The sequence below is a fragment of the Medicago sativa genome, chromosome 3, assembly GCF_051527215.1.
Source record: "Medicago sativa cultivar Bolivia chromosome 3, Bolivia_mono, whole genome shotgun sequence".
Classification (NCBI taxonomy): domain Eukaryota; kingdom Viridiplantae; phylum Streptophyta; class Magnoliopsida; order Fabales; family Fabaceae; genus Medicago; species Medicago sativa.
In genome coordinates this window covers 80,338,046-80,397,479 of record NC_140751.1, presented here as the reverse complement: position 1 = coordinate 80,397,479, position 59,434 = coordinate 80,338,046, and the positions used below count along the sequence as shown (strand labels likewise).

General features: G+C 33.8%; 6 protein-coding genes and 1 long non-coding RNA gene across 8 annotated transcripts; 4 read left to right on the top strand and 3 right to left on the bottom strand.

The window, feature by feature from the left end:
- Positions 1–1,027: 1,027 nt before the first annotated feature.
- Positions 1,028–5,196, top strand: LOC146940716 (macrodontain-1-like). The gene is made up of 5 exons (XM_085749896.1): positions 1,028–1,042; positions 3,735–3,807; positions 4,340–4,503; positions 4,657–4,821; positions 4,906–5,196. Exons 1-5 carry the CDS (start codon positions 1,028–1,030, stop codon positions 5,194–5,196), a joined length of 708 nt encoding a protein of 235 aa, XP_085606022.1.
- A 2,750-nt stretch (positions 5,197–7,946) lies between these two features.
- Positions 7,947–9,324, top strand: LOC146940715 (uncharacterized). The gene is made up of 2 exons (XR_015033501.1): positions 7,947–8,076; positions 8,790–9,324. It is a non-coding gene; the product is annotated as an uncharacterized LOC146940715 (long non-coding RNA).
- A 2,661-nt stretch (positions 9,325–11,985) lies between these two features.
- Positions 11,986–16,055, bottom strand: LOC146940714 (uncharacterized). Its single transcript, XM_085754434.1, has 4 exons — positions 15,625–16,055; positions 15,407–15,547; positions 15,095–15,326; positions 11,986–12,281 (listed from the first exon to the last, which is right to left on the bottom strand). The coding sequence occupies exons 1-3, from the start codon at positions 16,012–16,014 to the stop codon at positions 15,108–15,110; spliced, it is 750 nt and encodes a 249-aa protein (XP_085610560.1). The 5' UTR covers positions 16,015–16,055; the 3' UTR covers positions 11,986–12,281; positions 15,095–15,107.
- An 11,423-nt stretch (positions 16,056–27,478) lies between these two features.
- Positions 27,479–28,882, top strand: LOC146940713 (uncharacterized). The gene is made up of 4 exons (XM_085749895.1): positions 27,479–27,677; positions 27,773–27,979; positions 28,189–28,338; positions 28,437–28,882. Exons 1-4 carry the CDS (start codon positions 27,479–27,481, stop codon positions 28,880–28,882), a joined length of 1,002 nt encoding a protein of 333 aa, XP_085606021.1.
- A 2,413-nt stretch (positions 28,883–31,295) lies between these two features.
- Positions 31,296–33,980, bottom strand: LOC146940712 (uncharacterized). 2 transcript variants are annotated; one of them, XM_085754439.1, is made up of 4 exons: positions 33,782–33,980; positions 33,548–33,685; positions 33,242–33,456; positions 31,296–31,637 (listed from the first exon to the last, which is right to left on the bottom strand). In XM_085754439.1, exons 1-3 carry the CDS (start codon positions 33,917–33,919, stop codon positions 33,256–33,258), a joined length of 477 nt encoding a protein of 158 aa, XP_085610565.1. In that variant the 5' UTR covers positions 33,920–33,980; the 3' UTR covers positions 31,296–31,637; positions 33,242–33,255. The 2 variants fall into 2 exon arrangements, with proteins under 2 accessions (XP_085610565.1, XP_085610564.1); XM_085754438.1 differs by having other exon boundaries at positions 33,283–33,456.
- Positions 33,981–40,080: 6,100 nt separating this feature from the next.
- LOC146940711 (uncharacterized) lies at positions 40,081–43,860 on the top strand. Its single transcript, XM_085749894.1, has 3 exons — positions 40,081–40,345; positions 42,125–42,609; positions 42,688–43,860. The coding sequence occupies exons 1-3, from the start codon at positions 40,081–40,083 to the stop codon at positions 43,714–43,716; spliced, it is 1,779 nt and encodes a 592-aa protein (XP_085606020.1). The 3' UTR covers positions 43,717–43,860.
- Positions 43,861–45,156: 1,296 nt separating this feature from the next.
- Positions 45,157–47,534, bottom strand: LOC146940710 (uncharacterized). The gene has a single exon (XM_085754433.1). The coding sequence runs from the start codon at positions 47,398–47,400 to the stop codon at positions 45,157–45,159; it is 2,244 nt and encodes a 747-aa protein (XP_085610559.1). The 5' UTR covers positions 47,401–47,534.
- Positions 47,535–59,434: the final 11,900 nt, after the last annotated feature.

The following is a 59,434-nucleotide window of genomic DNA, read 5'->3' as shown; positions in this document are numbered from 1 at the left end:
AATTTTTTACAGGCGTGTTAAGAACGTTATTAAAAGGTCCTCCGAAAAAAATATCGCAAAAATTTGATTTCTACGTCCATATTTTTGTTACTTATATCTTAAACTTTTGTCGTTTTAAAAAATTCATATTTAATTTATTTTATGTTAAAAAATTATAGATTTTAGTAAATGAACCTTTCATAGTGTTCTAAACTTGTATAAAAAAAAATCGTTAAAAAATTTAAGAGTTTAAGGATAATTAAACAAAATTTATTTTAACAGGGACTAAAATTATAAGTAATTTTTTTTTGTAGGGATTAAAAATGCTATTAAAATTAAGTAAGGACTAAACTTACAAGGTCACAATTTTGTAGGAACCAAAAACATAATTAACCCATCAATTAATGTGGGGGAGTGTAGGATCCGTATGTATGTTTGTGTTATGCCAGAGAACCATATTTTACATACATAGAATAAGTTTGTCTTGTAAAAGCAAGCATAAACCAATAATAGCAAAATCACTCTTTATCATTCTCATCCAAAACATCACCATCTTGATTAAGGTAACACAAATATGGCTACAAAAAATATTTTTTCTTTTTGCCTTTTGTTTGTCTTGTTTCTTGATTTAGGATGACACAATATCATATGTAGTTGTGTTTTTTGTATTTTATATATAAACTTATAGAAACTAATTCAAATATTTTTTATGTCAAACTAACTATCTAAACCTTTTATCATTAGTAACGAGTTTTTAATTATTTTTTTTTATGACAACAAATTTTATTAACACACCATCAGCAGCACAAGAAGTACTGCAGACAGTAGACAGTAGGCAGAAACCAAAAAGCAACACAGCAACACAGCAACACAGCGCTGCTGCTATGCCTTATATAGATTATTTGTTATGCTTCACAATAAATCTCTAGCTACTTTCACCAAAAAAAAATTCTCTTGCTACTTGTTCCTAACAATTTCATAGTTATCTCAAGCCTTTCTTCCCCCCCCCCCCCCCCCTCTCTCTCTCTCTCTCAAACTCATTTCCAACATGGCTGATGATAAGGTATATTTTTCGTTCTAAGTTTATAGAAAAAGTTGACATTGGTTGTTTTTTCTATTCAGATACATTGGTTGAATTTATTTTGGCATTCTGTTTGTGTGTTAATCATTTTTTTCCCCGTCTTTTTCCCTGTACAATCCCTTGCTTGGTGAAATAGTAGTTGTATATGATAGTCTTATCTTAGAATGCTTTACATCTTGGTATGACTGGATTAAAGAATGGAGTTTTATTTATGATCTAGTTGTGTGACTTTATATTTGTTTCTGGATGGTTTACTAGTATATCAAAGATTTTACCTTTTATTTATCTTCTCTCTTTCAAAGTTCTTCACTATCAAGGTATCATTTTTTCTTCTTGTTTAGCTCTTTCACTGAAAATGACAGTGAAGACAAGTTGGCATAGTTTGATGAGTATACCTAATTTGAAAATTATGTTGGAAAGGAAGACATTAGCATTCACATATATATGCAAAATGTAGCATTAGTTCATTACTAGACAAAGCATTACGAGCCTTAATAAATATTTCAAGTCATCTAGCCTAGAATTGATAGTAATTAACAAACTAAAATCAGAATTATTTAAAAAAAAAAAAAACTAAAATCAGAATATCTATATTAGTTTCCCAAATACTTGTTTGACCAGGTAAATTCTAAGTCAAATATTTCAAAAGCTAACACAAGTATGGGATAAGAAAGATACCTTACATATTACTTTCTCCTGACAAAATAATTTATATACAATTTTGATTATCATTGAATCATTTGCTAATGTTCATTAAGAAACTCGAATCTTTGACTAAAAATCACAACATAAAGTAGCTATTAGTAAAACGAAACATTGTTTATTGGTAGGATTTCCAGAATACACAATCCAAATCCAAGGGAATACCTGACCAGCCTGTAAGGAGACAAAAGCAATGGAAGCTGGGAGAGGATCCTTCCTGCTCTTGATTGCAGGAAAAACATAATCTCATCGATTATACTAACAATACAGAATCATGTTGGTTAAAAGTACCCTAAAAATAGTTTCATCGACAATACAGAATCTCATAGATAGTAGGAGCCATTTTAAACATCAACAAGATATAACATACCTTGTTCAAATTAAGCCTTATACACTCAATAAATTCATGAAACCCGTGAAGCTGCAAACAAGAAAATAAAAGTATGCAAGTCAGTTATTTGACTTATTCAGTGTTAAAATAACAAAGTGGATAAAATGGCAACAGAGATAAATAGTAACAACATTATAGCATAACAGAGAGAAACTAGGAAGTCACTGAACTGTTCTTTGGTCGATCATCAGCAGTATAAAACTATGCTGTTCTTTGGTCATAATTAATTATTTGTATCTCATATTTATGTTAAACAGACACTAGAGTGAACATATGAAGTCAATATCCCCATGAACAAAGAGAATGTATTCCCTAACCAAATAACTCTTTGAAGCTGATAGCTACATTCTTGCTTATCCTTTTGGACAAAGAAATTTACTCAATAACCGCATTCAAAGGATAGGAAAAAAAAAACTAAAATAAAGTTCCAGACTCATAACATCAAAACCAAAATGACACCAAAAACATACAAACAGACCATGAACTGCAGATTTTGCAATTATGCATAAGAAAAATGCAGTCCCTTGACAACAGAAGCTTGCAATCCTTCAAACAAAAGAAAATCTGAATTTGTGCAGAAACTTTATGTAGAGATGCTACGCATAGGCATAAAATTAAGCCTCAGTACTCTACTCCAACCTTTTTGAACTTAGTCTATTAACTGTGACTCGATTAAAACAGCAAACTATTTCTGCATTGCAAACACATTAACCACTGCCAAATTTAAAATTCTCACTAGTCCTAAGGTCTCTAATCTCTATCAGTTAAAGAGAACGATTATAGCATATAAGATGTTCATATTTCCTATACACTAAACAGAAAAAGCGTAGTGAGAAAAATAATTTTATCTTACTCAAGTTCCATTCTAAATCGAATAAAACAAAGACTCAAGTTGACAAAACATTATCAAAGTTCAGAATCCATTCAACATTCTTTGATTATTAGTAGAATAAAGCAAGACCAAAACTTGGCACAACTATATCGCCTGATTCCATAGAATTGTCTCACATAACTAATTCCATAAATTGCAACAAAATAGTTTACAATAACAAGAAGAACCAATTACCCTTCCATCAGTATTGGCATCTAAACCATTCGCCAAAAGATCAACAATATCTTTCTCGAGTCCGTATTATATTGTCACATAAGGTGTCCGTATTTTAATATTAAAATAACATAACTTTCAAGACAGGAAAGAACAACTTTTCTTCTTACTTGAATGATCCTAGTAATTAGTAGCCGCAAATCATATCTTTAAATTGATTGTAAAATATTTACTTTATTTCTAAATAACCTATGTCACAGTATATGTGTACTTAATATAAATATGGTTAACGTTGGTTGATTTGGTTGGCAAGATGTTGATTCATATCCGGTAAGGGCACGCGTTCAAATTCTGTTAAGTAGTTAGTTGGGATTTAGTATCTTTCTCCCTTAAAATGGTTGAGATTTTCTGTTTTTAAAACTGTGGAGATTTTCTTGTGATATGCATCCTTTCAATTGTTTACATCTCTATAATTTAAATATAATATTTATTTTAGTTTTTATACACAAATATAACCGTGTAATTTTTAAATACAGGGAGATAGCAAATCATTTGATTGGAGAGACCATGATCATATTCTTAACCCCATCAAAGATCAACTCCTTGGCAGTAAGTTGCTTTTATATATTGTTGCTTTATTTTATTTTATTTTTTGGAATAAAAAGGGGTTGAATCCCAAAAGAAAAGAAACACTACATAGCAACTAGGCGAGGTAATGAGAAACGTCGAAAATCATCAGCTGAATTCTAAGACATCTCAATAGGTATCAATCGGAAATATAGATAGTCCACATCTACCGCACGATTATATTTGGCTAACACATCATCACATATATTTACTTCCTTATAAAGATGCATAAATATGACATTCCAATCTAGAGAAAGCAAAATATTTAATCTTCCTCTTGATGCCTCATCCCATAAAAACTCCCAATTTTCCCACTGTTAATACTGTGAACAACCGCCACTAAATCCGTACAATCAAATTTGAGATACCTTTGCTAATTATATATAGTTTGAAACAAATACATCGTCACATCTATTAGCACATTCACATCACTTAAGCTTAATTTCTTTAGTTTGAAACAAATTATATTGATTATATATCAATTTTTTTAACTCATTGGTTTTTTCTCCTTCAGATTGTTGCTTTGCATGCACCATTTGTCTTGTGCTTGAGGCATTACACAAAATTGGAAAAAAGGGAGACCCTATACTTTTATCTCCACAAGACCTATATAATCATTTGATCAAAGATAAAGAACAAAACGATAATGGACGTACTCTTGTTGATGCAATTGATTGGGTGAGATATAATGGGTGTATTTTAGAAACAACGTGTCCTTATGTGGGGAGTTTCAAGCCAGTTGACTATAAGCGCACGGTACAATAATTTTCTCATTAGTATTTTTACATTTATTATTATCACATTATTTTAATATTTTTTGTTTTTATATAGAGGGTCATAAGCTTCACAACTTTATCAGAGATAGATCTTAAAAATGACCTGCCCTTCAAAAAGGAGAAAGATAAATTCTGTGGAGTGAAATTAGAAGAGAAGATCAGGCAAGCACCAGTTGCGGCACAAATGTTGTGGGTTAAAGAGTTGAATAATTACAAAGGGGTGAGTGAAATTTAAACTATTTACTCAAAGCTCAATTAAACTTGTGGTTTAATTTTATTTTATTTTATTTCATTGTAATTGTAGGGCATATATTCTGGTCCGAAAGATCCAAAAGATTTTACAAATGAATTTGGAAATGAAGAACACCATGCAGTTACTATTATAGGCTTTGGACAAGAAATGAAAAAAAAGAAATTGGTCAAATACTGGATCATCCAAAACTCCCATGGAGATAAATGGGGGGAGGGAGGATACGCCAAGATCGACCGAGCACCATGTCATGGCAGGCTTTTGATTGATATGGCATGGGCTCTTGAAGGTCTAACATATTATGACAAAAATGGTTTACCATGTGAAGATGAAGATAAAGATTGAGTTTTTACTTTGATATCTATCTATTCTACTAACTATGTATAATAATTTTTCTGGATGGTTTTACTATTTTGCGAAAATTTGTAATCATATAAGTGTTTGATTTTTCTTCCTTGCCACGTTTTTCATGCTTCTTGATGGGTATATATTCCTTGCATTATGGTCACTTTCTCAGACTCCTTTATTGTAGCTGTTTGGGTAGCAATTAGTGTTTTACTCCTTTGGTCGTGTCCGTTTTCTCCTGAGATCGCAGTGTTTGTTTTTTCTCCAGGTATCTTCTTCTTCCTTTGATCAATTGGAGATGATGATCGGTTGCCTTTTTTTTTTTTCTTCAGATTTTCTTAGGGTTTTGTTGGTTTATTGCTTGCATGTCTTCAAAAAGGGTTTTTGGATTATGGCTTAGGTTTTGATTTATGGTTTTGTTTTGTTGTTTGTTGTTTACGTTTTGTGTCTATCAATTCTAAGTTCAAAATTTTGATTGAAACTAAAAACTGGGTTTGTTTTGATAGTTAAATTTTTGTTGTTGTTCTTGGAGTGAAAGGGGGTGATTTTATGATTTTTAGTGTGAATTTGTATTGGTTTTGATGAGTTGAAGGAATTGGAAAAAAAATTTGGTTGATGAGGTGCATGCTTGTACGTGGTGAACTTTGTTTTAATGTTGTAGAAGGTTTTTTTGAAGAATTTATGATTTTCAGTGTTTTTAATTTCTGGGATGAACAGATTCTAATTACAAGTGTTTGTTAGATACCTCAAAGGAGTTTTCTTTGTGTACTATTGAATATTATCTTGGATTTGGGTTACTTTGGTTGTTGAATCCACAAAATTTGGATAAGATGTTGGATACATGCTGAAAGTTTGATTGATTTTAAATCCCTTTGGTTGATCAGTCTTAAAATTTAAGATGAATGCAGCTATTTTCCTTTATTTTCTGATTCACACATGTATGTGGCTGTCTTGCTATTTTTGCCAATACTTTCTCCTGATGTGTGAAAAGTTTTAGAATGTGTATTGAAAGAAAATGTTCATGTAATCTTTTGCCATCACATTCATGGAATTCCAAATCTTCAACGGTTTCTATTAAAATCAAGCCAGCAGAATATGTAAGATTAGAATCAGATTCCGTAGTTGCTTCTGGTATAGATCTTATTATTGAAACCTGAGATGTGGAGGGCTGAAACATGTGTAGAGCTAGATGACATAATTTTTACCAATTACAAAGCATATTAATGCAAACCATTTTGTAAATTGGAGCTATTGACCATAAGAGAATGTTAATATAAATTGAAGGCTCTTGATGAGTACGTCTCTCTTTTTTTTTTAATGGAGGAGTATGTCTTAATTGATATTCACAACATGAACTTAGTTTCTAACCTAACTGAGATTTACCTTTTCAGATTATTTGCATCTCATAATTAGTGATTGTTTCCATAGTTTCTATACCGTCAATTGTAATATACCATTCCAAGTTCTTTTGGAGCTTCAATCCCATCTAGCATTGTTTAATGAGAATATGAGTGTATTGGTAAACACTTTGATAAGATGACTTGATTAAACTTGGCTGAGCTTTGTTTAGTGAGAATTTAGATGTATTGTTGATGGATTAATTGGTGTCTTGGCAGTCAAGATTTGTTGATCACTGTTCAGTTATTTGAATGTTGTCGATTGTCTCTCGCTTTCAATACTCTTCTCTATTTGCAATTCTTTCAAATAATAGGGAATTTTTTTTGGCTGAATCCTTGGTGATAGATGTATTTGAGAATGCTCAGTTATTATTTCTCCTTCGAACCTTCCTAATTCAAATTTCTGAATTTGGTGACGTTGTTTTCGGTAGATTGCACTGTAGGTAATTTATTGTTGTCTATTTTTTGTGCAGGGTTTTCAATGTTGAGGGGTTACAACTATATCAAGGATCTCAAAAAAAAATTGGACATATACAAGATTGGGTTTAGGGTGTTGGATTCATGGAATGTCAGTGCTAGCAATGGAAACCAACACATGGAGTTCATTATCGGAGATGCTAAGGTTGCAGAAATTTACTTATTTTTTGTTGTAGATCTATTAATAATTTCTTTTTGTCGATGTTATACATTTGGAATTACATCGGTATTTTTGTTTTGATAAAAGTTTGAGTAAGTCTTAAGTGTGACAATGACAAGAGATTATTAAAGCAACCTTTTGTTAACATGTGCTGCAATTTATTGTTATTATTTGCAGCTTCTTTGAATTTGATAATGATACGCAACTTATAAGATTTGACTAGAATTTTTTTGTTATTGATGTTAATTTAATGGTTCTTATGACTAAACTTAATATGAAAGTTACTTGAATATGTCAGTAATGGGAGATGGTTTTTCTGCATAGTTGTGTTTCTATCCTTCATTGATCTTATTAGATTGGTTCATGGGTTGTGTTTTTTTTTTTTTATTAGGATATGGTTTAGGATAGTGATTTGTTGGTCCATGGGTTATATTCTCAACAAGCGTTTTGCATTGCTTATGTTCTCAATCTGTTTCAACACATATAGGTTTTCCCCCCTGTTATTAGTATAAATAAAAATTACTTTATTTCATTTCTATGCTATATATATGTCTAAGCTTGAGTTCTGCATATTATGTTGCACAGTATCTAAGTTAACAATATTTCACCAAAACTTTCTTCAAAAGAATCATAACCCTTTATTTATTTTTCTATATTGAAAACGAAAAATGATATTTTTAGATGTTTTTTCTGATATTCTGAATTGGGTTGTTGAGGTAGGAAAATGATATTGAAAAGGGTTGTTAGGGTTCCTGCAATTAGCTTGAAGATGGCTGATATTACACCAGATGATTATTCTTGGAGAAAATATGGTCAGAAACCCATTAAAGGTTCACCTCATCCAAGGTACTTTCAATTCAATTACATCATAAATTGATTTTTTTGCCCTTCCCCTATGTATATGAACCTATTTATTTTATACAATTTTTTATGTATTTGTGCTAGATTTCAATTTCTATTTTTGTGCTAGATTTTTTATGTATTTGTGCTAGATAGTAGCTAGACTACTCAAAATTTTAAGTGGACCAAATGTTTATGAATGATTATGATTATTGGATATTTTTTATTTGACTTTTTTTGTGTATTGGGTTTTTGAGTCTATGATGATGAATCTTGTGAGTGAGTGGTGCTGATTTTGTGTAATTTTGGGAACAATAATAGGGGATACTTCAAGTGCAATAGTGTGAGAGGGTATCCAGCAAGAAAGCATGTAGAGCGAGCTCTTGATGATGCTTCTATGCTGGTAGTTACATATGAAGGAGAGCACAATCTCTCCCTTTCTACAGCTGATGCTAGCAATCTCATTTTAGAATCATCATAGTTCATAGTCAATGTTAGTACATTTTCAAAATGGTAAATTGTTGGTTGGTTATGGTTTGTAGAATTAATGATGTTTTACTCAATGTTGAAGGAAATTGGTGGTTGTTTAATTTTGAGGGCCCTGATGGTTAAGTTCACGCATTTTAAAATAAAGAATCATGATTTATTCTTAAAATGTTTTAGTCCAGAACATTGTGACAGTGATAATGAACTATACTTTTCAATTATTCAATTTTCAGGTGTTGCCATCTAAATTTGGTGACTTTTTGAAGCAGATTTTCTATGAGAAGTTGTCATGTTGCAGTGATAATGGATACTACAAAGACTTTAAAGTTCTTATTCGGAACAATGATAAATATACAACTCTTATAGGACTTGATTGGGATCATATTATTCAATCTAATTACTTCCAGCCAGGAGTCATCCGCTTCAAGGTTAGCAAAAAAAATCCATTCAGTGTGTGCTATGTCTATCAGCTTTCAACATCTGCATCTACCTCTAATCGTTTGGTCTAAGGCAATTATCAGTGATGTGTGCTTACAGTTTAATGAATTTTAACAATATGTATTTCTATGGTTGGTTTCCTATTGTTAGAGTTATATTTTCTATGAGTCTTTGTAATCAAGGTTGAACTAAACCTCTTATATTTCTACTTCAGTTTAAGTACCATTTTATATTAATGGTGATCACATTTTGTTATTTAGTTTCCTATTGTTCTATTGTATTCTTTCCTACCAGTTTGTATATACTACCATCTATGCTTTTGGTTTCAAACTAGCATCTACCGGTTTGTATCATTTAATTAGTTTAATAGTAAAATGTAATTGCTATCATTCCTATCAATTGAAACTGTCAGCAAAGCTTGGCTGCACCCTATTGCAACCATTGGGCTGCTGTGATTCCTCATACGAGTTCCCAAAAAAGTAACTGTCAAGTCATCATCTAATGTATCTAATATATTCCTGAAGTCTCTTATAAATTGCTATAATATCTACATTTGAATTTAAAGTAATATTGGCAGTAGTATAACTCATTCATTGTAGTTTTGACTCTTTGGAGATGGCTTGCTTTTTGTTTTGATAGCTACTATTATTAGATGAGGTGTGTTATTTTTTAAATTTGACACCCAGTATTAATATCAGGATTTTTTTTACTTTTACCACAAGTTTATTTTTGCTAAATACAAATTCTGCTACACACAGTTTATGAATAGCTTCATTACTTATATAAGTTTGTTGTTTTGTTAACTTATGAATTTATAGGTACATATGAAAATTGGAGATGAATTTATGCAATTTGAGAAGGTAGGTTTAAGTTGTTATGGCAAAGAACGTTTTATTATTTGTTTAAGTCATGGTTTTGAAGTTAAAAAGTTGTCTCAATGTTTCATACTTTCATTGTTTATTTAAGTTGGTAGAACTTTGACTTTTTTTTTTACTTAACACCAATTTTGTTTGACACAATCAAATATGTAAATGACACATGAAATATGAAAGATTTGTTGATCTTAATGGAGGAACAGGCTTAAGTTCACCTGTCTTCTTTTTAGTATAAGAAGCTTCTCACCATTTTTTTTGCAGATATAAACAAAAATAAGATTCCAATTATGAATTTCAGAATTCTTTTACACTTCTCCTTGAGTTAGTACCGCATATACTTTTTAGCATTAAAATTTATTGATCCCTTTGTTTTGAAGCTGACAACCAAACTCAAAAGCTTTGCAAACAAGTGTGATGAAGATGTTTTTGGAAATAAAGCCTTCAAAATCATTCGTGAGATATGTAGCATGCAGTAGGAACTGAGAACATTAGGTGTTGAAGGATTATTTTATTAGTGTAGTCTATATGAGTGATTTTTTATTGTGCCGAGAGGCAGAGGATGCCATAAAATAGTACAATCTGACAAAGGAACATATTATTTACAATTGATTTATCCCCCAAATTTGAGTATGAATACAAAGTGGATTATCATTTAAGGTTGGTGTAAAATGAGGTTATTATATTGATTGTCGTTCATAGATTGATTGTTGTAAGATACATACTCTATCATCACTTCCTATCTTAAAATTGATTGTTGTAAAATCTTATAAAAAAAGTGATTCATATAACTTTAATGTTTTACAACAATCAATTATAAGATAGAGTATGTATCTTACAAATATCACTTTTTTTATAAGATAGAGTATTTATTTCATATTTTCCGTAATTTGCTCATTTCTTCCCTAGAGCGAAATTTTACAAAAATATGTTATTCAACCAACTAGTTTATATTAAAAATCTTATGCATAACTTTTAAGACATGAAAATTCTGAACAATTCCTTTTTGTTTCAATTTGCAATATTTAAGTTATAAATCTTTTCAATTGTGATACATTTAAAAGAAAGACAAAATTATTCCGTAAGTTCTTTATCTTATTTATTTGTAACACCTAGGTCCTTTATCTTTTTTTTTTCCACTTAGGTCCTTTATGCTTTAAAATGTGCACAAGTTTATCCTTTTTCCATTTTGTTGTTTAAAAATGCTGATATATCGATGACATGGCAACAATGTCATCAATTTTTCATTATTTTTTCAGGTGATTAATTAAAATGAAATTCTTATCATATAAAAAAAAATAAAAATAAAACCCAACAACTTCATCTTCTTCCCCATTCATCTTCAAACAAGAAAACTAATACTCACAACCTTAAAAATTCATTTATCTTAATCTTTTATTAGAAAAACCCAAAATCATTTACTCATTCATCTTATCATCTTTCTCAAAATCTACATTCATAAAAACCCAAAAACAATTCATCTTCATTATCTTCCTCACTCATATTCTTCCATTTTAATGAAAGGACAAAACGTAGGTACAATTCTTTAGGTGTTTTTCGTATGGTTCTTCACTAAAAATACATCTTTTTTTTGATATAACAAACTATGAGAAAATTATGGATATGAGAAAATCATGGTAAATTTAGTTAAGGACCATACGGAAAGCACCTAAAAAATTGTACGTAAGTTTTTTCCTTAATGAAATACCTTGCTTCTTTGTTGAATAAAATAAAAAATAAAACCCATAACTAAAAATAAGAAATTAAAAACACATAAATATTCATGTTGCAGATTTCCTCTCTTCAATTTGCAGATTTGCTTGTAAGAATATTCATATGTAATAGTAAGAAAGGTTTAGAAAAAAAGAGGAAAGATAATATTGTTTGAACAAGTCTTCAATTTGCAGATTTGCTCATAAGATTATTCACATGAACAAATCTCTTTAAAGAAGGTTAAAAAACAAAAAACACAACAATTTCATATAATATTGTTTAAACAATTTATCATGAATGGTTAGAAAGATTGTACTTTAAAATCCGATTTTTTTTCTTCCCAGAACCTGCGAGAGGAAGAGGAGTTGGGCGTGCGTACCCTTGAAGAACAAGAGACATCAGCAACTACACACACACATGAATTTTTTATTGGATATTACGATCTCAGCCATTAGATCCCCATAAATATATATCACGGATGTTGGGAACGCTCATCCAATTGTACATGATTAACATAAGATGGCATGAAATTACAGGACATATAAAATAAAAATCCCAAGATGTTCTAGAACAATATACTGTCTACAGAAACACCAACAAATTTAACTACACCGTGAAGTCTGTCCAAGCTTTCACCCTCATGTGTGTCTAACACAACCAAAACCCGTTGCACGGCAGCTGGATGCAATGCGACATGATTTCCTGCGAAGGGTATAAAAAACCAGGGTAAGGGGGTAACTATGGGAATGATACACGACTCATTGAAAAGTAGATATAAAACTTCCATTTGATTACTAGTATGAGTTGCATTACAGAAATTATGATTCCGAAAATTCAAGATGGATACAACTAACAAGCGTTAGACAATTAAGTAGGTAGGAAAATTATGAAACTAGTTCAAGCAAACTGACAAATCATTTTATCTAAAAATAAATTCATATTACAAGATCTTGTCAAACACAACGAAAATAACATATGACAATAATGTTGTGAAATTCATTAATCTCAATTCTTCATAAATTAGTGGTAATAGATATGATAAAATATTAAGCATGTCTACATGAACGCAAGAATGCCAAACAAAAACACATTCATTCATAGCACAAGAGTGTAAAATTGCATAAACATAGATAAAAAGGGAACAAAAACCTTCAAATAATCCTTCAAAAAAAAAAGACCCTTCAAATAAAAAAATAGTAGCCAACATAAAAAAAAAAAAAAAAAAAAACACAATGGCTGCACATACTTCAACAACTACAAATCATTCAAAGATAAAAAGGTGTTATCAAAACAAAATGTTTGGTAACAAGGACAGACCAACGATGTAACACCAGAAGAGGTTATAATTTTGACAAAGCTAAAGCACTAAAAACCACAACTTTGCTATTAAAAATCGTCGGAATATGCCAGAATATACAAGTACGGCTTACACAAGCCAGAGACTGGACAAGGAAAAGAACATTGAGAATAAATGGAGAACAAAGCGATATGAGCAGGTAAATAAAATACCAAAACAAATTCAATAGAAGAATGTCTTTCAGTTAACAGCAAAACAATTGTATCTGAAAAGAAAAAACAAGCTCAACCATTCCCAAAACAGAAAATACATGTTGAAACTTGAAACCACTGAAAACACATTCCCAAGACCAAAGGGAAACCAATGTGTTTCAATCTTGGAATTTTTACTGCTTCGCAAAATACATTACATAATAGTTTCCACTTGCTAAGTTAAAAAAGTAAAAAATACTTTTGATGGGTGTCAAGTTGATGGGGTGATCGGTGGAACTTAATATAACAATTATGCTTCAAGTATAAACCTGGAAAATGCATTTCCAAACAGGGCTTGTAAGTTCTGGCCATTTGGTGTACGTTGAGTGGACATTTATGCAGGAATGAGGGATAGTTTACATGTGTGATTTGCATGTCAGCCGTGGTTAAATTGTGCTCCATGGTTATTCATTTAACTTATTAGTATTAATGGCTTCTTTTCAGTTTAGCCTAATTTAAAGAAAACGGCCAGCAATGCATATTTTATAGCGAGTCTCACCTTCAGTTCACACACACCTCTGGCACTTTATGGTTCAATCAAGAAAATGGGTGGCTAATCCGAGAAAAAAACACAATGCAGCTTCCAAATGAAGGGAGACAAGAAGTTAAAGAAACAGAAAATGTAGAATATATACATAACAATGGGATGTTTTAATTGTTTACTAGCTAATACAACGACATGAGCATCAGAGTTTATGGGAATCGGCTTCAGAGTTGACGGGTCTCTATTCACATGCAGTGTTGCTTTCTATAGCAGCAATGCCAGACGTGTTTCTGCGATGTTATCATAAACAGACTGAAACAGCCAGTTCAACACCGGGTTAGCCGGCGGTTTAGGCAGACGCACAAAAACAGGTGGTCCGTAAAAACCGCTTTAAAATCATTCAGACTAAGAAGATCCGGCTGAACAGCTGAACTGGCACAGAGTGTAGAAAACCATCTGGTCCACTTAAAAACATTTCATAAACCTGTGCTGTTTGTGTATGGATGTAACATACATTTACATTTGAGCAAACTCCAAAGCTTGGTCGTTTTGATTTTGAATAAAATTATTTAGGAATGAAAAAATACATGATTTTGGTAAAAGTTGTGACATAGCAAATGTTATATTTATTTATTAATTATCATTTACATGGTTCAACCGATTGAACCATGACCAAGATGTCTCGCCGAGGCTAAAAGTTAAAGAGAAAATTTGGAGTACTAAAAAGGTATTTGGAAAATAATACACATTGATCACACAACTACCGATGATTTTCATAATTACGAATTTCTGATTATCTATACAATCAACTAATACCCTGCTACCTTTTCTATTTCTCATTAACACCCACATTAGTAGCTGTAATATGAAACTGCACTCTGATTCTTTCCCAAAGTGAGAAGAGCCAGGACCTCGAGATTTCTCTCGGTACAAAAAATCAAAACAGGTTCTAGATGAATTTATCATTTATAGTTAAATTCATGCTTAAAGCCATGAATATTATTAAAAATCAAAGATATAATGGAATGATTCTAAAAGGTATTTCAAATAGACAAGGTACAGTTAAAGAGTAAAGCAGGTAATAATCTTGAAAGGTGAGAGCAAATGTTAAAAGTAATGACAATTAGATGCTGCAATAATGTCTAATTCAGTTTTCAACATGAAAAGAGAAGAGAGAGCTCTAATATGAGGTACAAAGGCAATGTCACATTTACTTAATTCTAAAATCAGCCTAAGATCAAATGCACTGATCAAGTTTTCTATAACCATAGATTACAGCTATGAAGCAAGGACACTCCTGGGATTAGGCGTGTCCCACGTGTCATCCGTGCTTCATAGGATTACAGCCTACGAATTTAACAACGGCAACAATAATTGATGGCGACATTCGAATCAGCATTCTAAACACAATGGTAAAATAGAATATACAACATACTAAACATGTAAGCATGCATATTGCATATTACTAGAGTAACATTATTACCATGGTGCTTGTGTTAGGTTTTAATGGAACACAACTTGACCTCAGCTTTAGGCTTCGAGTTCCAGACGTGTGCCTGAAAAGTTGTTGGAGCAGGGCAGTCTGAAGGATCAGCATCAGTAGCATCTTCTGTTTTTGGTTTTGCTTGAAAGGTAATGTAGTAATTACCAAAAATAGGAATAGGACGACGGGTTGCCTTGACAAGCTCAAGGAACTCATACTTGATATCGGTACCCTAAATTAATAAGATAAACAAAAATTAAGAGAAAGAATAATGAAAGATTAAGATATATCAGCAGTGAAGAAGTTTAAAACCTGATTGTCGCGATTGTACTTATCCAAAGCAAGTTTTGAGAGTTCAATGAAAAGTTGGCGACGATCATCAATGTTAATGGGTCTGGGAAAGTTATTGCCACATACATTTGCTTCGCGTGGAATAGGGATGGCATCGAAGGGCTGTGCAGCAGAGTACAGAAACAGATTAAGAGAGTTAAACACAGAATTAAAAGCAAGATTAAAGGAGAGAAACGTACGCTTATGTTCTCTTTGGCCTTCAAATACGCAGCTACGGCATTTTTGATATCCTCTTCTTGTTTTATCTTAGCTTTATTCTTGTACACAAATTGCGGACACGCAAAATGAAAAGTACAAGGGTGATCATCATACCGGCTTGCGAAATCACTCCTCTTCAGCTCTTTCACTGGTATCGATTCCCACCAAGACAGATCCAATTTCAATTTTGATTTTGATTCTGATTCCTCTTCTTCTTCCGATTCCGATTCTGCTTCCGATTCCTCTTCTGCTTCCGAATCTGAGTCAGGTTCCGGTTCCTGTTCTGGTTCACGTTTCAGCCACTTCCCTCTATCGTCGCAGCTTCCCGAGGGAGGTCGGATAGCGCCAAACACGGAAGTCTCCATCGACATTAGACAGGAAGGATTGAATGAGCGACAAAATTCACAGATCTATAGAAAAGGACGGCCATTCCTCTTTATAAGCAAAACACTTGGGTTTTTATTTGGGTTGCGCCCTTGCTTTGTTCCCAACCCGACCCGTAATAAATCTAGATGGAATTTTTTACTGGTAGATAGATTTTCTCTTTTTTCTGTTCGTTTATTTATCTATTCTCTTTTGTCATTACTAATTTTTTTTTATTTATTGAATAATTTATATATTTGATTAATATTATAGATCAGATAAATTGGTTATTTAATGAAACTAAAAAATATTTTTTGTTTATAATGTTGACTGCAGGGTGTGTTTGTGTGTGTGAAAATTATAAAAATATTAAGGTGTAAATTAGTAAATGTATACATTTTTATTTGAACAAAAGAAATTCACTTGCCTCCATTCAAACCAAACCAATCTAAAACAAAGGATAATTTAGTAAATTGCATTCAATTTTTATTTTTCAATAAAACATTCCAAAAACTATTTCCAAAATTTTGTCAAAAAAAAAAAAAACTATTTCCTAAATATACAAAAATAATGTTGTGCTTAAAATTTGTTTAGGAGGGAGGAACTACATTCTATTTCGACTTAACTTTGCTCTTTATCATGTAACAACTCTAGCGTCAAGTATTATTGTTAATGAAGTTGTTCTCAAAGGTGTTTAGGCGGTTTTTGAGCAATTTGATAATCATTTCCAACCGAGAAATGATATTCTAACAACCATTTTGTGACAACTTTATCTCTCATACTCACATTATCTTTTTACTTTCTCTCCCTATTGCTTTGGTTTCCGTGTCACTATCTACTTTTCCTTTGAAAATTGGTGGTTGTCACAAAAGTTGTTGATTTTTGGTTGTTAGAATATCATTGCTCTTTCCAACCAGTCTCTCTTGTCTGATCGAGTGTCGAAAACTTTATCTTCAAAACCCTTAATGACAATGGGTTAGCACAACTTAAGGGTCCTTTTTTTGATAGATGAGGTAAAATAAGCGGTTTGTCACTATGACAACTTTAAGAGGATATTAATTTTGGTTTCATCAAGGATTTTTGGGTGGATCTCAAAGATGATTTCATGTGGTTTACTACTGAATTATATTATAATAATAAATTGGTGAGAGGGTCTAACTGCATAGTAAGTCCACAAAACTTTTTGATTTTTGTCTCGTATCACTTCTTGGATGTATGGATAAAGTCTTGGCAAAAGTTATAGATATCCAACTCTGTTTGGTCATAACAACGTCATTTCAGATACCCAGTCGACTGATAAGTGTTCAAAAGTGATATATTTCATATGGTAGTTTAGGCATTTTAGTGACTTGTTTTGCAAGATTCTCCATGGGAAACTCCAAATATTATGCAAATATGTCATTTATGCTTTTGAGCCTTATTCTACCCTTTTGTGCAGGAAAATACAAGCAAGAAACAAGAAACGTCAAAGTTCAAGGAAGCTACGTTATTAGCGTGTGATACGCTATTAGCGTGATCAAGAGATGCCAAAGCCCAGATAGATACGCCAATAGCGTACCTGGGGCGTGATTCCTGGAGCACAATTGAAGAATTCGCTATTAGCGTGTTCCACGCTAATAGCGAAATTGGTCCAGAGAGGTACGCCATTAGCGTACCTGGAGCGAAGCCAAGGAAAAGATGTCAAGAAAACGCTATTAGCGTGATCTACGCTATTAGCGTAAAAGCTCCAGAAGACTACGCTATTAGCGTAACCAGGGCGAAGAAACAGGGCAAGGACCAACATGGCACACTCCAATTGGCCAGAATTTAGGTCGACTTACCTCGCTATTAGCGTGAAATTCGCTATTAGCGCAGGTACAAAAACACATGCCATTTAAATAGCATTTTTACCTCTCTTTTAGGTCATTGACTATTCCATTAGATATTTTTATACATTCTAAGAGAGAGGTTAGAGCTATTTCAAAGAGAGAAACACAAAGCAAGTGGTTTATGAGTAGATTCAACTCAAGATCGCTTTGGACACGAAGGATCTTGACATGGAATCTTCATCTTTCCTTCATCCTTTGCATAGTATACATGTCTATGTGTAGCTATTATCTACTTTTGTAGTATTGAGGTAAACAAACAAGCTATTATGTAATCTTTTGATCTTTTAATGTATAAGGTTCTAGCTTAATGATTCAATATTGTTGTTATTCTTATGTTTAATGCTTTCAATGAGATTCAAGATGATTTGGACACGAACTCTTGAATCTAGAACTAGAATAACAATCTATCTTAAGTTATATCACTCTTGACAAGTTTGTAAACATTTGATAATTGCTTTTAATCACGAACTTAATGCTTTCGGATACTTTATCAGGCTGGACACGGTCGATTAAGTTATCTGATCGACTTTGTTATCGTTTAAGGGATTTGGACACGAATGTTTAAACGATAATTTAGAATTAACGATATCGCTTTGGACACGAAGGATGTTGTAGAAATGATTGTGATAATATTGGTTATAAAGCTAGAGTCTGTTAATCGATCGAGAGATTGCTGCTGTTATGCTTGCTTGTTATCTTATACCGCAAGCGAAATAGTTCGATCTTCTCTCATTTTTACTTTTATGACGTTTAGGAATATAGTTTTACAAACAAACATTTTATAAAGGATACCTTAATGTGAACTATTTTGAAAATGCTTATGATTAACGCAACTCCCTGCGGAGAACGATCCTATATATACTCACGTGTACATAGTTATATGACATGTAGAAATTCTACATCAAAATGGCGCCGTTGCCGGGGAGTAGCGGATTTTAAATTATAAGTATTGAAACAATTTTGTCATGTTAAGTCAATTTTGCACAAAATTCTTTCATGCATATACATATAAACATATATCATTCATTATTTTTTATGCTAACCACCTGGTATAGTCTTTGTGAACTTTGTTTATGCGAGGTACCGTTTCTAAAGACCAACTTCAGTTTGATCCTGAGATTGAGAAAACTGCTCGATTACTTAAAGCTAAAGCTACGGAAGCAAAGAGATTAACCAGACTGGCTCAGCCGGAATCTTCTAGTTCTATTCCTACACCATCTGGTTCGGTTCATACTTTATCTCCAAGTGGTTCTCTACACTCGTCTGCACCATCATCACCGGAAAGGGAAACAATTGTAGCAATGACTAATGAAAATGAAGATGAGAATGCATTACCGTGTTGGGTTAGTCCAAGGAGGCTTGCTAGTCTTGGAAATCAAAATACTAAGCAAGTTGAGTTGAAGTCGGGGTTAATCCATTTGATTACTCAAAACCCGTTCACCGGGATGGATCATGAAGACCCATATAAACATCTCACCAATTTCTATGTTACCGCCGGTACACTTGGTATGAAAGAGGATGAGGAAGAGAATATGTTCACCAAATTGTTCCCTCATTCTTTGATTGGGAAAGCTAAGGAGTGGTACTTGGATCAACCAACTTCTTTGATGAAGAATTGGAATGAGTTAGAGAAAGCTTTTCAAGAACGGTTCTTTCCGGAGGATAGGCATCTTGAAGCCAAGACATCTGGTACAACTTTTTCTCAAGGCCAAAGTGAGACACTATGTGAAGCTTGGGAGCGTTACAAATCTTTGCTAAGGAATTGTCTGAAGCATGGTTTTGATAGCCAAATGCAAATCTATCTCTTTCGTCAAGGGCTTCAAGGTGAGTCCAAGACTATGTTAGATGCAAGTGCAGGCGAATCTATTGCGTTGAAAAGTCCAGCTGAAGCTGTGAAGATCACAAACCAAATGGCTCTCAACACTCGCAAATCATCTCACAACCGGAATCCTTCACAACGGAAAGCCGGTATTCTTGAATTGGAAGCTAATGATGCGATTTTGGCTCAAAACAAGCTCCTCACTCAACAAATGGAGGCTATGCAAAAAGAAATGAGAGCCATGCCAAAGCAAATCTTATAATCTCTCATGAAAGAAGGTGGAACTTCTCAAGTCAACACATGTGAGCTATGTACGGGAGATCATCCCACCGGTTATTGTCCCGCACCTGGTTCTTTTGAAGAAGAAGAGGTCAATTTCGTGGGAAACCAACAACAAAGACCAAACCAACAACAACAAGCCGGAAGCTCACAACAAGGCCAAAATCCGGGTACTTCCAACTTTCAAGGGAGGTTTTCGGGTAATCCCAACTTTCAAAGACCATGGAGAACCCCTTACAACTACCAATATCCACAATCAAACTACTACCAACAACCATACCCTCAAATCCAACAACCATTCAACAACCAATATCAATTCCCACCACAAAATAACCCACAACAACCAAATAGTTCTCAAGGTACCGATGAAACCTTGAAGAAATTCATGCAAATGTCGATGGCCAATCAAAAGAACACCGATGCATCTATCAAAGGCCTTGAGACACAAGTCGGTCAATTGGCTCAACAAATGGCTGAAGGTAATCAACAAGGAGGACCATTCACCGCCAACACACAACCAAATCCCAAATCATAGCAATTAAAGGCTATTGCAACAAGGATTGACAAGGTGATTAATGAGGGGCTAGGTGATGATATTATGGTGAACAAGAAGGTTGTTGAAGATGTTGTCGAGGAGGAAGAAGTAGTGAAGTTTGAGGAGGATGTAGTGGAGATAGAGAAGGATGTGTATATAGAAAATAAAGGAGAATTAGTTGAAAAACAAAAAAAATGAAAAAAGAGAACTAGTTGAAGAAGAGGAGATGGAGAGAAAGAAGAAAGATGTGGGGCAAGAAAAAGGCAAGAAAAAAGAAGTTGAGAAGCAAGTGACGGCTCAACACTTACCGTACGCACATGCTCCATCAAAGAAAGATAAAGAGCGACAATACTCAAGGTTTCTTGAACTCTTCAAGAAGTTGCAAATTGATATACCATTCTCAGAAGCCTTGGAGCAAATGCCGGTCTATGCTAAATTCATGAAAGATATCCTTTCAAAGAAGAGAAGAGTCAATGATGAAGAGATTATCCAAATTGATGCCAATTGTAGTGCTATCATTCAAAGAAGGTTGCCTAAGAAAGAACAAGATCCGGGAAGAGTCACTCTACCGGTAGCTATTGGCACAACCCATGTAGGTAAAGCACTACTTGATCTTGGATCAAGCATAAATCTCATGCCTTTGTCCGTTGCCAAAAGAGTTGGTAACCTTTGTATAAAGCGGACTAGGATGATGTTGCAATTGGCCGACAAATCCTTTGCAAAACCACTAGGTATGACCGAAGATGTTCTTGTAAAAGTGGAAAAATTTGTTTTTCCGGCTGACTTTGTGGTTATGGACGTCGAAGAAGATGAGGATATGCCTCTTTTAATGGGAAGGAATTTCATGCAGACGGCTCTGATGATGATTGATCTTGATGATAATATCATGAAGGTTAAGGTAAATGATGAAGATGTTACTTTCAACATCCGAGAAGCCTTGAAGTACTCAAAAGACAAGGGTGCATGCTTCAAAATGGATGCAACCGAAGAGGTCATCTTGACAACTCGGAAGCAATTGCACAAAAGAACACCCCTTGAGAGTGCTTTGGTGGACGCACTTAATTCTATAGATGAAGATGAAGCAAGAGACATTGAAGAGTGTTTGAAGGAGCTGGATTCCTTGAAGGAGATTCTTCCTAATCAAGCCATACTTGAAGATTTGAAAGAAGAATCCAAGGAAAAAGCAAAAGATGATGACACCAAGGTAGAATTAAATGTTTTACCATCTAATTTGAAATATGTTTTTCTTGAGAAAGATGGTACCAAGCCGGTGGTCATTAGTAGCTCCTTGTCCATCAATGATGAAACAAAGTTGGCAGAGGTCCTCAAAGCCAACAAGGAAGCAATAGGGTGGAAGTTATCCGACTTGAAAGGGATAAGTCCATCTTATTGTATGCACAAGATTATGATGGAAGAAAACTACAAACCGGTAGCACAACCGCAACGCCGCTTAAATCCAAACATGAAAGAGGTGGTGCGAAAGGAAGTAGTGAAGTTGCTTGAAGCCGGCATGATCTATCCAATCTCGGACAGTGCTTGGGTAAGAGAGAAACGTATACTTATGTTCTTAGCGGCCTTCAAATACGCATCCACGGCATTTTTGGTATCCTCTTCTTCTTTTATCATGGCTTTGTTCTTGTACACAAATTGCGGACACGCAAAATAAAAAGTACAAGGGTGATCATCATACCGGCTTGCGAAATCACTCTCCTTCAGCTCTTTCACTGGTATCGATTCCCACCAAGACAGATCCAATTTCACTATTGATTCTGATTCTGATTCCTCTTCTTCTTCTTCCGATTCCGATTCTGCTTCCGATTCCTCTTCTGCTTCCGACAGCTTCCGGTTCCAGTTCACATTTCAGCCACTTCCCTCTATCGTCGCAGCTTCCCGAGGGAGGTCGGATAGCGCCAAACACGGAAGTCTCCATTGACATTAGACAGGAAGGATTGACGGATTGAATGAGCGACAAAATTCACAGATCTATAGAAAAGGACGGCCATTCCTCTTTATAAGCAAAACACTTGGGTTTTTATTTGGGTTGCCCTTGCTTTGTTCACAACCCGACACGTAATAAATCTAGATGGAATTTTTTACTGGTAGATAAATTTTCTCTTTTTTCTTGTTCGTAGATTATTTAATTATTTATCTATTCTCTTTTGTCATTACTAATTTTTTATTTATTTATTGAATAATTTATGTATTTGATTAATATTATAGATCAGATATGTTTAGTTTTTTTAATAAGAAAAAGATATGAATAGTTTGTTACAATATAAAGATGCAATATATTTATATATATATATATATATATATTATAAGTATAATTTTTTTAGGCATCTATACCTTTTTTTGAAGAAAAGATATCTACAATTTTACTTTTAATTAAAATAAAAAATTTATAAAAATAATCATACGCATTATGCAACGCTTAAAAAAATTATACGCATTAGCGTAACAAAAAAACAGACACACATAAAGTATTACTTTAAACGCTAATGTGTGTTGTGTGTATTAGCGAGGTTGAAGAAAGAAAATAAAAATATTTGGTATCATTAAATGACAGGGTAAATAAAAATATTTGCGTGGTAGTGATGATTAAACGATATTGAAATTAAATATATAAGTGATAAAAAGATAATCAAATTCCTTTGAAAAAAAAAGTAATAAAATTAAATGGAACCTCCTTAAAAAAATTAAATGAAACGGTTCAAATAAAAATTAAATGGAAGATAAAAACATATTGAAATATAATATTAAAAAATAAAATAAAAGGTTCCCAACGTGAATTGAAGAGAGATGCTTGTGAAATAAATTGTCGAGAAGTAGTTTTTTGAAGTAGCATTCAACAACTTCTGGCCAAAGCTCATTCCATTCAATTCTATAAATTAAAAAAAGTACCATTTTTAGTAAGTACTTAATTGATATTGTATTTGACCTAACCTCTCCTCAAAAATGTAGAGAAGTTGAAAAAAAAGGGGTCAAACGATATCTTAATCTCCCACAACGGCAGTGTAGAAGCAACTGAATTTGGGAGAAAATTGGAAAATAGTTAAAAATAAAAAAATTGGAAAATAGTTAGAAGTTTTTAAAATATAAAAATTGGAAAATAGTTAAAAAAAAAATCGGTGAGGTAGCACTCAGCCAAACAACACTAAAAAAAAATTATATGCATTAGCATAACAAAAAAAAAAGAGACAGACGGACATAAAATATTACTCTAAACGTTAATGTGTGTGTGTATATATTCACGAGGTTGAAGAAAGGAAATAAAAATATTTGGTATCATGACTGCGTGAATAAAAATATTTGTGAGGTTGTGATAATTAAACAATATTGAAATTAAATATATAAGTGATAAAAAGATAATAAAATTCCTTTGAAAAAAAGATAATAAAATTAAATGGAACCTCCTTAAAAAATTAAATGGAACGGTTAAAAAAAAAGTTAAATGGGAGGAAAAAAAATATTGAAATATAATAATAAAAAATAAAAGAAAAGGTTCCTAGCGTGAAATAGTGCTTGTGAAATAAATTGTCGAGACGTAGTTTTTTAAAATAACATTCAACAACTTTTGATCAAAGCTTATTCCATTCAATTTTATGCATTCAAAAAAAGTATTTGTTTTTAGTAAGTACTTAATTGATATTGTGTGTTTGGCCTAACTTCTCCTTAAAAATGTAGAGAAGTTCGAAAAAAGCCGGGTCATAAGTAAAATAAATATTTTTACAACGGCATTATAGAGATTATAGAGCATGCTATATGAAGCATTCACACATAAGTCTTTAAGTTTAAGGTTTGTAATAGATTTACCAATATTCATTTAAATATTGTTACAACGGCATATTATTTTAAGTTGAAGCATATTGTAAAAAAATTACAAACTCGTTAAGTTTAAGCATTCACACATTGATAAGGATGAAACACACGACACAAATTAATATGAAAGAGTTTTTGCGTAAAACAGAAGAAATAATAGGGCCAATTTGTTTCAGAAGTAGAGATAAATATGAAATAGTTGTTTCGGAAAACAGAAGAGATAAATATGAAATAGTTGTTTCGGAAAAATAGGGCTATAGATAAATATGAAATAGTTGTTTCAGAAAACAGAAGAGATAAATATGAAATAGTTGTTTAGGGCTATAGATAAATATGAAATAGTTGTAGGGTCAATTTGTTTCGGAAGTAGTGATAAATATGAAATAGTTGTTTCGGAAAAGAGAAGAGATAAATATGAAATAGTTGTTTCGGAAAATAGAAGAGATAAATATGAAATAGTTGTTTTGGAAAATAGAAGAGATAAATATGAAATATGATCAATGGCTAAAATTGAATGGCGCCTAAATGTGCAAGATCCAATGACTTAGAAAAGTGGAGGGAAAAATGGGACGAAAATATTAGGGTTAGGGTTAGCTTTAGTTGTTTCGGAAAAATAGGGCTATAGATAAATATGAAATAGTTGTTTCGGAAAACAGAAGAGATAAATATGAAATAGTTGTTTCGGAAAAATAGGGCTATAGATAAATATGAAATAGTTGTAGGGCCAATTTGTTTCGGAAGTAGAGATAAATATGAAATAGTTGTAGGGCCAATTTGTTTCGGAAGTAGAGATAAATATGAAATAGTTGTTTCGGATTCATAACTGTTTCGGAAAATAGAAGAGATAAATATGAAATAGTTGTTTCGGAAAATTGAAGAGATAAATATGAAATATGATCAATGGCTAAAATTGAATGGCGCCTAAATGTGCAAGATCCAATGGCTTAGAAAAATGGAGGGAAAAATGGGGGGGAAATATTAGGGTTAGGATTAGCTTTAGGAGTTAAGCTTTAGTAAGTAAGATTGGATTGGATAGATGGATACTGAACAGACCGATTCCTTCAGTAATTTTGTCCTTAATTTTTTTCAAATAGCAAATTAGTCCTTCATGTGGCCTAACATGTTGACCTTATGCTAGATAGATTTTTTTAATAAGTAATCTAGTGCTTTTTTTTTTTTTACAAGAAGTAGTCTAGTGCTTATAAATTTATCTCTTAAATTAGATATAAGTGAAATTGTACCAAACCAAAAATATTGGATAAGTGAAAAATTAGGGTTCAAATCCAATCTCTCTGTATATGTAATACAATGTTTCTATCAATATCAATTGAGCTAATTTTATTGAAGTAGAGCTAATTTTATTGAACAAATTTAAATACTTGATTTGTGGTCATTAGTGAATTTCGTCTTTAAAATTTTTAATTTTACATTTATCAAATCAGTCCCAAACATCAAATAATATTCGATTGTGTTGTTCTTCAAAATTTTTTTTTTGGATGGTTTGCGGTTTTAATTTGGACTTTATTGAAGTAGAGCTAATTTTATTGAACAAATTTAAATACTTGATTTGTGGTCATTAGTGAATTTCGTCTTTAAAATTTTTAATTTTACATTTATCAAATCAGTCCCAAACATCAAATAATATTCGATTGTGTTGTTCTTCAAATTTTTTTTTTGGATGGTTTGCGGTTTTAATTTGGACTAATTGGGATATAAGCACCCCCAATTAGAGTATAAACATGCACATGGTTAATATTTGATGAAATCAATATGAGTATAAACATGCACATGGTTAATATTTGATGAAATCAATATCTTTTTTTTTTGAGCAAATCAATATAACTTAGTGTTAACAAGTATTCTTTTTTTTTTTTTTGTGGTGGTCGGGATTCGAACTCCGGACCTTGCATATATTATGCATTGTCCATACCAACTGAGCTAAGCTCACGAGGACTGTTAACAAGTATTCTAAAGATACTTGTTAAATTACCAAATATAACAATATTGAATTAAAAGTGGTTTTATTAAAAATAAATAAAAATAATTGAAATTGGTATATTTTAATTTCTTGAAAGTTTAAAAAAAATATTTTCAATACAAACTTAATTTATTTTATTCTTCAACAAGGTCGCTCATGACACATATTAGCAAGATCTCTTTTTAATACACTCTAAATTCAATTTATTTGTTTATTTTGGGTCCAATGGGTGCCAATGTACATAAAATATTAATAGATTGATATATATATAATTACAGAATTAATCTAACGGAAAATAAACTTTAATAAACCCAAATGTTTATTAGATTATTTTTTTAAGGAATGCGTATTAGATTATAGGCTTAATTGCATGTTTGATCTCTTATGTTTATTTTAGGTTTTAAGTTGGTCCTTTATGTTTTAAAAGTTTCAAGTTGGTCCCTTACGTTTTAAAAGTTTCAAGCTGGTCCCTTACGTTACTTACGTTGAAATAAGTTAGCCATTTCGCGACATGATATTATGTTTAATAAAACAAAAAAATTACAAAAATGTTTTAAAACTGATTTTCTAAATAAGTTAAATTCCTTCACTCATATTGTCAACCAGAATCTTTAACAAGGACTAACAAATTACAAAAATGTTTTAAAATTGATTTTCTAAATAAGTTAAATTCCTTCACTCATATTGTCAACCAGAATCTTTAACAAGGACTAACTTGTTTAAGTGACTTTGTTTAAGTGACGGGAAGTACTAATTTGTTCCAATGTGAGTAACGTTTTGAACCAACTTGAAACTTTTAAAATGTAAGGGACCAACTCGAAGCTTTTAAAACATAAAAGACCAACTTAAAACTTAAAATAAACATAGGGGACCAAACATGCAAATTAAGCCTAGATTATATAAACATATACATATACGTTTAAATATTTAGTTAAAATCTTTCGAAAACTTTAGAACTTTAGAAAGACACATATTTCTGGTTACATTATAATTTCCAAGTGTTGTTTATGTTTAAAATTATGCGTACACATAAACAACCGAAGTGGTTAATGAATTTTCCTTAAAAACAAATGATATTTGAGTTCGAATCATGGAAAATCCGAATTACAAAATTTTAGTTCCTCTCTCACGTGAATATCACACATTAGAGGATCTATTCCCCATACATGATAACATGCGTCAAAATCATTTGAAGTCTGCAATGTTTTGTATTGCAGAGGGCCAGAGACAATTTTTGCAAAATGTTGGGGCGCACACTGCTATTGAGCTCTCTCACTTGCAATTCACAGATGATACATTATTGTTAGGTACTAAGAGTTGGGCGAATGTAAGAGCCTTGAGGGCAATTCTAATGTTATTCGAGGTTATGTCAGGTTTGAAAGTAAATTACCACAAGATATGTTGGTTAGTATTAATATGGGTGAGTCTTGGTTGAGGGAAGCTGCCTTTGTTTTATCTTGCAAAATAGGGAGAATTCCTTTTATGTATCTTGGTCTCCCTATTGGTGGTGATGCTAGACGTTTGATTTTTTGGGAACCTGTTATTGATCGCACAAAGTCTAAATTGTCTGATTGGAAGAGCAGAAACTTGTCGTTCGGTGGTCGCTTGATTCTCCTTAAGTCTGTCCTGTCTTCACTGCCTGTCTATGCCCTTTCTTTTTTCAGAGCTCCCTCAGGTATAATCTCCTCCATTGAACCTATTTTAATTTTTTTTTTTGGGTGGGGTGAGGACAATAGGAAAATTGTTTGGGTTGATTGGAACTCTATTTGTACGAGTAAGGAGGTTGGTGGTTTGGGGGTAAGGAGATTGAACGAATTTAATATTGCTCTCTTAGGTAAATGGTGTTGGAGGTGTCTTGTCGACAGGGATGGTCTGTGGTTTAAGGTCATGTCTTCCCGGATGGTGAGGTAAAAGGGCGCCTTGATGATGGAGGTAGGAGGGGTTCGGTGTGGTGGCATGAAATTGTGAAAATTCAAGAGGGAATAGGAGTTGAGGGTGGGAGTTGGTTTGAAGCGAATATTACGAAGTGTGCAGGTAATGGTTTTAATACAATTTTTTGGTCGGATTGTTGGGCGGGGTCGGTGTCGTTGAGGGAGAGATTTAGGAGGTTGTATGACTTGTCCACTCACAAGGACTTGACGGTGGGAGAGATGCATGCTTTAGGGTGGGGGAGGAAGGGGAGGCGTGGGGATGGAGGCGTCAATTGATGGCGTGGGAGGAGGAGTTAGTGGGGGAAGTGAAACTTTTACTTGCTAATGTGTCTTTACAAGATTCTAGTCCGGATGTTTGGCTTTGGAGTCCAAATGCAGGAGATGGATATACAGTTCGTGGTGTGTATCAAATGCTCATGCAGCAGGAGATTCATGACCATGATGTCGTTTCCGAAGCGGTGTGGCATAAAAATGTTCCTTTGAAGGTGTCTATCTGCGAGTGGCATCTTTTCCGCAACATGTGGTCTACAAAGGACACTTTATGGCGCCGTGATGTTATTCCCATTGATTCTCGATTGTGTGTTTCAGGTTGTGGCCAACATGAAACAACAGAACATCTTATTATTCATTGTCTTACTTTTAGCTAGCTTTGGCAACACGTGAAGGCTTGGCTAGGTGTGTATTATGTGGACCCTCAACATGTTATGGAGCATTTTAATCAATTCATATATTCTTCAGGAGGGTACACTCCTCACCGTTCATTCTTGCACATGATATGGCTCTGTTGCATTTGGAATGAAAGGAATCATAGGTTGTTTTCTAATAATGTTAAACCAGTCATGCAAGTTATGGAAAAGGTAAAAATCACTTCACTAGCGTGGTTGAAAATTAAAAATGTTTGCTTTTCTTTTGGTTACCATATGTGGTGGCAGCAACCCCTTGTGTGTTTAGGGATTGGCTGACCATTGTTTACCTCTATTCTGAACTTAAGGATTGGATTTTGTAATTTTGTTCTGCTTTTCTTTGCACTCCTTGTGTCTGGGAGCAGATTTTTTTGTTAATGTATATCATTTTGGCTTGTTCAATTTTTATTTTTTTTTAAATTTGTGACATCTCATACTAAATGCCTACTAAGAAGATTGACGGTATTTAAGAGTACCAAGTATACCACTTTACAAAAGGAGATTAAATCGACTAAAACAACTAAAGAAAACAAGCTTCCTAGCAAAACTCAACTTTAAAATACTTCCTACAAATTCCAAGACTTATTCAGTTATTCCTCATGGAGCTTCTTTCATCTGCGTCATATAAACAAATCTTCCCCACAGTAATCAACATGGAGATAGAGTTTTCAAAACATAAAAAGTTACAAATGAAACAAACAACAATTTTACGTATGAATTAAATGAACGAATATGGATGATGCCACGACTAATGCAGTAAGAAAAATATGATGAAAAATTGCAGGATCATTAGGAACTGTAGTCTAGTTACATTTTTTTGGTTGCAAAATTAGTTTAATCTTTTGACCCTTATTCTCTTTCCTCTAAAAAAACTATAACAAACAGCTCTTATTATTCTCTTTACATACTATAGTATAGATGCAAATGCACACTACTAGTATTTTAGGTCAGGTTTCCATGTATTCAAGGTGCAATTTTAGATATGCTCGGAAAGTTGGTTTGCTTTCGATGGAAGAGATTTGTAGTGCTTTATTCGGTATGAAAAATATCAGGTTACGTCTTCCCTTCTTCAAGAATCAGTGGCATAATATAAAGCAGACTTTGTTCGATCTTGTGTCTCGTTGTATTTTTTTTTTACAAGGTGTCTCGTTGTATTGCTGAACCAATGTGGATTTAAGATGCTAATAAGACATTATTTTCATAAGAACCAAAACAAATGACAATACTATGAACAAGATGTTGGAATATTTTATTATTTATTATATTCCAATAATATTATGTGGGCAAATATCGTAACAATAATTATATTAGCTATTTATCATTTGTGGGCCTTAGTTGATTAGTGATCAAATTAAGTAATAAGGCTATTAGATTTCTAATTGGATAATTAAATAAATATTTAATTAGTTGATATGGACTCAATGAGTGGATGTCTGGATGGCCCATTAACGGAATAATGGGAAACCCTAGTGGCCATCCAATATAAAAGAGGCTATGGTCCCCAATATACCGTACACGGCAAACTCTCTCTTCTCCCCATCTGAAGAGAACTTGAGGCATAAAGGTACCGGTTGAGGAAGAACCAAATCAGCCGCCGCTAACCTATGTTGTGTATTTCAGATCGTTTCTCCTCGTTGTTGTTGAGAGGGATGTCATCAAAGCTTCATCCAGGTATTCCTAATACCTAATTCTTAATATTCTTGATAAATCAAACATGTCGTAGATCCGTTCATAATCATGTTCAATATTTTGTTTGCTTCCGCTGTTTGATTCATAATTGTTGAACATGTTTTATCAAATCTGTTTTTATGAAAACCTAAATTTCCAACACAAGAAAATAATGACAATATTATACTATGCTGTCGGCTAAATAACTGACTGAACCACCAGCAACTCATAAAGAAGCAAACATCTTTAGTCATTACACAAAAAAAAATTAAAAAAAATTAACTGCACACGTGGACAACTTGTTTTGCTTGAATTTCAAAGTTTAAATATAGGATCAGTCCATGACATTTTTTTAAGACTAGTATAGTGCCTATCATGTTAAAAATTCTGAAAGAAGACATTTTTTTTCCTTCATAAAAACCAAGACAACATATAACATCCTGATCCTAGTATAGTGTTTATCATAATAACCGACTGAGCCACGAGCAACTCAGAAGCAAGCATTAAGAAACTGTCTAAAATGGCCACGAGTTACCTGGTTTAGATACAAAATTTGGACTTCACAAGATTATAAACCATGTTATGTTACAAATAATCAGAAGACATTATCTGACAAAAGAAAGAAGACATTATTTTCACAAAAACTAGAACAAATGATGATATCCTAGTATGGTGTCTTCCAAAATAAATTGATTGAGTCATTAGCGACTTAGAAGCGAGCATCTACTTTATAATTAAACATTTAAAACCTGTCTAAATTGCCAAATTCTGCCACTTAAACTTCGAAGTTTAGATATGGGAACCATTTACAAATTCAGTAATATACTAATCGATCTTTCTTTGCAGGACTCTCTACCATTTACAATTTCAGTAATATACTAATCAATCTTTCTTCCCATATGGCCATCTACTCCTTGGGACTAGAGCAAGTAAGTAAAATATACAGAACTTGATTCTCAACACCGACAATCATTCTTTCTTCCCATATATGACTGAACTGACTGTATGAAAATCTGACTGCATCTAATCCATATCCGTACTGCATGATAGCCTGAATATAAAAGTGATAGAACAGATCAGATATAACTAATTAATAGAATAATTTTTCTGATTTATTAGAACAAACTCTGGGAAATTTATCCTTCCAACAGAGATAAGTTAGATTTACTAGAACAAACTCTGGGATATTTATCTTTCCAACAGAGATAAGTTACAATGAATAAGGAAACACTGTAATAGAATAACGAGAGCATCAGAGGTAATCGGCTTCAAAGTCGCTGAGGAAATCATATTTTAGGAATGAGGGTTAAATTATACTTCAAGATATCAACATTATTCAAACATACAAGGTATAAGTTATAACAGTGTCTAACCACAGTGCAGCGTCTACCAACACTAAGAAAGCCCAATTAAGAGAAAGAGAGAGACCTAATATCAAACTACAAAGGCAATATCAAATCTAGGACTGTTCACCCTGTAGACATTCGTGATACGCACGCATGACCAGATGCTTTACGGTTTATTCCTATATTCCTATTAGCAATGGGTTACCTCTGTAATATACGATATGTCTAACTATTGTGAGTACATCAACTTGACACCAAAACCCTGATACAAGTTATTAATATTGATACTGAATAAACCTGATGATTTGCAATATTTACCGAATTCTGATTATCTATATGGCCACCTAATCCCCTGTGCAACATTTTCTTTAGCAGTTGTGAGATGGCTAACAAAATCAGACTCCACAACCGATTTGATTTGCCAAAAATTTAGTGTTAAAGTAACTAATATAAAAATATCATGCTGCAGATTAAAGCTTTTTAACTGGACAGCAGTATGATTCTTTTTCATAGTACAAACAGCAAAGCAACTAAAAATTTCTTTCCTTGCTTGTAATAAAAACAGGTTCTAGCGTTGCTGAGGAAAGCAAGTTCTAGCAATGATAGGTAATAGTGGCTTATCACAAGGGAAAAATATAACAACATGAAGAAAGGCCCGAATAAAGAGAAATACACAATTTCTTTCATTTATCACCATCCAAAGTATTTCCAACAAACAAAGTCTAGTTTGAAAGTAAAGCAAGAGATGATTGAACAATTAGATGTTGCACTAATGTCGTATTCAGATATTAAACAGAGAGAGATTCAGCCTATGCTTCAAATATGAAGAGTAGAGAGACACGGTGTCAAGCCACAGATGCTAGATGGTATAATTTTTGTATGGTTGGAATCAGCATAAGATCACATTACTATACATACATTACGTGTGTCATTAGAAAAACGAAGGAACAGTGGTTAAGCATAGTTTTTGCAGAGTAAGGGTTCAGGGATTGAATCTCTCTAAATCCTTTTTTGCACATATCTTTTGGGCAAAAATGTGGAATGCAAGGGTCGACCCCGATTTTCTTAAATTTTAAATTCACAGCAAATGTTAACCACTACAACAGCAAACAAATATTGTAACTTCAATGCAATACTAATATATATGTAACAAAGTCAAATACAAAATCAATGTTACTATAAACTTCCAAGAAAAGTGATGGAATTATTATTACCATGTATAAACTTCCAAGAAAAGTGATGTTATCAATGTTACCATTTATAAATTTCCAAGAAAAGATTAAACATGTAAGGATGGAATTATTATTACCATGGTAGAGTGTATTAGATTTTAATGGCACATGATATGACCTCATCGGCATCATCATCATCATCCCATACTTCAGCCTGGAAAGTTGTTCTAGCATGGCTGTTGGAAGGATCTTCTTCTGCTTTAGCTTGAAAAGTGATGTAATACAAATCACCACCACCACAGGCAATAGCAGTGGTACACTTGACAAGGTCATGAAACACAAAAGTTGTACCCTAATAATTAAGAAGAACAATTATTATTATTATCAGTTTAGTTGATGAATAATTGAATAAACAACATATAACATATAACATTGTAACGTACCTGATTCTTTTGATTGTAATCCTTCAAAGCAAGGTCGGAGAGAGTAACGAGAGTAGGACGAAGATCTTCGGTTATGTCAATGGGTACGACACAGCCACATAGCTCTAGAACTGCTGGATGATAGATAGCATCAAACTCCTGTGTATAGTCAGCAGAATCATCAAAATTATTAGAGTGAAACAAACATGATAAAATTGAAAACAAATTGAAATAGATAGATAGATAGTTTCGTACACTTAGGTTGCGAGACTTCTCTGTATAGTCAGCAATTAGTTCTTCTATGGCCTCTTTCTCTTCCGCAAACTCGTCATCGTCGTCGTACTCCGAATCGTGTTTCGATTGCGGTTGTGATCTCAATTCAGGTTTCGACATTTTGGAAGGAAAGCAAGGAAGGAAGGAATGAAGGAATCACGTTTCAGTTTCAGGTATATTTCTCCTCTCCTTTATTTATAAGAAAAGTGTTAATTATATTCGTCTCTACAAAATTGCGACCTTCTAAGTTTAGTCCTTACTTAATTTTAATAGCATTTTTAATCCCTACAAAAAAAAATTACTTATAATTTTAGTCCCTGCTAAAATAAATTTTGTTTAATTATCCTTAAACTCTTAAATTTTTTAACGATTCTTTTTATACAAGTTTAGAACACTATGAAAGGTTCAAATATTAAAATCTATAATTTTTTAACATGAAATAAATTAAATATTAATTTTTTAAAATGACAAAAGTTTAAGATATAAGTAACAAAAATATGGACGTAGAAATCAAATTTTTGCGATATTTTTTTTGGAGGACCTTTTAATAACGTTCTTAACACGCCTGTAAAAAATTGTTGAAAAACTCAAGAGTTTAAGCATAAATTAAACAAATTTGGATTGAGTAAGGACTAATATTGAGTGCAAAATTTTTTTGTAGGGATTAAAAATGCTATTAAAATTAAGTAAGGACTAAACTTACAAGATCGCAATTTTGTAGGGACCAAAAACATAATTAACCCTAAGCAAAACGCAGAGTTTTCTTTTGATTTTGGGTTGGGCTTTTTCTTCTTTCTTTTCCCTCCATCATTTACTAGCAAAATAAAGTTAAGCTACCACTAATATATAGATATTATTACAAAAATTTCTCAATAAAAAAATAGGCATAATAAAAACGCACCCAAAATATTTATTTTAAGAAAAATATTCTTGTGATCCTTTTTGCAATAAAAAGTTTAATAACTTATTAAATCATAACTATATAATCAACTCAAATGAAATGTGTGTAAGTTGAATGCTACTTTACTAAACAAAAAAAAGTTCAATGCTACTATGTATTATGTGATCATCTCTACCTCTCCCTCTTCAACAAGTCGACTTTAGATCTCGAGAAAACTATAAAGAACTAGTAATTGGTCTCAAAGTATCATATCATAATGCAATTGTAACAACTTTAGTTGGTCATGAAATAATCTATCTTAGTTTGATATGATTCAACACAGGTGAGAGACTTTCTTATGGAAGAAATTTTGTAACAATTTGACGAGGATAATACTGCTTGCACTTATCTACCCAAAAAAAAATCATTGTTTGCACTTATAATTTTGTTAAGGGTATAATCAATGAGATATAGAACAATTATTTTTACAAGTCATGATCCATCAAAGTTATTCCATTGAAGAATGGTCTTCATCATCTCAAAATATAGTATTTTTTTAAGGGATCTCAAAATATAATTGTCAACATGAGGGGAAAAATAAATATGTTATGCATTTTCTTTCTTCATCGTTATTTAGTCTTATTAGGTTTTCTTGTAAAGTTTTTAATAACGCATCCCACCATCTCAAATTATATGTTGCTTTGAGAACAAATTTGTCTAAATTATTTGTTATTTTACAATATCAATAAAACATTAATGTTATTTTTCCTATTATATCCTTAATTATTTATTACTCTGTCTTATTTCAATTCTTTTATTTATCTTTCTCATATCATTTATTAAGGATAATTTTGTAAAACAACTCATAATATCTCTTTTTCATCCAAAATTAATTACATTTTTTAATACGTGTGAAATATCGGAAACGTCATATAATATGAAACGTATGGAGTATTGTATTTTTTTTCTTGCACTAGAATTTTTTACCAGGAGTCTTTTCCTAATAAGATATTAATAAGGCATATTCTTAATGAGTATCTACGAGGAAATGTTATGAATATTTGGTGGATGACCAACCCCGAATAAATCTTTTTATAAGCCCTATGAGTCGCTTATAACCTCCATGAGCAAAAGAATTTCTCCATTCAAAATCGTTTTCTTAATGTTTAAGTTAGCGATACATTATGTTAGATCCTTGATGTGCTCGTAACTTATAAGACTAGTGTTCTATGAATAGGTCTCGTATAAGACTAGTGTTCTATGAATAGTATATAGGCGTACTGAGAACAAATCCTCCTTGATTGTTGCCTATGACACTATGACGACATCATCATTGTTGACTTTCCTTAACTTATGCATAACCATTATTATTTAGGATCAATTGTAATTACTTAGTATAGTTGACATACCATATTTCTACAGAATTATTTTTCCCTACTGTAATCACAATTCAATGCATTGAATTATATTGTAAATGCATTTGATTACTTTGTAAAGCCTGGCAGCTATAAAACTATGTACTGCGGTGTGTAAAAATATTACTTAGAAATATATTAGCCTTTGTTATTCTTATACGGTATCAGCTTAGCCATTTGCTTAACAGCATATCCTTTTTTCTTTCGATCCTACCATGACCACTTCACCCTCCACCACTGCTACCACTTTCATATCCTCTGAACAAAAGGATCTCATGGAATTTAACACCGCAACTCATCTTCCAATCAAACTCACATCCACAAATTACCCAGCCTGGTTCAAACAAATCAATTCTCTTCTCATAGCTCGTGACCTTGTCGGCTATGTCGACGGCACAACACCCTGCCCTGCTGCCACCACTGGCTCAGGAGCTTCTGCAGTATCAAACCCTGCACACTCCAAATGGATCCGTCAAGATAAATTTCTCTATCTTGCGCTTCTTGGATCCTGCGACTCTGAAGCACGCTCAGTTATGGCTTCTGCCGACACCTCTCGCGAGGCCTGGGTTGCACTTGAAAGAGCCTTCGCCAATAGGTCTCAATCAAGAATCATGTCGCTTAGAGAGCGTCTCAGCTCCATTTCAAAAGGAAACACTACTGTTTCCGCCTATCTCCAGTCTATTCGAAACATTGCTGATGAATTAGCCCTTATTGGCCACCCCATTGATGATCTTGAAATGGTCATTCATGCTTTAAATGGTCTAGGACCAACCTTTCGAGAGTTTACCACCTCTATTCGCACTCGCGACAGGCCTATTCTCTTCAACGAGTTATATGACAAATTGGTGGATTTTGAAATGTGTCAACAACGCGAAGAGCGTCTTTCCACCAACACACCTGTAACTGCAAATCACGTTCAGCGTCGTCATCATGCCAATGGACGCGGACGTCCTTCATATCAGCCAAATACTGAGAATCCTTCTTTCAACCACAAGAAACCTGCACATGCTGGTCCTGTCATCTGTCAGTTTTGCGACAAACCAGGCCACTCAGCCAAAGAATGCTACAAGATACATGGCTATCCTAAAAAGCCTCGCAATCCAATTGTCAACCTTGCTCACCTATCCAACTCATCTCCTCCTGATTGGCTTTTTGATTCTGGAGCATCGCACCACATTACAAATGATTTCAACAATCTCTCAATCAAGAGTGATTATACTGGAGATGATCACTTGCAAGTTGCCAATGGTAATATACTTCCAATCACACATATAGGCTCCACAATTTTATCTAAATCATCTCCTCCATTGTTACTCTCTGATACTTTATGTGTTCCAGCAGTTACACAAAATTTAGTTTTTGTTTCTCAATTGTGTCAAACTAATAATGTCTCTATTGAATTTTTTCCTTGGCATTTTGAGGTAAAGGAGCTGCGGACGGGGGAAGTGCTGCTGCGAGGACTGAATGAAGATAATGTGTACAAGTTCAACCCAAACTCAACCATTCCTCAGACATCCTTAGCCAAAACCGCCACCACACTTCAGCTTTGGCATCATCGCCTCGGTCATCCAGCTTCAAAACCTCTTCTTCATGCCCTCAAAACTAATAATGTTCCCTTTACCGGCTCTTTTAATGCTTGTCATAATTGTTTTTCCAATAAAAGTCACAAACTTCCATTCTCTAAGTCTACAATTTCTAGCAATTATCCTTTAGAGATTGTATACTCAGATGTGTGGGGACCTGCTCCTTTCAATTCAATAGATGGTTTTCGTTATTATGTTATTTTTATTGATCACTTCTCTAAATATGTTTGGCTTTATCCCATGAAATTCAAATCTGAGGTTTCCATTCTTTTTCCCATTTTTAAAAAATTAGTAGAGAAACAATTTGATACCACCATTAAAACCTTTTACTCTGATAACGGTGGTGAATATATAAAACTAAAATCATTTTTCCAACAACATGGTATAACCCACCTTACCACTCCACCCCATACACCTGAACATAACGGCCTCTCTGAACGTAAACACCGCCATTTAACTGAAACTGCCCGCTGCCTTATCCACCATGCTTCCCTCCCACTTACATTTTGGTCCTTCGCCTTTCAAACTGCAGCGTATTTAATCAACCGCTTGCCAACTGAAACCCTCCATATGACCACACCCTACAATGTCCTCTTCAAAACATCACCCAATTACACCAAGTTAAAAACCTTTGGTTGTCTTTGCTTTCCTTGGCTTAAACCTTACACCAATAACAAATTGGAACAAAAATCGGAACCCTGTGTCTTTCTCGGGTACAGCCTCACTCAAAGTGCTTACATTTGCTATAATTTTAAAACAAACAAAATTCACCACTCACGCCATGTTCAGTTTTTGGAAAATGAATTTCCATACTCATATGTTTTTAACTCTACAACTAATCCTACAACCTCTCCCATCACATCTCCTTCCAACATTAACCAATCACTTACTCCTCTCACAAATCACATTCCCTTGTCTACATCAGAGTCTACTCCATCTCCAAACTCAACCTCAACCTCACCAATAACCCCTACAGTCTCAACAAACCAGCACCATATAACTAATAACCCCACAATCACTTCACCTCAAAATTCAAACTCTACTCCATCTATATCCTCTACGACTTCAACCAACGAGACTCATACCAATAATCATCCAACCATTCATATCTCTCCAAATCACACGTCCTCCCCATCCAATGAAACCTCCCACAATTCTCCAACATTGTGCACATTATCTCAATCTCAGTCAATTCCAGCAGCACTACCCCCTCTGGTTCCTACTCACAACATGGTCACTCGTGGACAGAAAGGTATCTTTAAGCCAAAGAAATTATTTTCAGTAAGCAAGTATCCAATTCCTCCTTCAGTGGAACCTACTTGTGTGTCTAAAGCTCTTCAACATGTGTTTACGTTGGATTTTCGTAAACAACCGCTGGTTTACAAATGGTAACTTGCAAGATCAACCAGTAAATCTTAGGACATATTGTGTTTGTTCTTGTTGTTAGAAATTCTGTGTTTTTGGTGTCAAAAATGTAAGAAATATGACAAAAAACAATCGAATTCAATCCACTTGAACTCAATCGAACTTGATAAAGTAAAGTGCAAGAACACTTAAAGAACAAAGGGTAAATTGCATTGATTAAACAAAAGTTGGTACACAGATTCATACATTGCAACTTGTGACTCGTTTCTCGCTTCCATACGGATACTTTGAGTGTAAGTTTGTATGACGGAATTGTGACCTGTTTTTCCTATGAAAAACTACTATTTATACTAAGTCTAGAAATAACTACATTTCTTTGAAACTAAAACTACAACTGCCACAAGTCGACAGTTTTCCTTATTTGAAAACAAACTTAAAATAAAAACTGACTTAAAGAATAACTGCTGATAACCACCTTCGAAAACTGCTTTATCGAAGTCTTCTGCCATCTTCGAACCCATATTTGCTTTCAACACAACACTCTGTTCGAATCTTCTTTGAATCTAGGTCAACTATACTTTGACCACATTTATTACAGCTAGTAAAATATATTGGCTAACAAATTGCCCCCCAGAAACGCCATTTTCGATTTCTCTGAAGAAGAAAAAGACGTTTTTGAAAGAAAAAACTAACATTCTCCATCGAAATGAATGATGTCAGTATTTAATTCAAAACTAATTCAAATTCCCTTTAAATACTGACCCCACAATCTTAGTTAGTGGGCCACGTTCTCTAACATTGGAAAAGACAACACTTTAATGGTAAAACTGTCAAAATAAGATCTTGACATGTGTCATGATCAAAGGTCCATATAGAAGCAAACTCACCTTTACTCTTTTCACTTTTCACCATTTCATTTTCACTTTCACTGTTCCTCTTCTCCGCCAAAAGTTCTCCCGAAGAAAAACTTTGAATTTTCTGCAACTCCTATCTTTAAACACGAACTATTCATCAAATTCTCACCAAAACACTTAAACAATGACGAACGCAGCAGGAACTTCTCATGTGAATCGCGAAGAACCCATTGATTTTACCAAAGAAATCGCCAGTGCTGCTCCTGCTTTTATGAACGAACCAGAAATCAATGAAGCTGAAAAAGCTATCTGGAAAACCCAGGTAATCATCCCTTGTACTGATACTCCACATGCATTTTTAGGCCCCATTTCTCTAGAACCTGAAACTCCAGAAATTAATTCTCTTTTCCCATGCATTGAAACTCAACCTCCTTTAATTTTCACAAAAGGTCCTTTTGACCTAAGTTTTGTAAAATCCAAAATTAGGACTGAACCAAAAACTTATCCCGAATATATTGCTTGGTTAGACAAAGTTCAAAAACAAAAGGGCCAATTTTGGAAGGAGAAAGGGCTTTTTGATCTCATCCAAATATCTCGATATGGTCCAAAATACCATAATGAATTGATATTTGCTGCTTTACATTTTTGGAACCCATCGAACAACAGCCTTCACTTGAAATGTGGAATGCTCACTCCTACCCTTTTAGATGTGGCTGGCCTTACTAGCTTAAAACCAACTGGATACACCTTTAATCCAGATGTTACCACCTCTCAATACTCAGTCAATTTCGATAGCCCTGCTTATGGTATGTTTATAGCTAACAACCATGATACCGAATGTGCTGAAGTATCTGCAGATGAACATGTAGCTTTTTTGACCTACTGGTTATCTATGCATGTTTTTTGCTCAAGGTCAGTCCAAGTCCCTAAGAAATTCATGTGTCTAGCTAGTCAGTTACATGAAGGAACAGATATCTGTTTAAGCAAACTGATTCTAGGTTCTTTATATGAAACCCTTAACCAAACAACTAATAATCTTAGAGATTATCCCCAAACTGGTGGAAATTTAGTTGTATCAGGACCCATATGGTTGTTCCAACTATGGCTTTTAGCCATTTTTGGATCAAAACTTGCTTCGATCCTACCTTCCTTTTACACATCAGCATACTCAGACAAGACCACTGAAGGTATAGGCTTAGCTATGTTTCACCCCGATGGGAACAAGTCTTCACAACAACTTTTTGCAAATGCTTATGAAACCCTGCTTGATTGTCCCATTTTCACCCCTATGATGGCACCATTTACCACTAGGAAATATGGACCTAACTGGTTCAAAGAAGACTTTCCCACCACTTCGAAAAAAACCAATAAAACAGAAATCAATGCTATATGGGAAGCTTATTTGACCCCTACCTATCTATCTAGCAGACTTACACCTGGTAGCCCTTATGGAGTATATGGTTATCAACCTAACCATGTAGCTAGACAGTTTGGTATGGTTCAATCAAAACCCAGCTCTTTGTTCAAAAGTATAAGTGAATGGAAAATTCCTCTGATCGAACCTGTATGGAAATCCATAATTCAAGCCAAGAGAACAACTGTGTTCGAGCCTACATATTTCTCAACATCATTTGCATGCTCTGAAGCATTTTTTCGATGGTGGCGAAATTATTACATACGCCAATCCAATCGAGGGAATCCTGATGAATTGCTGCCTCAACTGATCAGTACTTTTCACACTTTGCAGAACAAAGACAAGAAGACTAGAGGTACGCACATTAAAGAAATTCAGCAATTTCAAAGATATTATCAAACAACATATGACCCTTTACATCCAAAGAGGACAGTATACTATGCTGCTCAAACTCTGAGAGATAAAGTTCGAGAGAAAATTTCAGAAACAATTTTTCCCCCTGGAACACCCAATAAATATCTTTATGTTTTAGAAAAGAAAATGAGACTAGCAAGACTTCCATCTTGTAATCTTGCTTTGGCCTTCAGGCCACCATACCCAAAATGGTTACTTTATAATTTCAAATTCCCACAAAATAATTTAGTAACCTATGCTAAATGCAATTTATACCAATATAATGGTGAACTTGGCTATGAATTGTCCCAAGTTCGAATCGAAACTCCCAGTATCATGGGTATGATTTTTTCTTTCGCTAAAACACATTAATACTATTGTTAAAAGAAATAGTACTTATCTGTATGATCACATATTTCAGCTTTGCCTTTAACTCCAGGAGAAGCAAAGCTTGATGATGCCAGCACCCAGAACACTTCGAAAAGCAAGTCTGACAAGAAGAAAAAGAAAGCTTCCCAAACTAAAGAAGTTGAATCGAAGAAATCTGAGGCTGCATCGAAGGAACCTCCTAAATCAAAGGAACCCAAAGTGAAAACAACTTCATCAAAAGGACATTCTAGATCGAAGAGCAAGAAAGAACAAGCAACTGTTGATCTCTCTGATGATGATAGTGAGGTGGAGATAACTAAAGAACAGATCGAAGCTTCCAAAGTAACACTTCCCAAAGTCCATACTGAAGGAAGAAGGAAAAGAAAACAAGAACAAATATCACTTGTCCAAGAAAAAGAAGTCGAAGTGGAAGCTTCTGAAAGTTCTCCCCCCATCTCGCCATCTAAACCACTCAAACGTCGTCGAAAGACTTCTCATTCTAGTGCTCATTCACATGTTGGTGATAATGGTTCGAAGGTATTTTATCAAAACCATATTTAATACAAAATATCTCTAAATGTCCTGTTTTTTAAGCATCTAACTTATTCTTTTTAGGGTATCGAACAAGAACAAACTAATCCATCACAACATGGGCAAGTTCTTCCTTCTTCGAAGACCACTTCACCAATTGCTGAAGATAAAGAGGATGAGCATGATGATGCTAGCAGTCCAGAAGGTCTTAAAGTGGATCCTCCTCAACATCAACAGGCAGAAACACCCACTGATGACTTGGTAAATGATGAATCACTCAACAATGACCAATCTCATTCTGCACCCACCCTTGGAGATAATGTATCGAACTTTGTTACTGAAGATACAAACATAACTACTCGACAAGATGCTCCTGGTGATGCAGAGATGATTGCTCAACAAGATGCCCCTATGATCGATCTGGAAGAAATCGATCGATTGGCCAAAGATGATCCTTTCAATGCCTTTGCTTTGATAGCTAAGAGTAATACTCTTTTCTCAACTAGCACTGGCCAAACTTCTGATTCATCCAAGGGAAATCCCTCTGAGACTTCAAAAAACAACCTGCTAGCAGAATTTCAAAAGAAGATCATCGAAGCCAACTTGCTAGAGTTGATTGAAAAGGATGCTGGAGCTCTCGCTGAAATCAAGAGTTTATTTGAAAAACTTGATGCTCTCCCAACTGGTTGGAAATTTCGAAACCTGTTTAATTATCTTGAACCAATGTTGGAGAGTGCTAATCAAAATTTCCAGAAGAGGAAAACTGGTCAAGCTCAAATGGCAGAGAAGAAAGCGCATCATGATCAAATTGTGATCGAACTGTCATCCTTCCAAGAGAAATTTAAAACTCTTCAGCAAGAAAGAAACAATGCGAAACAGCAAGTGGTTGACATCGATGCCAAAATTAAAGAACTGGAAGCTCAGAAAGCTGAAATTTTGGCTAAGGATGAAGCCAGAAATCGAGAAGCCAATGAAGCTGTTAACAAATTCAAGCTCTCCAAGGAACTAGAGTCTACCATTGCTCAACTTGCAAATGACAACCATACTCTCGATACCCAACTGGCTGAATACAAAAGCCAAATTGAGAAACTCATCTCATCATTTGAGATTTAGTTCTGTTTCTATTTTATTCTCTAAGACTTTTATTTTGTTTCAGCCTTATCGAATATCTTGGTCTGTAATGTCTTTATAACAATCTGTGGACCATTTTCTATTTCGAACGACAATTTCTTTTCAATCATCGAAATTCCTTTCTTATTTTCTTGTATCGAATTTAAATTTTATTTAAATCCAAATAAGATTGGAACAATTTCCAAGACATTTTAATGATGAGGAAACAAAAAAGTAACTTTTTGTTTAACCCAACAAGTTAAACTTGCCTAGGAAGTTGAAAAGAAATAAAACAAATAAATGACCTTTTAATCATGAATTAATCCTTTTTAAAATAAAACCTTTAAAACTTCCCTCAGATTACAAAGTTAAGTAACCATTGGCCATCAGAATAACTGCTCCCACGTGTCATCATCTTCAAAGCAAGAAGAACCGTTTGATTGAGCCACTTCTTTCAACTTCCCTCCATTATAAATATGATTTTCCCTTTTATAAAAATCATTCTTTTCTTTGTTTCGTCTTCGTCCGAAAAAATCCTTCTTACTCAAAGCTTTTCTTTCTTAAATCATCATGACCACCATTGATAATCTGAGTGATGATCTTTTAGTCAAGATTGCTACAAAGATTGCTGCTCAAAGCAGGAAAGATCTTTTCGCCTTTCGCCATACCAATAGCAGGCATTGGCGCGTCAGTGAGGATTCTGAAGTTTCTAAGGCTTTTGGAGATGATGTCCTCTACTTCCTCTACGACCCCAATGAATGGTACAACAATGCTATGGTGGCTCATTCTAAGTTTGCTTTTAAACTTAGACTCTGGAATCATGGCAACGCCATGTTCTGTATTCTTCGAAGCACTCAACACATGTTGGATGCTAATCCAAACGTTGAAGAAATGAAACGCCTCCTTACTACTGCTATCAATGCCACTGGCTCTCTGAGTGCAAGGTACTACCTTCTTCTCATCAATGCGCTCTCCATGCCTATGCCAGAAAACATCCTCGAAGACTTCAAAGATCTTGCATGGACACATCGATTGGCAGAATTTCGAAGCGACATTTTGGGAGGAACTTCGAGTTATCGATTTCGCTGTCCTTGGTGGAATAGGCCCATGCCTATTTGGCTTACTAGGCGTCGTTTTTGCAACAACTACCACAACTGTGCAGGAGATGGGAGAATTGGAGGCTGGTATTCACTTCTACCTGGGCCAGATCATGACTACTACCTGGTCAATGCTTGCTTCAGGTGTCGTCTCGATACAGAAATTCGCTGGTTTCTCGATCGCTTTGGGATTGTAACTGAATGGTGAAAACCATTTCTAAATGCTTTTTGTCTTTAAGTACTTTGTGTTTTCTTTTGTAATGGTTTTTCCGTTTTAAGCATTTCGATGTAACCTGCCCATCAGTTGGCATTTTTAAATTAATGCCAAGTTTTATTTCGAATCAAATTACTCTTGTGTAATTTTAATTTCTTGTAACATCGGTTTATATTTTTTCAAATATTTACCGTTTATGCGTAGAATTCTCTGATCTTCTTGTAGTTCCTCGATCTCATACGCATTATTCGAAAAAACTCTTAGAATTTTCCATGGTCCTTCCCAACTAGGAGACCATTTTCCTAAACATCGATCCTTTTTATCCATAGGCAAAATGACTTTCCAAACTAAGTCTCCTTGCAGGAATAATTTCGATTTAACTCTTTTGTTATAGGCTTTTGCTATTCTTTCTTTTTGCTTTGTAAGCACTTCTAAAGCCATCAATCTTTCTTCATCAATATCTACTAATTCATCCAACATCATATCCAAATATTGATTTGTTGGAATTTCGATTTGTCTTTGAATTCGAGTAGATTGAAGTAAGATTTCTGTTGGCAATACAGCATCATGGCCATATGTTAATCGAAAAGGAGTAGTATTTATAGATTCTTTAGGAGAAGTTCGAACTGCCCATAAAGCTTCATAAAGAAACTCATGCCATTCTTTGGGTTTTTTCTTTTGGCTAGCTTTTCTTTTGATTATAGTAATCAAATTCTTATTTGCTGCTTCTACCTGACCATTTGCCTGAGCATAGTATGGTGTTGAAGTCAACAATTTATATCCCATTTCTTCAGCAAATTTTACCATCTTTCGACCAGTGAATACAGATCCTTGATCTGTAGTAATAGTTTCTGGTATGCCAAATCTATAAACAATAAATTTTTGAATGAAGTTTATAACTTCATCTTGAGTAACATCTTTTAGTGGAACAGCTTCTATCCATTTAGTGAAATAATCTATTCCAACCAAAATATATTTGTAGCCTTTGGATGACTTAGGTTTAATTTCCCCAATTACATCTAAAGCCCATCCTCTGAATGGCCAAGGTTTTACTATTGAATGTAATTCATTAGCTGGTACTTTTTGAATTCCAGCATGTTCTTGACATTCTTTACAACCTTTAGCAAAGTTTATGCAATCTTTTAACATGGTTGGCCAATAAACACCTTGTCGAAACAAAAGCCATTTTATTTTATGGCCTGCTTGATGTGTACCACAAGCACCACTATGAGTATTCGATACAGCCAAATATGCTTCTGCTTCACTAAGGCATTTAAGTAAAACTCCTTCTGGAGTCTTTTTAAATAATTCATTGCCTATTATCACATAACTCAAGGCTCTATATTTGACTTTTCTACAAGTTGTGCCATCTGGATTTTCCAAAAAATTGACTATGGGTTTTCGCCAATCATCATCATCCAAATTGTTAATGACCAAAATTTCAGAAAATTTTGCACTCTGAAGGTATCCTTGAGATGCTTCCATGCCCCCAAGTTTTGGTCTTAACAATTTGTTAGGCACAATGTCTATCGAATTACGCTTTGTTTTAATTTCAATTACCTCTTGCTCTTGTCCCTTCGAAAGTTTGTACCCAGAAGCCAATTGAGCTAAATCATTAGCTTCTTGATTTTCTGTTCTAGGAACATGTTGAACTTCAATTTGAACAAAATGTTTAAGTAATGCATTAACTATAGTGTAATACATTATCAAAGTTTCTTTGAGGCATTTATATTCTTTTGTTATTTGCTTTATTACTAATTCAGAATCACCTCTAATAATTAAACATTTTGCCCCCAGTTCGAGCAAAATCTCTAAACCATTTATTAAGGCTTCATATTCTGCCTCATTATTCGAACAATATTGGCTAATTCGAAATTTATATTTGGTTACTTCATTTGTTGGTGAAACTATAACTATACCTATTCCAGAACCATTTTTATGACTAGACCCATCGAAATACAATGTCCATGGAAATGTTTCGATGCCCCCAGTCACAGGTTCTTCAATGGAATGATCAGCAATAAAATCAGCCACTATTTGGCCTTTCACAGTTTTCAAAGATTGATAAGTTAAAGAATATTCTGTGAGTGCCAAAGCCCATTTACCAACTCTACTATGTAGAATAGGTTTAGATAACATGTGCTTAATAATATCGAAATGGGAATAAACATAAACATCAAAAGGCTTTATATAATGTTTAAGTTTCATACATGAGAAATATAAACAAAGACATAGTTTCTCACTAGGATGATATCTTGTTTCAACATCACTTAAAACTCTACTAAGATAATAAATGGCTCTTTCTATACCATTTTCATCCTCTTGTGCTAACATACTCCCTATAGTTCTTTCAGATGATGCTATATATAACTTCATCTTCTTGTTTTTCAACAAAGGTGAAAGAATAGGAGGATTAGATAAATATGACTTTATGTCTTCAAATGCCTTTTGGTGTTCAGGCTCCCATCTAAAAATTTCCTCTTTCTTTAATCGAAGTAATGACGAGAATGCTTGCGCTCTGCCACTGAGATTAGAGATAAATCTTCTGAGGAAATTTATTTTGCCTAATAAAGACTACAACTCTTTTTTGGTAGAGGGTGCTTTAGCCTCCATTATAGCTTTAGTCTTATTTTGATTGATTTCGATGCCCTTTTTATGGACAACAAATCCTAAAAAATCACCTGCACAAACACCAAACGCACATTTTAATGGATTCATTTTCAATCCATATTGTCTCATCCTTTCGAATGATAAACGTAAATGTTCTAAGTGTTTGTTTTCAGAAGATGATTTCACAACAATATCATCAATGTAAATTTGCATAAAATCTTCAATAAAATCATGAAACATTGAATTCATTGCTCTTTGATATATAGCACCAGCATTTTTAAGACCAAATGGCATTACTATCCACTCATAACATCCTAATGCTCCTGGGCATCGAAACGCTGTTTTAGAAACATCTTCTTCAGCAATAAATATTTGATTATAACCTGAATAACCATCAAGCATACTCAAATATTCGAAACCTGCTGCAGAATCTACCAACATTTCTGCTACTGGCATAGGATATTCATCTTTGGGAGTAGCGAGATTTAAATCTCTAAAATCAATACAAACTCTTATACTACCATTTTTCTTTTTAACAGGAACTACATTAGCTAACCAATCAACATACCTTGCAGGTCTGATGAAGCCACATTTGAGGAGTCTTTCGATCTCTTCTTTTATTTTTGGTAGAATCTCTGGTGCAAACCTTCTTGGAATTTGCTTCACTGGTTTCTTGTCTGTCCTGATTGGCAATTGCAACTCTACTACCTTTCTACTCAAACCAGGCATTTCATGATAATCCCAAGCAAAGCAATCCTTGTAATTTTTCAAAAGCGCCACAATTCGATCTTTGAAGCTCTTAGGAATCTTTGAACTTATGTATGTTGGTCTTTTTACAGAACCATCTCCTATATCCACTTCTTCAAGAGGATCTTGGGCCTTCATTTTTATTGTAGATCCCATTGGATCTTCTTCAAAACCCAAAGGTTCATCATCATAAATACAGTCTAATTTTTTATCATCAATGAGGTCATCAGAATTATTTCCTACTGAAGCATCGAAGACCTCTTCTTCTTTGGCTGTTTCAGCCAAATCGAAGTTTTTCTCGGCTACATAAGCCGTAATCTTTTCCCATATGCTGGGCTCAACCATTGATCAATTATTGATATCCCACCTGGTTGGTGAGATTCCCTTTGCTGAACATCCTTGGTCATCAGTAACCCTCTTGTACGAAGTACTTCTTGTCTTCAGCAAATCTTTCTCCTTTACAGGTATTTTCTCATGGCAATCTTCGTTGTTCACCACTACGAAGTCATCGTCGAATGCAGTTTTCCAACGAAAACCCCATTCTGGAGCAAGTTTTACAAAGAATTTTTCTTCTTTAGTCATAGAACTTGATGCATCATTTTCCATGAATGGTGCAATAAATTGAAGTTGTTTGTCAAAGTTCTTTTTGTTAATATCTTGATTATCAACTTCAGCTTTGAAATAATAACTCTGATCAGCCTCAATATTCTCTACCAAACCATCTTTCCTCCAAATCACAATCCTTTGATGCATTGTAGAAGGAACTGCACCTACAGCATGGATCCACTCCCTTCCTAATAATGCATTGAAATTGGCTTTAGAAGGAACTACCAAAAACACAGTTGCTCTGGTTATGCTTCCTACTACCAATTCTAGTTCGATGGCACCAAGAGATTGTCCAGTAGATCCCTCATAATTAGTGAGCACTACATTATGTGGTTTCAAATCACATTCAGAAATACCAAGTTTCCTTAGAAAAGATTGTGGTAGGAGATTAACAGTAGCACCACCATCTACTAATACTTTGTTAATTCCAACACCATTTAATTTAGCTTGAATAAACAAAGGCTTTAAATGAAGCTTCATGCTATCATCAGGTTTCTCGAACACTGCATGTTGATCTTCGATACAGCCATTATTCATAACATAATAACATAGAGGCCTATGACGAGCCATTTCCTCAGTGAAATCACATTCATCATCATGATTGGCCTTCGAAGATACATCATGTGCATATTCAATTGGTAGTACAGAAACCACACATATAATGTCAAGACTTGGTTCAGAATCTGAAAAAGTAGAAGTTAGAATATCATCATCCCCTTTAGGGATGTTTAAAGCAGAAGATAATGGAGGGAAAATTCTTTCAGTAGCTGGTTTTTTAACCATTTCGAAAACTATTGGTTGTTTTCCCTTACTTTTGTCACCATTAGTGACGTCTTTCAAAACTCCTTCCTTTTTCTGGCGTTGAAAACGGCGCCATTGAGTTCTAGTCATAGGATTCTTACCTTTATAGTTATTTTTGTAAGCATACTTGTTAGGATTAGAACTCTCTGGTTGGTCTGGAACTTTGACAACTCTTTTTACCCATTTTGTTGGTGGTGCTGGAGGCGCAGAATGACCAGTTTTCTTGCCTCCAGAGAAAACCCAAGTATCAATAGGAGACTTCGATGAAGGAACGAACGTCTTCTTATGGTTCTTCACTTGATACTTCTCTGAAGTTTTCATCTTGTAAGGAACACCTCTTTTGTTAAAGCCAAACTTAGAACGGTTCTCGAACCACCCTCCTTTACGTTTTGTTTGAGGTTGATATCCTTCAACTGATTTCGCAGCTTCTTTATCGAACACTGCACTGCATCGAGGACAAAGCATAGCATGGGTGTTAGATATTTTACATCGATTTAAAAAATCAACCAAATCTTCTTCAGCCTTTGGATATGCTTTCTCCATTTCCTTGGCCAATTGATCTTCAGTAACCACTGGCTCTTCAATTCGATGGTCCTCAGTAACCATTTCTACATCAATATTATCTGAAATTTCCACCATATTGATAGAAATACCAGCAAACATGGATTCTACCACATTGGTAGACACATCAGCAAACATGGACTCTGCCTTTTTCATAGGATCTCCATCCACTTGTTGTTTTGATTTCTCTCCAAATTTCAGCCTCCCTTCATCAAGAGCTTTTTGTACAGAATCCCTGAAACGAGTACATCGAGATAGGTTATGACCTAAAAAACCATGGAATTTACAAAATCCTCTTTTCTTCCTTTGTTCCAAAGGAGGTAACTTCATATTAGGTGGCACTAATATTATGCCATCATTAACTAAAAGATCAAAAATTTCTTCACTTTTAGTAATATCAAAAGTATAAGTTTTAGAAGGATATTTATCATTCTTGGGATCTTCAGGATTCTTTCCATTGGATGGCCTCAACATTTTACAAGCATATGGAGGTCCATCTTTTAATTCTGCCAGGTTTATATCATTGTCTTCAATGATATCTAAACCCCAATCGAATTCGGGTTCACTATCTCCTGTTTCTATATAGGCAATTTTTTCTTTTTTGGGAAATTTGTTATGAGTTCTAGTTTTTTCAGCTTTAAGTCTTTCAACTTGTCGAACTCTGTCTGCCAATTGGGCCATGTCTCTTAAGTACTGGGTATCTAATTTCTTCCGAACAGAATAATCGAGGCCACCAGCAGCCATTTCGACTAATTCATATTCTGGAACAGAAGTAAAACATCTAGCCTTAAGGAGACGAAACCTATTGAGATAATCATCGATTGACTCATGACTTTTACGTCGAACACTGGCCAATTCTTTCAAACTAATCTTAGATTGACCCATGTAAAATTGTTCATGAAAGGCTTTTTCTAATTGGTTCCAACTATAAATTGAATGAGGAGGTAAAGTTGTAAACCAAGTAAAAGCATTTTTTGTCAAAGAACTTGGGAAATATTTCATTCTCAAATTTTCATTTTCTGCAATATTTCCTGCTTCCATGAGAAACCTAGCAATGTGTTCGACAGTAGATTCATTAGTTTCTCCAGCAAATTTGGTAAACTTTGGAATTTTCCAATTTCTAGGCAATTCAGCGTCTAAAACATACTCAGACAAAGGAGACGCAAAATTTGGTCTACGTAAACCCATATTAAAACCATTTTGGGCTAACAAAGCCTCGACAATACCCGCTATATTATTCTGACCATCGAAATTGTTCCGACGGGCTTGTAAAACCACTTGATCGGCATCTTGGTTTCTGTTAACCAAAATGGGTTGTCTTTCAGGTTCTGCCTGAACTTGTGGTTGTACTACTTGTGGTTGGACAAAATTTTCATGATTTCGAACCACTGGTTCATCAGCAATTATTTCAATTGCCCTCACATTTCGATTTTGAGGCAATGGGTTATTTTGGATTGGTGGAGCGCCAAAGAAATTGGCAATTCTTTCCATTTGATCAGACAACCGTTGATAACTAGTGTTGGTATCTCGAATCAAAGGATTTATGACAGTACCAATTTGTTGGGTCATCATATTAACCATATCATGATTAGTTTCTTCCATAGTTTGCCTAATGGCAGCCATAGAAGCGTTGGTTAAATTTTGTTGGGGACTTCTATATGTTGTAGATACCCCAGGACCAAAAAGTTGTGGTAATGAAACATTTAAATTCTCTGAAAACATATTACCACTAGTTTGTAAGCCTTGCATCAATGATGATGGCATACCATACGGCATTGATCTATGATCCCAAACCCCTTGAATAGAAGTATTATTTGGATAATCATGGGAAGTTTGGGTAACCATCGAAGGCATGGCTTGAGAAATTACTGTGGCCATCGAAGGCATGGCCTGAGACGATATTTGAGTGACTGTATTACTAGTTGGAACAGCCTGTGATGTTCTAACATTCCCTGGGGATGAAACATCATCTTCAACCGTCACTTGATCCACATCTTCATTTGAAGATGTTGGATTTGTTTTCTTTTGGTTGTTAGCGCGTGTCATATTAAGAAGCAATTTCTTGTTTCTTAATTGCATACACAACAAAACAAACCAGAATTAAAAGAAACTCTAACAAAACTATAAACAAAAACACAAACTGTCCCACTGGGCGTGCCAATTTGTTTACGTTGGATTTTCGTAAACAACCGCTGGTTTACAAATGGTAACTTGCAAGATCAACCAGTAAATCTTAGGACATATTGTGTTTGTTCTTGTTGTTAGAAATTCTGTGTTTTTGGTGTCAAAAATGTAAGAAATATGACAAAAAACAATCGAATTCAATCCACTTGAACTCAATCGAACTTGATAAAGTAAAGTGCAAGAACACTTAAAGAACAAAGGGTAAATTGCATTGATTAAACAAAAGTTGGTACATAGATTCATACATTGCAACTTGTGACTCGTTTCTCGCTTCCATACGGATACTTTGAGTGTAAGTTTGTATGACGGAATTGTGACCTGTTTTTCCTATGAAAAACTACTATTTATACTAAGTCTAGAAATAACTACATTTCTTTGAAACTAAAACTACAACTGCCACAAGTCGACAGTTTTCCTTATTTGAAAACAAACTTAAAATAAAAACTGACTTAAAGAATAACTGCTGATAACCACCTTCGAAAACTGCTTTATCGAAGTCTTCTGCCATCTTCGAACCCATATTTGCTTTCAACACAACACTCTGTTCGAATCTTCTTTGAATCTAGGTCAACTATACTTTGACCACATTTATTACAGCTAGTAAAATATATTGGCTAACAACATGTTGAATGGAAGCAAGCAATGTCTGATGAATTTATGGCTCTAATGAAAAATGGAACATGGTCTCTTGTACCACCTGAACCTCACTTCAATATCATTGGTAACAAATGGGTTTTTAGATTGAAAAGAAATCCAGATGGATCGATAGCTCGCTACAAAGCACGGTTGGTTGCCAAAGGTTTTCATCAACGTCCTGGCATTGATTTCAAGGACACGTTCAGCCCTGTAATCAAACCTCAAACAATCAAACTAGTGCTCTCTATTGCTATCTCAAAGAAGTGGGTAATCAGCCAAATGGATGTTAACAATGCCTTTTTGCATGGAACTTTATCTGAGGAGGTCTATATGTCTCAGCCTACAGGTTTTATTCACCAGAATTTTCCGCATCATGTATGTAAACTCCATAAATCTCTTTATGGTCTAAAACAGGCTCCGCGTGCATGGTACAATGAGCTTAAGTCATTTGTTGTAGAATATGGGTTCAGCAATTCAAAATCAGATCCTTCACTTTTTATTTACAACAAGGACAATGTTACTTCATATTTTTTAGTATATGTTGATGATCTTTTGCTTACAGGAAATGATTCAGTCTTTCTTCACAACTTCAAGCAAGCTCTTGCCAACAAGTTTTCTCTCAAAGATCTTGGAACACCTAGTCATTTTCTTGGAGTTGAGCTTCTCCCTACATCCACTGGTATCTTCATGACGCAACATCATTACATCCGTGAGCTGTTACAAAAGGCAAATATGCTTGATGCAAAACCTGTAAGCACACCCATGTCTACTTCATGTTCACTTACTTCAGAAGATGATCCTTCAACGTGTGATGCCTCATCCTATCGCAGCATCATTGGCTCACTTCACTACTTGTCTATCACTCGCCCAGATGTAGCCTTCCCGATCAATAAGCTTTCTCAGTTCATGCAAAAGCCAAATGCTACTCATATGCAAGCTCTTAAGAGAGTACTTCGTTACCACAAAGCCACTATATCTCACGGATTGCACTTAGTCCCAACAAAGTCTCTCACTCTGCAAGCCTTTTGTGACGCTGATTGGGGTGGTGACATCAATGATAGAAAATCCACGGGAGCATATATAATCTACCTAGGATCAAATGCAATATCATGGTCTTGTAAAAAACAGCCCACTGTTGCTCGATCCTCAACGGAAGCTGAATATCGCACCATTGGCTCAACTGCTACTGAACTTCTCTGGCTACAACAGGTCCTAAAAGAACTTGGCATCAACATTCAGCAGCCTCCAACTATTTTTTCAGACAACATCGGTGCAACATATCTATGTGCTAACCCGGTTTTTCATACTCGAATGAAGCATCTTGCTATAGATTATCACTTTGTTCGTGACCTTGTAGCCAAGAACCAGCTCACCGTGTCACATGTACCATCCAGTCATCAACTAGCTGATCTCCTAACTAAGCCACTCTCTTCAGCAAGACATAATTTCCTAACCTCCAAGATTGGCGTCGTGGAGTCCTCCTCCATCTTGCGGGGGCGTATAGGCGTACTGAGAACAAATCCTCCTTGATTGTTGCCTATGACACTATGACGACATCATCATTGTTGACTTTCCTTAACTTATGCATAACCATTATTATTTAGGATCAATTGTAATTACTTAGTATAGTTGACATACCATATTTCTACAGAATTATTTTTCCCTACTGTAATCACAATTCAATGCATTGAATTATATTGTAAATGCATTTGATTACTTTGTAAAGCCTGGCAGCTATAAAACTATGTACTGCCGTGTGTAAAAATATTACTTAGAAATATATTAGCCTTTGTTATTCTTATATAGTACTCGTGTATCATTTATATGAAGTCTTTGAGGGACATAGTAATACTCTTTTATTCTTTCCTCTGTTCTTCTATATTTCACTCTTATCTCAAAATATAGTATTTTTATCATTTAAAAAGTGTAACAAACTAGATGAGTATGTTTATACTTATTTTTTCATTATTCTAGTTATACCCTTAAACAATTTTTTTTATATAATAAAGATTGTTGTTGATGTCGTTAAAAAGAGAATTTAGATTATATTTTTTTGTTATATTGTTGGTGTCATTGAAATAGATAATCATGGTTAGTTTAGTATTATATTTTTAGTTTTAATCAAAATCAAAATTTCATAAAAAAAAAACACGGTTCATAATTTTCAAACGTTAACGCAATAAAAAGAGCGGAAAGACGGATACGTGAGTGCTCGTCTTATCGCTAGTAAAAATATAATAAAAACACACCCAAAATATTTATTATAAGAAAATATTCTTGTGATCCTTTTTGCAATAAAAAGTTTAATAAATTATTAAATCATAAATATAGAATCAACTCGAATGGAATGTGCGTAAGTTCAATGCTTCTACTAAATGGTCATCTCTACTTCTCCCTCTCCGAACAAGTTGGTCTTAGTTTTCTCTCTTTAGGTACTCTCTTTCATTTCTTCAATGAGGGGTGATTGTGGATCATTTTTTGACTCGAAATCATTCATCTTCATCCTTTTCTCTATGTCTCAGTCTAAATTAGTGATTTTCATAAAAATCTATTTTTTTCTTCGAGATTTCATCGTTTTACTGCGGAGTTATGTTGTTCGTCTTATGAAATATTGCTTGATTTTTCGTCTTGTGGTGTTCATTTGATTAATATTGAAAGATCAGATATTCAATCAATGATTTAGGCGTCAATGTTACATATCCGAAAACATGACTATTTCGATGACTTTAATTTTATCATATTATTTGTATATATTTTATCGTTGTATGCTATAAATTTAGACGTTGTAAGTTTGTTTGCACAATCTTTTACGTTTTTAACGATGTTAAATGATAGATGTATAATGTATTTTATCAATTTTAGTGAACGGATATCATTTGGTTTTTGTAAAAAAAAATATTTATACATGATCAATCAAATGCCCTAGCCCCTAAGGACATTTATTAGCATTTCCTTGTAAAAATAATTCAATAAAAAATATAATAAAAACCCACCCAAAGTATTTATTTTTTAAAAAAATGTTCATGTGATCCTGTATGCAATAAAAAAGTTTAATAAATTATTAAATCATGAATATATAATGAACTCAAAATGAAATGTGTGTAAATTGAATGCGCTACTTTCCTAAACAAAAAAAAAAAAAGTTGAATGCTACTACTATGATTCAACACAGGTGAAAGACTTTCTCATGGAAGAAATTTTGTAACAATTTGACGAGGATATTAATGCTGTTTGCACTTATCAAGGAGATAATAAAGGAGATAGAACAATTTTTTTACAAAGTCATGATCCAACAAAGTTATTCCATATAAGATTGGTCTTCATCATCTCAAAATATAGTGTTTACCAAATATAGTGTTTTTCAAGGAATCTCAAAATATAATTGTCAACATGAGGGGAAAAATAAATATGTTATTCACTTTCTTTCTTCATGGTCAAGTTTTTAATAACGCATCCCTCCATCTCAAATTATATGTCGCTTTGAGAAAAAATTTGTTTAAATTATATGTCATTTTACAATACCAATGGAGTATTAATGTTATTTTTCCTATTATATCCTTAATTATTTATTACTATATCTTCTTTTAATTCTTTTCTTTATTTTTCCCATATCATTTATTAAGGACAATTTTGTAAAGCAACTCATAATGTCTCTTTCTCACACAAAATTAATTACATTTTTTAATACGTGTGAAATGTCCAAAACGTCGTATAATTTGAGACGGATGAAGTATTGCTTTTTTTTCTTGCACTAGAATTTTTGTCCACGAGTCTTTTCCTAATAAGATATTAATAAGGCATATTCTTAATGAACATCTAAGAGAAAATGTTAAGAATAATTTGGTGGATGACCCCGAATAAATCTTTTCATAAGTCCTATGAGCCGCTTATAACCTCCATCCATGAGCAAAAGAATTTCTCCATTCAAAATCGTTTTCGGGTGTGTTTGGTTTAGAAGAGAAGTTGTGAAGAGAGAAATAGGTGAGAGCGAAGTTGTGAAGAGAGAAATAGGTGAGAAATATAGTAGATTTGATGTATTATTTGGTAGAAGAGAAAAACAGGAGAAATGGAGAAGAGAGAAGTGCTTACTATTATTGAAAGGACTAAAACACCCCTACAAAAATCTCTCATCAAATTTAGTTTGTTTCATAATTCAATTTTTTTTTTGGTTACATTCAATTAATTAATTTAATTTAACTAATTAGTGAAATTTTTGATCAAATAAATTAATGTTTTTTTAGTCAAATTAATGATTTTTTTTGTTACAAATAAATTAATGAATTTAATTTTTAGAAATCAATTAAATTCCGTTTAATTGAAGCTGAGAGTTGTTTCTTTGCTGCGATCTCTCGCTGCTGGATGAGAATAATTTTTGAAGCTTTAAAAAAATTCCTTTGAAGTTTAATTGAGGCTTTAAAAGAATTCCTTTGAAGTTTAATTGAAGCTTTAAAAAAATTCGTTTTAGAATATCATCAATTGCTGCATGTTCACAAGTACAGTTGCCTCAATTAAATTCATCCACGTGAAGTAAGAATTGAAGGAAAGGGTAAAATTGGAACAACAAAGATTAAAAACTTCTCTCTCCCCTTTCTTCTCTATTTTGAAGAGAAGATAAAAAGTGGTGGGTCCCACTGTTTTTTAATCTCTCTTCTCTATTTCTCTTCATTCCAAACAAGAGAAAACTACTATCTCTTCTCTATTTCTCTCTTCTTTCTTTCTCTCTTCCTTATTTCTCTTCAACCAAACATAGTGTTAATGTTTAAGTTAGTGATACATTATGTTAGACCCTTGATGTGCTTGTAACTTAAAAGAAGACTCGTGTATCATTTATATGAAGTCTTTGAGGGATATAATAATACTCTTTTATTCTTTCCTCTGTACTTCTACGTTCCACTCTTATCTCTATTATTAGGGTAACATATACGAGATATATGGTATTTATTCTGGTATTTTTTTCGCGAACCATTTTTAACAATCAAAGAAATAATTACTTTTTAACAAATCAAGCTTAAACAATACTTTTAACAATAACTTACAACATTAACAAAAAACAAAAAATCGGAGGGATTTTCAAGGGAACTATGAATTTAAAGACTAATTTTAAAATATTTTCACTATCAATCAACCTCCTATTTAGGATGAAATGTGTGGGATAATTGTTCTCAATGGGCTCTTGACATAGGTCTTTCTGTTCATGTGTCAATTGTGTTGTGTGACTTGCAACTTAATTGAGAGTTTGAATGATTGTCAAGTTTTTTGTTGGGGTGATTTTGTTTTGAACTAAAAATTTAAAAGATTGAAGTTTTGTCTTCGTTAATGACACATAAAGCACAACCAAAATATTGAAGAACGGATTTCAAAGGAAAAATTAATTATACACTATAGGCTATGTGGGATTTTGACGGCTTAAAGAGCTGAGGTCCATAATCCATATGGTGTTAATTTTAATTTCTTAAAAGAATTTTGGGAAATGCTTAAAGAAGATTTTTTGAGATTCTGCAACGATTTTCATGCTAATGGAAGATTGGTTCGTTGACATAACTTTGAAATTCTGCCAAGTTTAGAAACAAAATTTAGTCTTTACAAGACTATCAATCAGTTCACAAATACTCAAACAAGATAATTCCTCTTCTGAAAACACAGAATACATTTTTTTCATAAAAGCAAGACAAACATCCTAGGATGTCTCTCAAAATAACTGGCTGTACCACTAGCCACTCAGAAGCAAACATTTATTTAATTTGTAATTTTTTTTTGAAGAAATTTATTTAATTTGTAATTAAGCTTTAAAGTGCTGTCTAAATGGCCAATTGAAATAAACCAAAATCTTAAGATTAAAGGCTCAAACACTTTAGATAGGAAGGAATTGCATGAGTTAAAACAGTGTCTAATCACAATGCAACGTCTACAGCATTAAGAAACCCCAATTAAGAGACAGTTTCCTTCATTTTATCACCAGCAAAAGCATTTCAGTATACTTCTATATCAGACAGTTACCCTCTAATAAAGTAAAGTAGTAAAGTAAGGAAGAACATTAGCTGACAACAAATGTTAAAGTTACTTGCAGTAATGTATATTTAGTATCAGATCTGAGTAGGGAAGAAACATCAAATTCAATATTCAGATACTAAAGAGAGACATTTGTGATATGTAAACATGACCAAATGCTTTATGGCTATTCCTATTAGTAACGGGTTACCTCTGTAATAAACTACAGGTCTAACTCTTTCCAAGAGTCTATATATCCGATGTAAGCCTAAATCCA

Bases quoted from the DNA above. Each gene is read 5' to 3' on its own strand.
- LOC146940712 (XM_085754438.1), bottom strand. From the start codon at position 33,919: ATGTCGAAACCTGAATTGAGATCACAACCGCAATCGAAACACGATTCG. The intron at 33,686-33,781 runs GTACGAAACTAT...GACTATACACAG, and splicing joins AGAAGTCTCGCAACCTAAGT to GAGTTTGATGCTATCTATCA. The intron at 31,638-33,282 runs GTCATATCATGT...TTTTATATTCAG, and splicing joins ATGATGATGATGCCGATGAG to GCTATCATGCAGTACGGATA.
- LOC146940714 (XM_085754434.1), bottom strand. From the start codon at position 16,014: ATGTCGATGGAGACTTCCGTGTTTGGCGCTATCCGACCTCCCTCGGGA. The intron at 15,548-15,624 runs GTACGTTTCTCT...TCTGCTGCACAG, and splicing joins AGGCCAAAGAGAACATAAGC to CCCTTCGATGCCATCCCTAT. The intron at 15,327-15,406 runs GTTTTAAACTTC...TTATTAATTTAG, and splicing joins AGTACAATCGCGACAATCAG to GGTACCGATATCAAGTATGA.
- LOC146940713 (XM_085749895.1), top strand. From the start codon at position 27,479: ATGCGTCAAAATCATTTGAAGTCTGCAATGTTTTGTATTGCAGAGGGC. The intron at 27,678-27,772 runs GTTTGAAAGTAA...CTTGCAAAATAG, and splicing joins GTTATTCGAGGTTATGTCAG to GGAGAATTCCTTTTATGTAT. The intron at 27,980-28,188 runs GTATAATCTCCT...CTGTGGTTTAAG, and splicing joins TTTTTTCAGAGCTCCCTCAG to GTCATGTCTTCCCGGATGGT.
- LOC146940716 (XM_085749896.1), top strand. The intron at 4,504-4,656 runs GTGAGATATAAT...GTTTTTATATAG, and splicing joins TTGTTGATGCAATTGATTGG to AGGGTCATAAGCTTCACAAC. The intron at 4,822-4,905 runs GTGAGTGAAATT...TTGTAATTGTAG, and splicing joins AGTTGAATAATTACAAAGGG to GGCATATATTCTGGTCCGAA.
- LOC146940710 (XM_085754433.1), bottom strand. From the start codon at position 47,400: ATGAAGTTATATATAGCATCATCTGAAAGAACTATAGGGAGTATGTTA.
- LOC146940711 (XM_085749894.1), top strand. From the start codon at position 40,081: ATGACGAACGCAGCAGGAACTTCTCATGTGAATCGCGAAGAACCCATT. The intron at 40,346-42,124 runs GTCCTTTTGACC...CACATATTTCAG, and splicing joins TCCTTTAATTTTCACAAAAG to CTTTGCCTTTAACTCCAGGA. The intron at 42,610-42,687 runs GTATTTTATCAA...TATTCTTTTTAG, and splicing joins TTGGTGATAATGGTTCGAAG to GGTATCGAACAAGAACAAAC.